This window comes from Lolium perenne, chromosome 4 (genome assembly GCF_019359855.2).
Source record: "Lolium perenne isolate Kyuss_39 chromosome 4, Kyuss_2.0, whole genome shotgun sequence".
NCBI classification, from domain to species: Eukaryota; Viridiplantae; Streptophyta; class Magnoliopsida; order Poales; family Poaceae; genus Lolium; species Lolium perenne.
In genome coordinates, this window is record NC_067247.2 from 266,089,611 (window position 1) to 266,161,107 (window position 71,497).

Genomic DNA, 71,497 nt, shown 5'->3' on the forward strand with positions numbered 1-71,497 from the left:
AGACAAGATCTGGATGGTTCTATACGAAAACAAGGGGAAGCGTCGGCAAAAGAGTTGTGCAAAGGATGGTAAATAAAAATGAGCAAAGTCGACAAAGGTTACCTCGGGGAGCGCATTGGTGGCGCTGTATGGTTTTACGCGACAAGAAGAAGGGACAGGATCTTTTTTGCTGAGGGAGGAGATTTTCCGGACAAGTTTCTCTAAGTCCTTGACCTCTAAATCCACCGACAACCGATCCGCATCCTTGTCGCCAGCATACTTCCAGAGAGGGTATTTGCGAGCCTGAAGAGGCTGCACTCTAATTCTAAGGAAATATGCTGTGATTTGGATACCTGATAGCTCTTTGCCGCGAGTGTTTTGCAACTCGTGGATGCGAGTCATCAATGCCTCTGTCGTCGTTTTTTCTTCCTCGGTAGCCTCTGGATCCCAAGAGCGGCGGCGATAGATTTTCTCGGCACCGTCAAAAGGAGGAATATTGTCTTCGGCACATCCATTGTTTTCCTCATGGATGTACAGCCACTTCTTGCGCCACCCTTGAACTGAGTCAGGGAATTTGACGTCGAAATATTTGACATCGGGGCGAACGCAGATAACAACGCCGCCTATATTATAGGCGACATTGGGAGAGCCATTGCGGCGACAAAAGAAAATGCGCTTCCATAGCACCCAGTTAGGCTGGACGCCAAGAAAGGCTTCGCAGAGGGTGATGAAAATGGAAATGTGGAGGATAGAATTGGGCGTGAGGTGATGAAGTTGCAGACCGTAAACAAAAAGCAATCCTCGAAGAAAAGGGTGAATGGGGGCAGAAAGGCCGCGGATGAGATGGTCGACAAAACTAACCCAATACTCCATTGGAGGGGTTGGGTAGCTTTCTTCGCTGGGGAAGCACTGCGCCTTGGGTTTCTTGCTGATCCCCAGTTTCTTCAGGAGGCTGATGTCTTGGGTGGAGATTTTGGATCTCTCCCACTCGTCGCTTCCCAGATCTACGGAAGCCATCGTCGATTCTGGCGTGCTGTGTCTGGTCAATCTACGCGGTGGCATTAACAATGGCGCAGGAATGCAGCTTGGGAGAAGATGAACTCAGGGAATTGTGGGGCGCAAGAGGAGTTTTTGCAGAGGAGAGCAGGAGAACGGCGCAAGCGGAGGTGCTCGAGGAAGAAGAAGGGGATCTTATATAGAGGTGCGGCGAAGCGGCGTACCGTTGGATGGAAAAAGTGTGCGGCAGATGATGACCACGTGGAAGAGGGGTAAACAAGTAATTTAACCCTGGAGGAGTTACAGTGCGTGCGCCAGGAAAAGCGGAGGACGTGTGTCCCCCACTTGCACGATGTGTCAATCTGATGCGTAATTTGGGCCCGCAAGGCAGTGGGAGAGGACTTCTCGCGATTTCAGGAAATTGCAATCGTGGCTATCGTCAGCAATAACGTCACTTTAGCAAGAGAAAAATTCGACAGCTTCATAAAGATGGCGATGGCAAAAGATATTGGAGAGCCTTCGATCAAATACAAGTTTTTGATCAAATGCTCGGGGGCTACTTTGGAAAAATGAAAAATTTGAGAAAGACAAAATAGAAATGGTGAGAGCCTATGATCAAATACAAGTAATTGCTCATAGCCTTGGGGGCTACTCCCATCGGGAGCGCTGTTCGCGCACCCGAGAGATTTTGACAAAATATGTGACAGGAGAAAATATAGCGACATAAGGCGTGGAGCCTACACCCAAGCACAAGTCCTTGGTTGTAGCCTCGGGGGCTACTCCCATCGGGAACGCTGTTCGCGTGCCCGATGAAATTATAAAAAAAAGAGAGATGGAGAAAAAGAAGAAGAAAAAGTGAGCATATTTCGAGTTATATACATAACTCTACATATACTCCCATCGGGAGAGCAATATAAGTCATCCGTTGACTCAATAAAATATGCCATTCCAACAGCCGAATAAGCACTCGACAATATATTCTCAGAACGCCAAAGTTGCGATCAATTTCTGAATGCCGCAAATTTGCGAAGGTAAGACCCCAGATCCGTTCTGTGTGGCGTGGCGCCGTCTCTGACGTCGGTTTGCTACTTTTATCCGTATCAACAGATACGAAGAAAAATCCTAACGGACGCGTTAGCTACCCGATAAATATGACTGGGACTTGACAGAATGGTAAGACCTTAAGCGGGACCTGTCGAAGTTTACACCAGTATCCCGAGATCATGTCCAGGGACGTGATCTTGAAGTAGGTTTTTGCGGATTGCCACTAGAGCAGTTAACTAGTACCTGATCCGTCAGATGAATTAGCCCCAATTACCATTATCCCTGTACAATATAGAAATTCATAAGAAGAAATATAGAGAAGTTTTAAGTTGTTGAGTAAAAATAAACAGTGGAGATTTTCCCTGACTCTACGATTCAAGCAAAATCTCGGGGGCTACTAACATAGGCATCCCCAATGGGCCTGCCGAAGATAGTACCCTGGGTTTACTGAAGGCCCACGACCCGAAGAATATGAAGATTCGGAAGCCCAAGTTGATATTAAGGAAAGTTAGAATTGTAATAGAGATGATGTTTGTAATCTTGCGGGATGAGTTGTAAACCCTCTCGGACTCTGTAACTTGTACAACACGAATCCCTCGGCTCCACCTCCTATATAAGGGGGAGTCGAGGGACAAAGAAAGCATCGAATCATTGTCTCTCAAACCCTAGTTTTCATAATCGTCGAGTACTTTTCGGCTGAAACCTTCGAGATCGACTTGCCCTCTACTTCCAACTAAACCCTAGTCTACAACCCGTAGGCATTGACAAGTTAATACCTTGTCACTCACAAATGCTCCCCCATACACTATGATGGGAAAGCCCCATTGATGCACATCTTCACATGTCCATTATCACCAAATGGACGACAAGCTTCAAGCATGTGATCCACTCAAGATACTCATCTTGAACTTGCCCAACTCAACCTTGTATCTTCTCATACTCACATAAGATAGAGCATGGCTAATATTGAGTTCCACATAAGAACTCCATCTTCATTTCTTCTTCTTGATCATATCACATATATATCTTCATACCGATGATCTTGATGCCAATACACAAGGTATACCTTTATCTTCATGGCATCCATACTTGAATCCAACACATGGAGAGCAAGTAGTACCTATGAAATATTCCTTCATATAAACTCAATGAAAACATTAGTCCATAGGGGTTGTCATTAATTACCAAAACCACACATAGGGGCAATGTACCCTTACAAACCTGCACAACACAACCAAATTACTTTGCCCCAATGTGACAGTGAGGTTGTCAATCTCACCAGCTTGCTGTAACAAAGGATTAGATGTATAGTGTGGATGATGATGTTTGCAGAAAACAGTGGAACGAGTATTGCAATAGATTGTATTCGATGTAAAGAATGGACCGGGGTCCACAGTTCACTAGTGGTGTCTCTCCGATAAGAAATAGCACGTTGGGTGAACAAATTACAGTTGGGCAATTGACAAATAAAGATGGCATGACAATGCACATACATGTTATGATGAGTAGTGTGAGATTTAATTGGGCATTACGACAAAGTACATAGACCGCTACCCAGCACGCATCTATGCCTAAAAAGTCCACCTTCAGGTTATCATCCGAACCCCTTCCAGTATTAAGTTTCAAACAACAGATAATTGCATTAAGTATGCTGCGTAATGTAATCAACAAATACATCCTCAGACATAGCATTGATGTTTTATCCCTAGTGGCAACAACACATCCACAAACTTAGAACTTTCTGTCACTGTCCCAGATTTAATGGAGGCATGAACCCACTATCGAGCATAAATACTCCCTCTTGGAGTTACAAGTAACGACTTGGCCAGAGCCTCTACTAATAACGGAGAGCATGCAAGATCATAAACAACACATAGATGATAGATTGATAATCAACATAACATAGCATTCAATATTCATCGGATCCCAACAAACGCAACATGTAGCATTACAAATAGATGATCTTGATCATGTTAGGCAGCTCACAAGATCCAACAATGATAGCACAATGAGGAGAAGACAACCATCTAGCTACTGCTATGGACCCATAGTCCAGGGGTGAACTACTCACACATCACTCCGGAGGCGACCATGGCGGTGAAGAGTCCTCCGGGAGATGATTTCCCTCTCCGGCAGGGTGCCGGAGGCGATCTCCTGAAGCCCCCGAGATGGGATTGGCGGCGGCGGCGTCTCTGGAAGGTTTTCCGTATCGTGGCTCTTGGTACTGGAGTTATTATCGACGAAGGCTTAAGTAGGCGGAAGGGTAGGTTTAGGGGCGACGCGAGGGGCCCACACGCTAGGGCCGCGCGGCCCAAGCCTTGGCTGCGCCGCGCTACTGTGGCGTCGCCTCGTCGCCCCACTTCGTTTCTCTTTCGGACTTCTGGAACCTTCGTGGAAAAATAAGATCCTGGGCGTTGATTTCGTTCAATTCCGAGAATATTTCCTTACGAGGATTTCTAAAACCAAAAACAGCAGAAAACAACAACTAGCTCTTCGGCATCTTGTTAATAGGTTAGTGCCGGAAAATGCACAAATATGACATAAAGTATGTATAAAACATGTAGGTATTGTCATAAAACAAGCATGGAACATAAGAAATTATCGATACGCTGGAGACGTATCACTCTCCCCCTTCTTCTTCGTAGCAATGTCAGTCTGTGTTGGCGCGTCGTCGAAGTCATTGACGGACACTGCTGTTGGCTGCGTATGCTGGGTGGCGAACAACCGTGCGGTTTCAATGTCGTCCACATCTTGCGTTGCTGCCCAGTCATCTTGCGTCCCGACCCGATCAGTGCGAACGAAGCCGCCGCCGAAGATAATTTCCTCGATGTCAGAATCATGGCGGTCCTTCCAATAGTCCTACGAACGACCGGACATCAGACGCATGATACAGGGCACACACACACATTGATAGAGCTCACGTACCGGGTCATCCATCGTCGGGGCAGGCGGCGCCATTTTTTCGAACAGGATGCGGGGCTGCGGCATGCTCTCCTCCGGCACCTGAAGCGTCTTCTGTGTCGCGCCCGGGCAGGAGTCACCGCTTCTAGGCGTCCGGTTGAGGTCGGGAACCGCCGCCCCGGTCAACTTCACCGGCGGCAGGCCGGAGGCGAACCGCGACGCCGCGTGGCCCTGCAAGGGAGCGGGAGTTCCAGGGCGCAGCTGGGAACATACCGAGCTCACCGACGAGGCCGGAGGCACGACGCCATCCATCCCCTCTTTCTTGACGAGCATGTAGCCCTCCGCTAAGCTCGGATGGAGGGCTAGTTGCGCGACGCCGGCTTTGATCTGCATCTGCCAGGCCTGCTGGTTGGCGGCCGCGGCAGTCTTGATCTTCTGGTTCTTGCGCCGGCCGCGACGCTTTGCTGCCTCGATGATTTTCTCCTCCGGGGAGAGAACCTTCTTTGCCGCCTTCGGCTTTGCCTCCCGGCCGCCGCCGGTGGCGGCCCGCTTTGCTTCCGCCGGAGCTGCAGCCTCCATTGTGGCTATGGTCCTGGCTACGGGGGAGTGTGGGGCAGCGGCAAGTGCGAGGATTTGCTCCGCATCCATGGCGGTGGCTGCGGCGGCGAGGACGTCCATCGCTTCTGGACTGCTCGCGCCGGTCTAGTTTGCAATTTCGCGCGGGGAATGACCACTGGCGGGAATAACAACGGCCTCCTGCCACTGACGAGCGGGGCCTACATCTTTTTCGGGGGACACTCCGCGCGACCGCCGAGCATCCGCGGAGACGCAAACCTGGTGCGGGGCGCCAGGTTTGCGTCTCCGCGGACGGCCCGGTCACTTTGTGTCGCCCCGCTGGAGCAGGCCCCAGACGCATTTCCGATCATGGCGGACGAAAACGGTCGCTGAGCGACCGTTTGCGTCGCGCCGCTGGAGATGCCCTAAGGCCTTGTTTGGAAACATTAGATTTCAGTGTATGGTAGTGTATTCTTCACCGTGTTTTGGATGGACACCCGATTCACTTCTCCAGGCCATGAAACGTGATACGTCTCCAACGTATCTATAATTTCTTATGTTCCATGCTAGTTTTATGACAATACCTACATGGTTTATTCATACTTTATATCATTTTGATGCATTTTCTGGTACTAACCTATTAACAAGATGCCGAAGCGTCAGTTCCTGTTTTCTGATGTTTTTGGTTTTAGAAATCCTACACAGGAAATATTCTCGGAATTGGACGAAACAAAAGCCCACGGCCCTATTTTCCACGGATTGTTCCAGAACATCGAAGAAGAGTCGGAGACGGCCAGCAGGGGGGCCACCCCATAGGGCGGCGCGGCCAGGCCCACAGGCGCGCCCAGGTGTGGGGAGGCCACCCCCTGGCTCCCCCGACGCTGCCTCTTCGCCTGTATATTCCTTCGTTTCGGAAAACCCTAGTACCGAGAGCCAAAATACGAGAAAAGTCACAGAGACGCCGCCGCCGTCAACCCCATCTCGGGGGTTCTGAAGATCACCTCCGGCACCCTGCCGGAGAGGGGAATCATCACCGGAGGGCTCTACATCACCATGCCCACCTCCGGACTGATGCATGAGTAGTTCATCTTGGACTATGGGTCCATATCAGTAGCTAGATGGTTGTCTTCTCCTATTGTGCCATCATGTTTAGATCTTGTGAGCTGCCTATCATGATCAAGATCATCTTATTGTAATGCTACATGTTGTTTTTGTTGGGATCCGATGAATATGGAATACTTTGTCAAGTTGATTATCGATCTATCATATATGTGTTGTTTATGATCTTGCATGCTCTTCGTTGCTAGTAGAGGCTCTGGCCAAGTTGATACTTGTAACTCCAAGAGGGAGTATTTATGCTAGATAGTGGGTTCATGCCTCCATTGAATCTGGGACAGTGACAGAAAGTTCTAACGTTGTGGATGTGCTGTTGCCACTAGGGATAAAATATCAATGCTTTGTCTAAGGATATTTATATTGTTTACATTACGCAAAGTACTTAATGCAATTGTCTGTTGTTTGGAACTTAATACTGGAAGGGGTGCGGATGCTAACCTGAAGGTGGACTTTTTAGGCATAGATGCATGCTGGATGGCGGTCTATGTTCTTTGTCGTAATGCCCTAAGTAAATCTCATAGTAGTCATCATGATATGTATGTGCATTGTTATGCCCTCTCTATTTGTCAATTGCCCAACTGTAATTTGTTCACCCAACATGTTATTTATCTTACTGGAGAGACACCACTAGTGAACTGTGGACACCGGTCCATTTTTCTTTTACATCTGAAATACAACCTACTGAAATCATTGTTCTCTGTTGTTCTTTGCAAGCAAACATCATTCTCCACACCGTACGTTTAATTCTTTGTTTTCAGCGAGCCGGTGAGATTGACAACCTCACTGTTAAGTTGGGGCAAAATATTTTAATTGTGTTGTGCAGGTTCCACGTTGGCATCGAAATCCCTGGTGTTGCGCCGCACTACACTCTTTCACCAACAACCTTCACGTGGCCTTCATCTCCTACTGGTTCGATAACCTTGGTTTCTTACTGAGGGAAAACTCGTTGCTGTACGTATTATATCTTCCTCTTGGGGTTCCCAATGGACGTGTGCTTTATCGTCACAAGCAACTACTTCGCTGACGCCGTCGTCGGGGAGGAATCAACACTCCATCACCGTCACGCGCTATCAAAACGCGAGTGAAAAAAATGCGGCACCCACCTCGCGTCTGAAAATCAGCTCAACCCAACGTCTTTTCAGGAGTATACTTGGGCTTACATGCTACAAAACGGGCTGCGAAATAGCTATGAAGTGTATTTTCGAGTAAATGGATAGGCTGGTATGATACGCGTATATCCACCTAGAAACCGGGCAACCAAACAAAGCCTGGTCTCGTTCGGTTGCATGGGGTTAGTTACACTAGTGGTTTCATCCCTACGGGGCTTCGGGTGAACACGAACCATCACCCTAATCCCGGTTGCCCATCTCTACACGTTCCCGACTTTACATTTGCATTCGGTTAATCCCTCTCTGCATGCTACGCACCAGGCAGCACAGTTGCCAGACAGATACAAGAAGCAATTGTCATCAGATACAGTTGTACTTAAATATGGTTGCACAGTCGCCAGAAACAGCAAGCAAGCAACGCAGTTTTACTTAAATATAGTTGATAATAAAAAGATCCTAGAAGATCCATCCGATTTTTTAGGGGAAAACAACAAATTTCAGCAAATTAATACAAATATATATTTTGCTTTTCCGCAGTAAAGCACATAAACTGATCCAATACACAACACCCTTGCCCATCTTCTTCAGTTCTTCTGGAGCTTCAAAATAATTTAAGTGACTTTACCTGTAGAAAGAAGCTAATGACAAAATAATTCTCACAAGTAATGACAAAACAATCACGTGTGCAGCACTACCAAACACCCACCACTATCTATCACCAAATATCTTAGTGCAAGTGTGTATATATGCACGCAACTCTTCCTTTGTACTGATCTGCTACAAGTAACATCTATCATCTACAGAGTGAGAACGTTTTGGATAATCTAAAACAGAGAACCTTGCAATCAGAAAGAAGAAAAGTTCTCATGCAGGACCTAAGACAATTATTGAGAAAAGTTTGAGCCTCTACCAATTATTGATAGTAGCTACTGGACAACAATTCATCATGCTATTACATAAAATTAGCTAATGGACAATAATTCATCATGCTATTACATAAAATTAGGTATTATTATCACAGTAACTAATGCAAGCTAGCATATCAGTGTAGAAAAGCATTAATATGAGCTAAAGTCCAAGGTAAGCTAGTGTATCAGTGTAGAGAATGCATACAAGAAGAGAGTTTACCTTTCCTAGGCCATTTCGCCTTGCAGCCACATGAGAGCAGTATCCATATCAACGCAAATGAAGAGCTCGCGATTGTCAGCATTCTTAAAGACTTGTAGGGCTTTGACCTTCTCCTCTCGTGACAATCCCATTGTGTTTAGCCGAGCCACACAGTTCTTGATTGAGTACTCATCTATGTTCGCGATTTGCTTGCTCTCGACCTGCTTCGTTTTGATCTCAATGTACTTCTCCATCATAGCAGCAATATCTCCATTTGGCCGGCGCTTCATGGGTTCATTTTCAGTACTTGTTGATGGTGCAGCAGACACCGTGGGCCGAGCCTCCCCGTTCCCAACAAAGTTCTCCATCATACTAGCCTCTTGCATCCCTCCTTGTGTATCATCCACCAAGGTCTCTGCAATATCATGATGGGAATGTGTCGCCTCTACATAACTGACCTCGGGATTGACCTCCACTTGTGTGTGCTGTGTTGGTTTAGTGGAAGTGAAGTTGTAGTTTCCCTCGGCAAGATGTTCATCATATAGCTCTCCCAAGGCATCAAAGAGGGGAAAAGCCTTGTTGCTACGGAACTTCCCGATCTTAGGAAATGACTGCACAATATAAATGAACACATGAGTGATGCATATTGTTATAAGGAATGAATATAAGCATGAAAGGAGCAATACAAACTATCTTACAATGATGAGCTTGTCCCACAACTCTGGATCAGCTTCAATCATACACCGTTTCTCATTCCACGAAACCCCACTCTGGTGTCTAGCCTCCTTGAGCATCTTGTACTCTCTCTTCAACTCCTTCTCCTTCTCCTTGTCTTGGATCTGGCCCTTTGTGTAATTCTTGTATGGATGGTTATCATGGAATTTCTTGGTAATCATGTTCCAAACATCGGTGGACCATCCATTCTGCCCACGATATTGTGGAGTATTGTGCTCATGGAGCAAATCCACAAGAGCCTTCTCTAGGTCTGCTTTCCAAGAGACCCTAGCTGTTTGAGAAAAAAGTCAAGTTCACAGTAAGCTACACATTATAAAGAAGTCAAGTTCACAGTAAGCTACACATTATAAAGAATCATATCATCATCATCCCCCTCTTCCTCCTCCTCTCTCTTCCTAATCCGATCCGTAATTCTCAAAGCCATCTACCTTAGTTTGAAAGATGTAGATTTAAATACCATAAACACAAACACACCGAGTATAATTGCAGCTAAATACCACAATACTCAATTACACTTTTACACTCAACAGGTTAGTACTGCCTCAACACATCAGACTTGTAGCAACTGCAATCACTTCATCCATCTCCAACTGTGGAGTATGGAGTGATGAATTAATATAGTACAAGAAAGATAAGTGTGCGTAAACAATCGAGCAAATTTTCTACTTCAATTGAAACACAGCTCTGTAATTGGTTCAGAAGAAAGAAAAATCTTGCTATCAAGCTTATGTGTCATTGTTTGGCAGTCATTTTGCATGTTGGATTACAATAACAGAAAAAAAAGATACAACAAGAACTGATTATTTTGGGATTCTCGGATCAATTCACCAATGCTTAAATTGGAACATCATTTGTATTGAGTCCTAGAGATCATTTGTATTGCATCAACAGTTGACTAGACAACCATATGAACAAACATAAACTATAACATGCACATGGATGTGAACATCACTGTACAGCCTAGGTGAACATCTAGACGGTAACATTCCACATCAAACAAAATATTAACAAAACCATGCTAGAGCAGTATTTTCAAACTGTGAGATACAGATCGGACCATAGGAATAACGCTAGAGTAATCTCTGGTTCAACATCTCACCCTGTACAACATCTACCAGCTAAATCTCTGGTTCATCCCGAGCAGATCGAAGCCAGATCGAAACAACACTACTGGGACCAACCAACACGAACAAGCCAGAAAAGAAGAAGAGGCGGAGGGGAGGAGGAGGAGATTATTTACCTTCTACCGGCTAGCGTCGGAGGCGGGGAAGAGGAACCTCTCCGGCTAGGGCTTCGGTCGGGCTCCGCGGCGGCGTCGCGTCAAGGAAGGGCAGCGTCAGCTCATCTCCTCCAGCCAGCCAATGTCTAGTCGCCGCCATTGTCCCCTCAAACCCTCCGTTCCAGTCGCCGCCGCCGCCATTATCGCGTCGCGCTCGGGAGTCGGGATGCTATCCACAGGCCGAGCCTAGCGTTTCTAAAAACCGGCCAAAACAGAGGGTTTCGTACAAAACCGGGCGGGGCAGAAAACCAGCGAGGTTTAACCGAACAGGTCTCCAGCGTGGGCCGGTATTTTACCCCCCGGGGCCCAACCCCGGTGTGACCACGTGTATCTGGGCCCAAAACCGGTCGGGTAGGGAGCAACCGAACGAAGCCTAACTACATGCCCATTGTACTCTCGGTCGACCTACCAGCCCATATGGGCCGGCCCCACCCGCCTCTCTACGAAAGGCGAGCGAAAAGGGGATTCCTATACACCGACCAGGTCGGTGGCTACCAGGCATCGCACACCCCTGATCGGGTATGGGCCTGGCCCATGATTCGCTTTTTCATTTTTTTTCATTTTTTTCGTTTATGCTTTCTCCTTTTTTGTTTTTTTTTTCTGTTTTTTCTGTTTTTTCTTTTCTGGTTCTTTTTTTTTCAGATTCGAAAAAGTTCAAATTATAAAATAGTTCATATTTTAAAAACGTTCAAACATGGAAAATACTTAATTGTGAAAATTATTCGAATTTAATTTTTGTTCGTATTAAAAAATGTTCAAATTAATTTTTTCCTTTTTTATTAAAAAATGTTCAAATTAAATTTTTTTAGTATTAAAAAATGTTCAAATTAAAAAAATCGTATCCAAAAATGTTCAAATTTTGAAATCAAAATTTAAAACTGAAATGTTGGAAAAACTGTTCAAAATTTGAAAATATTTAGAACAAAAGCCCGAATTTTAAAAAAAATATTAAAACAAAATTGTAAAACTTCGCATTCAAAAATATTTTAGCTTTTAAAAAAGTAAAAAAGAAAAGGCAGAAAAAGAAAAGGAAAAACCGAAAAAAATAAAGAAAAAGTGAAAGGAAACGTTGGGCCGGCCGCCGGCCCAAACCACCCGCCTGGGAGGTGTGCGGCGCTTGGTCCGTGCCGAGCAGGTCGGCATACAGCACCCCCGAGCGAAAACCCCACCCGCCTCCCGCCCGATTCCCCAAACTCCCCGCCGGCAGCCCTTTCGCTGGTGGCCATGTCGGCCGCCGCCGTCGACGGCCCTCCGTCGTCGCAGCCACCCCCACCGCCCACCGTACAATCCGTCCTCCACCTAGCCTCCCGCGACCCCTCCGCCGCGGTCCCCCTCCTGCGCGCTCTCCCCCCTCCCGCCCTCGCCGACCTCCTCTTCTCCCTCTCCGCCGCCTCCCCGCCGAACCACCTCTCCCTCCTCCCAGCCCTGCTCTCCCTCTCGCCACCCCCCTCCGCCGCCTCCGCCGTCTTCTCCTCCCTCCTCAACGCGCCCAGCTGGCCCACCCCGGCCCTCCTCGCCGTCGCCTCCCTCCTGCGCGACCTCCCCGCGCCATTCCGGTCCCGCGTCCCCGACTGCCTCGCCAAGGTACTCTCCCTCCTCCCCACCGCCGACGTCCAGGACCTCCCCGCGCTCGCCTACCAGCTCCTCCTCCTCGCCTCCAAGCCGCTCCACCCCCGCGCCGTCCTCGCGGGCCTCCTTCGCTTCTTCGGCACTCGCCGTGCGCGCGCCCCGCCGTCCATCGCACGGCAGGTCGAGGGGACTGTGCTCATGCACGTCGCCTTCGCGGTTAAGCAGGACCCTGCACTGGCAAGGGAGGTACTAGCCGCCGTCAAGGCCGACGCGGCGGGCGTGCTCAGTGGGTTCGCCGTCGCGGTACTGCTGTCCGTGGCACGCGTGCGGAGATTCAGCGACGGCGCCGTGGGCGTGCTCCGGGACGCTGCCGCTACCTCACGCCGGGATTATCGCATGTCCAGGTGAGGGCAATCCTTGTTTAATTCTGATGTACTACTATTTAGCCTAGATGTTTGCTCTGATTTCCTGGTTTCGTATTTGGTGTCTTCCAGGCGCTGCAAGTGGTTGCCGGATTGCCTCAAAGAGGAAAGCACGCGGACTGCTCATTGCGTCGAGAAGGCATTACTGAAAGCCGTGAGGATATTGTATTTTGGATCTGTGATGTGAACTGCTAACTGATCATATATAGGATTTCTAACTCTCTTCATCGAGATTGTAATTTGGGCCTAATATGAATGCAGGTCCATGAGAGCATTGGTGGGAGGGAGCATGTTGTTCCAAGCATCGTTCAGGTAGGGTTTCTCTTGTTAGGAGCCTCAGATGGTGACCGAGGGGAGGAAGATGCTCCGGGTCAAGGTGTTATGAGCACTGGAGAAATAGGTGTTAATATGCTCAAGTCATTGTTTGAGATCCACGAAATGGCACGGACTGAGGTATGATTAAGGCAGTCTCATCTTTTTTGTTGATTAGTATGTCAGTTACTGCTTACCTGCTCGATTCGTTTAATATGATGACATAGCATGTTTCCATTTGGTTTCCCTGATGTCAGATAATTGAACAATGCAAGTTCCGGATTCTCTCAGCAAAGCCTCAGCAATGCGCACCAGTTCTTCGGTAACAGAAGCTCGAAATCCCGTTGATACCTTTTGGACTGTATTCTTTTCCTCATAAAACCATCCTTTTCCTACAGGTTGCTTGGACTGTTAGTCCGGAGCCATCCATTTCCAATGGTAGAATATGTTGCACACCTGAAGGAGTTGCTGGATTATTTTGCCTTCATGAATGACAAGATATCGACAGGTCTCATCAATTGCATCTTGCCACTCACAAAGTTCAACCGTGATCTTAAGGTCTGTGATTTTCACATTGTTCCATGTTTTTGTGGTTGTAAAACAAGCATAATCATCATAATGGAATTTAATTTTCAGGATTACATAATATTGGTTGTAAGGAAGGCCATGTTCAAGCGGGAGGATGCTATCCGGATTGCTGCCACAAATGCTATAGTTGAGCTGATTGTTACAGAAAGCGAGTATAGGAATAATGAAGCTAATCCTCTTCAAGACTCATCAAGTCAACCGAGCTCTAGCCAGCTACCTGAAATACATCAAGAGGTTGGCGGGGTCCTCTTTCAAGAATTAAGTGGGTTGCTTCGGAGATGTCTTTCTCAGCAGGTATCACTTGCTTTACAAATTAAAGAGTACTTCTATCTTTCATCTCTAGTAGTGCAAATATTGTTCCTAATATCTCTATTCTGCTATTACAGGTTAGAGTCAAAATGGTCCTGTACGAGGGTCTCATTCGAATAGTTACCTCTGATCCAGCTGTTGCAGATAGTGTCCTCGATTTCCTGTGGCCCCACTTCCTAAACTATTACATAGAAGTAAAACTACCTAAGAAATTCTTGTGTCTACTTCTGTCTGTTTGGTAGTAGGGTAGATTCATTCTTTTAGCAAAGCCTAATAAAGTTGTTCTAATGGGATATTGTTGCCTGAATTGCTTCAGGATGCAGAATGCCCCCTCAAAATGGATTCATGCTTTAAAGTTGAGGATGCCAAAGTATGCATCGTGGAACCTCTGGATTGCCTACTGTCATGTGTCTCGTGCATTCTTCGAGTTCAGCAAAACAGTAAATGTTCGCGACCAAATGATGCATATTGGAAGTGTTTTGGTTTTGCTCCTACGCAGGATAATGAGGTTTGCTCTTTCCTCATTTTGAAATCCTCAACTGAAGGCTTTAAACATATTATACTTATGACCTAAGGTACTGTCAGGATGGAAGATCCTCGTCAAGGGACTTGTTCATGAAAGGATTATCAAATATCCAAAAGTATTTGAGGAAATGTATCACAGAAGGTTTGTGACAAAGGCAGCTCATTGGTGATTAACTGTCTTATTCTATATGACACATACTTTTGTGCTTACAGTTTATTGATTTATAATAGATCAAAAAGGACAGACCCAAGAAGCTGGTTCTACTTCATCATCTTTGGAGATAGTTCATTGTAATAACACTGGTATGCCTGGAATCATAGAGGTTTTTGTTGATTTTGCCGCTTCAAAACTAGCGGAAGCTTCTGATGAATCGAAGGAGAAGTTAGAAAAAGAAATACTGGAGCTCGTTCATGCACACAGTATCTTTGAGAGGAAAACAAGCAAGAACAGGGAGAAAGTTGCGCGAGGAAGAGGGGATTCAAGAGGTGCTCCAGACAGGCAGACCAATGAACCCAAGGAAAATTCAAATGCTTCTTTCCCGAAATTACATGAAAAGAGGGGGAAATTTACGAATTCAAGTTTGTATGAACTCTTAGTGATGTGTGTCAAACTGTGCAATGCTGATAATTATGATAAATGCAGTCAGCGTCCTAGCCAATCTAAGTTGAACCAGTGGTCCAGTCTATTATCTTTTGTACTGAAAGCCTGTCTTGAAATGTTCAGATCACTTACAGCTAAGGCCAGTGATGTGACCATTGGAAATCTAAGAAGAATGATGTATGAAGATGTAAAAAAGTTAGCGCAGCCAATTGTGAAGCTCATTTGGTGGCTTATGTTTGATTCAGAGAATGGTGGATTCAAGAACACAACCCAAGGGAAGAAAACAGTTGAAAACAAAAGGGATCAATTATATCTGGCATTGGCATGCTTTAAAGAACTGTTTAAATTGAGTGTATCAGAAGATTGTTCAAGTGACATGATTGAACTTCTGATATCTTTGGCTCCTTCAAATATAGAGGATATGTTGGACGCTGACCAGCTTGTTGACAATGATGCCACTGAGAATCCAGAAAACAGAGGCACTAATGTGTTTCTGAACATATTGAAGATGTTATATGCCCGAGCTCTTTCCCAATCCCTTTTACGGGAATCTGAGGTAAGTCTAATGGTAATTTGAGGAGGATTTGAACGCATGATGGATTGTGTTTCACTGGAACATTATTATAAATATGATGATTATAAATATGATGATTATTCGCATGGATTTAGCATAATAAGCATAATCACACTAGATGCTAATGCTTCTGCACCATCCATTTCTTTGGAAATATTCACACACGCCTCCTAGTTCGCATGTCCCTTGTTGGCCCATTTATGTTTTTACAGGCAGCAGTTGTGCCACAGTTCAATTTTACGTGATGTAGATAAGTTGATGTTTTCATATTTATGATAGTCATGAACAAAAGCTCTGTTCAACCGTGAGATATCTTACCCGCCCAAACTTGCTGTTTTCAGTTCTTGAGTGATTTGATTTTGTTTGTTTTAAGCACGTGTGAGTGAGGCATGCCAGAGACGATGTTACATAATCCTCATTGAAGATAGAAGTGAATGGTTGGATCTTAATTGTTTGCTTTGGTAGATAAACTATTTTTCTCACATTAAAAACTAATGTCTGTGTTCATTTCTGCAGCCTGTAACTGAATTGATTTTTGGCGTATCAAGGAAACTGCATCCTGAACGAAGGCATCTTATCGGACATTGGGCTGCAGGCTTATGTAGAAAGAAAACTGTCCAAAACCCAAGCACTGCACAAGAGGTGGTAAAACTCGCTGTCCATCTTATGACAGCTCCAGATGACATGATTCTTGTGCATGAGATGGCAACAGAGTTGGAGAAATTAGCCTCTGGAGACGAGGACTCTAGAGATTCTTCTGAGGCATTTCTTATTGTCAATTGTAAAACAAAAAATTCGCTTGCTGCTGTCTTCCTTCATATGGTGGAGTCATCTCTTATTGAACTGGAATGGTGTCTTGGTAAGCTTAAGGCAATGCTTACATTAGGTTATGGTTCTTCTAACGTTGATGAGGATCAACCAGCAGATGAAAGGATGCAAAGAGTATTTTGGGAGGAAGCACTCTACTCAAGATCAACATCAGTAGTCCACGTCCTTTCGTCTTTCACTCATATGAGCCTCAAAGGTATGTTGAGAAGGTTTAATAAGACCTCCTTTACTGTTCCATTTCTCCATGCACCCTGATTTTACATCTGCATTCTCAGATTCTCAAGCAGAACAGTTTCTGAAACTGACTGCGAAGTTCTACAAGCTCTTGGCCAGCATGTCAAAGTCTCAGATTGCACCTAAGGGTTATAAGCAGTTCATACCTGGTCTCAAATTCCAGAAACTGGCAGAAGTAACTTGCAGGATGCTTACTGCTCCACTTTACAAGTTTGTCGCAACGCATCAAGAGGTCTGTGCTACTCTATATACACCATCGGTGTTTATTGCTTACATGACCTCAGTTAAAATATTTTATGTTTTTTTTTCTTTATCTTTATTCTTTGGTTACAGAATCAGCAACCACACAAAAAAGGGACCCTTGCCAAGATCAAAAGGGAGAGCAAGTGCATTCCTGATCTTATTTTCCAGGTCGAAGATTATGAGAAGTATCTAATCCAGTTAAGCAAGCTCGCAAAGGTGAACCTTTTGAGGTATGCCAAGCGCAGCGTAGCAAGAGATTTTCGGATACAACCAAAGGAGAAAGCTGCAGAAGAAGAACGTGAGGAGAAATCTGAGGAAGAACAACATGAAGAGAATTCTACTCCAGTCAGCGCCGCATCACCTGAGAGTGACCCCGGCGAGGATGGGGAAGAAGGTCAAGATGATCCTGCCGATGAAAACCTGCAGGCCAGTAGTGCACAACCTGATGATGCCGTCCAAGATTCTGAATCTGATGGAGAAGAGGAGGAAATGCCAGCACAAAGGCAGAGAGCCAAGACAAATCAAATGGTCCAAGATTCTGAATCTGATGGAGAAGAGGAGGGAACATTTGCACGAAGGAAGAGAGCCAAGACAAACCAAACGGTCCAAGATTCTGAATCTGATGGAGAAGAGGAGGAAATATTATCACGAAGGAAGAGAGCCAAGAGAAACCAAATCGTTGAAGATTCTGAATCTGATGAAGAAGCTGAAGACGAGTGAATTTTGTGTAGGCAGCAGTCACAAAACATAACCTTATATATGTGCCCCAAGTTGGAAAATATTGAGCATAATATATGTAGATAGTTTTGAACTGTTTCTGCGGGTTAGCAAGCTGATTTCAGGCGATGTATAGATGTAGTAGCAGTGGTTGCGCTCTTGCTCTTGGTTGAAATTTTCTTGTGAATTTTAACAGCTAAGATTTGACATCCTACCACATTTCTTCTGGAGCGAGACGGGATATTATGTTGGCAATCTTTGGTGATTGAAATTTATCTTTCCTGTCATATAAATGCAAACCTTGTACCTTTTTAAGACTAGCTGCAAACCTGGTACTCTACTTTATTCACTGCAAATGATGAACTTCTCTACACTTAAACAACTTCAGACTTAAACATCTTCAGATATTGAATGCAAGGACTCCATGGTCAGGCAAGCATATTATCCCAGTGGAATGCTTCATGTATACCAGGTATATGTTGATGTATTTTTACAAGAAGGTTTAGTAGTCGATGTTTTTTTTTCCTTTCAAAAAAATAAAATAGTAGGAGTAGATGTTTTTGATAGGGAAGCCAGACTGCACGGTCTGACCAGGCCACCGAACCGGACCCTAAAAACCCGACCTGGTGGACTCGAACCCATTCGACACGACACGACCGCACCACCGCCAAGCCTATATAAGCCTCACTCTCTCGTCCCGCCCGCAAAACCCTAGAATCCACCCCCCTCCGCCGCCGCCGCCGCCGCCGCTCCAGCTGCGTCACCGCCGCGCGCCGCCATGGTAACATATCTCTCGGCCCTCCCAACGCTCATCTCTGTAACCGTGGACCCGGCCTGAACCGCCCCCCCCCTCTCCTGGCAGGGTATCGACCTCGTCGCCGGCGGCCGGAACAAGAGGACCAAGCGCACCGCGCCCAAGTCGGACGATGTCTACCTGAAGCTCCTGGTCAAGGTAACCCCGTCGTCCCTCCCCACCCCAATCCCAATCCCATTTCCCTGCCCGAATTTCCGGATTCCTGAGTCCCCGACCTGCGCGCGCAGCTCTACCGCTTCCTGGTGCGGAGGACCAAGAGCCACTTCAACGCCGTGATCCTGAAGCGGCTCTTCATGAGCAAGATCAACCGCCCGCCGCTCTCGATGCGCCGCCTCGTCAAGTTCATGGAGGGCAAGGTATCCCGTGTTCGTTTGATTCGGTGTGTATTGATGCGTGCTTGGCCTGGGGTGATTTGTGAACCCTTTCGTCTGTGCAATTGTGGGCTGCAGGATAACCAGATCGCCGTGGTCGTGGGTACCATCACAGACGACAAGAGAGTCTACGAGGTGCCCGCGATCAAGGTGACCGCGCTCAGGTTCACCGAGACGGCCAGGGCACGCATTGTCAATGCTGGTGGAGAGTGCCTCACCTTTGACCAGCTCGCGCTCCGTGCTCCTCTTGGACAGAACACGGTAATTTCTGCTGCCATCCTTATGTTATCATTCTCGTTAGTCACTAACTTGTTTATAACTTTATATGAGCAATTGCTATGGGATTACAATGTTTTGAATCGATAATAGTGCCAACTGGTGAAATAAGAACTCACTGTAATCCTCTCCCATGTTAGGTTCTGTAGTTTGCTATCTTTGTTACAACTTACAAGAAGCTTTTATTATACAGTACTTCTGATACTATAGGCATGGTCAGTTTTAGCATGTGAAATTTTAGTTAGTTATAATTATCTCAGCATCCCAGCCTTGTAAGCAAAGTTTGTGGGCTGCATCACCTGATGCTGTGCCCTTTCTAGGAATGCATCTGAAGGAACACTATTATCTTTCTTTTTAACTGTCCAAGTCCATACACCTTAGATTCCCTGCAGCAAAGAAATGTTACAGCCTTGCATTGTACACTCTCCTGATAGTGATTCCTGAGCTACTTTTCATCAATGATTCATTGAAAATGTGAAGCCTTTATTCTTCCGTCCTAGGCTTTGTCATGTTTGAAGGAAATCATTTATGATAAGTAGCTCAGGATGCTGTGCCAAGAAATTTACAGAATCACCATCCTTTTTCTTGCTTCCCATCTTCTCCATAATTTGATTCCTTCTTCCGATCTCTTCCGTCTCCATTATGCTGTCTTGACTCTTCGATACTAGTATTACTTTTGATTCATCCTCTTAATCTTGCTAATGTGGAAGTAACTGGTATTACCATGGTGCTACCATCTTCACAAGTAGGGGTTTGGTTGATGTGTCAAGACATCGTCTTAGTTGCCATGGCTGTGGTAGGCAATATGATTGCTGCTTGAGTATGTTTTCTTCATGCAACCCTCATTTGTCTTCTTTGTTTGCTGATCCCTGTTCACAATGGTTTCTGCACGTTGCTAACCCCGGGTTTGTCAGATTATGATCTTATGAAGAATGAAGCCCCAATGCCTGTGCTAGATCCACAATGCCATTCAGTGTTGCAGGCCATGACACTTCTCGTGATTGAGTGGCCTGTGTCAAAGTAATGGATACATGCATATAGCTTGTCTCTTCATGTTTTTACCAACATAATTTTTGTTGAGTTGATGGCAGTGATTAGATCATACCCGCGCTTCTGATTAATCCATGAAGCACAAGGGAAAATAATGGTTGAATTTCTTAATATGAGCCATACAGCTATTTCTTTTCTTCATTTAATTAAATCCTTCCAGATTTTCTTCTTGATTTTGTGCTCTGGTCTGTTATGGCATTGATACAAAACTTTTAGTGTACATGCAAGTTCTGCTTGTGAGAATCTATGAAAGAAAAACTGAGATAGACCTGAGCCTTGTACCTGCACATCTTTCTAGGATCATTAATGATGTTGAGCATACATTTGCATGTGCTATATTCTTCTTGGGAACCGTACTCAGGACCAAGGAAGCTTAGCTGATGCATAAATTTATATGGTTGTCTTACCAGCCCATTGCTATATGGTTGCTTTGGTGCCAAATATTCTAACCAAAATTCTGCTCTTTCATCTCAGTACATAGTGGTGTGGGTTGCTTCTGCTGGTTTCATTCATTCAAATGGTCTAACATCTACATTTTTCCTGAGATGTCAGGATAGAATGTTAAGAGTGTTTTTGCTGCTGTCCTGGTCTCCATTTTAGTTTCTTGAGTATTGTTGACAATTTGTTGTGGTCTTGGAAGAATAGCATATGATGCATAATCTTATGTTCAGCTTATTGTTTGATACCATTGCACGTTTGCACTGTGATTACTCTGCTTATTGTCTGATGCCACTAGTTGAATAGTGTTATTATACAATATATACAAAACTTCATCACACATTGCAATTTGCATTCATGGCTATTGATGCATTCAAAATCTAGAACTAATATATGGAAAAGATATCTTGTAAGACATAAATCTATTTCATGTGCACATATTTTGGTGGTGGGTTCTAATGTTAACTATCTTGTAATGGCCCAGTATGCTGTTGGTGGTACAATCTTATTAATGTTTAACTATTTTGTAATGGCCAAGTATGTTGTTGGTGGTACACCCAGCAAATCCTCACAATTTAAATTTATTGTACCAGGTTCTCCTGAGGGGTCCTAAGAACGCTCGTGAGGCAGTGAGGCACTTTGGTAAGGCTCCTGGTGTACCGCACAGCCACACCAAGCCTTATGTCCGCTCCAAGGGAAGGAAATTTGAGAAGGCCAGAGGAAGGAGGAACAGCAGAGGCTTCAAGGTCTAAGCTATTGCATCGTGTCCATGTGCTACACAGCTCATGTTTGTTTCTGAGACTTCTGTTACTACTGAAGTGCCAGGATCCTCTAAATTTTGTTCGAATGCCATGCATTGTGCAAGAAATTTACATGTGTTTTCTGTAGACAATGGATTTATATTTGGGATCGGTGCTCTCTGGTTTTCAAGACTATGGTAGGTAGTGTGTATGTTTGACGCCCTTAGTCAGTAAAAACTGATTGCCTACAACATGATCACTGGTGGCACATCCTTAGGTGAACGGGATTACAGCTGATCCTACAATTTTACGTACCCCTTGTGGGCTTGTCTTACCCAATTGCACATGATCAAAACCGAGTGCAGATGGACGTGTCAGCCAATATTTTAGTATGTGGAGGACACGGTGCTGTTGGATGAAGTCGGGCGAAAAGAGATGCTGGCAGTTGGGCGAGTGAGAAAATTCTTTGAATCACTTGTAAAAACCCTGCGTCACCCGCCGTCCAAGGAGATGAGGCCTCCTCAAAGCTATGTGCAGATGAAGAGCCTTTTACACCGAAGAGGGTCACTAGAGGACCGGGGTGGAGGAAGTAGTTACCGATAGGTTCTCAGGGCAAATGCCAACCGCCTTCAACAAGACTGTCTCAGCCGCAGAAGCCTTTTTCCCGTGTGCCACCATTGGTCGCAGCCAACCTCCTCAAAGCTATGTGCAGATGAAGGTTGGCTGCGACCAATGGTGGCACACGGGAAAAAGGCTTCTGCGGCTAAGACGGTCTTATTGAAGGCGGTTGGCATTTGCCCTAAGAACCTATCGGTAACTACTTCCTCCGCCCCGGTTTAACGGTCACTATATCATTATATTTAGTTAACGAAATATAAACTTTGATCATTGATTTAGTCAACGAAATATAAACTATATCATTAGATTCATATGCAAAAAAGCTTTCCAATGATATAATTTTTGTGACATATAATTCATATTTTATTAATCAAAATAATGGTCAAAGCAAAATTTTAAACTGCGTGCGTGCCTGTTAAACCGAGACGGAGGGATCTAGAATAAGAGCATCTCCACCCGCGTCCCCTAAACAGACATGCCTCTGACCCAAACATTGTGGATCCTTTTCGGAGGTTGGATGCTTTATTCAGAAACACCGCTGAATACTTGCACAGAAGAAGGTTGGAAATGTAAAACTGAAGATTGCGATAACCAATACCCTAATTTTCAGATTGGATTTGGCTCAGGAGAGCAGAGATCTGACCATGGTGGAGAGGTGGTTGAGGAGAATGTTGAAGCTCTCAGTTTTTGGTCTGCCTTCCTTTGAAAGAACCATGGCGTGACAGGGATCTAGAATAAGAGTATCTCCACCCGCGTCACCTAACCGGTGCCCTTTCCAGCCGCGTTCCCCCAAATAAAATTTCAGATTTTAAAAATAAAGCGAAAACAAGCAAATTCATTCAAACTTGCTATATATTACATAGATTTGAACAAAATTCGACGAAATTTAAACTAAACCCTAATCTAGTAGTACTTGCGGAGGCGATGAGGCGTTGCTAGCGCTCGTACTCCACCAGCTGCGCCACCTTCACGGCTTCATCGTCGTTCTGCTCCTCCTTCACCTCCGGCTTCGGGATTTGGAGGGCGCCACCGGCGCGCCTGTGCTGCTGCCGGCTGATGTTGTTGCCACCGCGCCTCAGATTGACGGGCGGCCTCGCGAACTCTGGCTCGTCCTTCACCTCGCACTTTGGCGCGGTGCAACGAAAGCTCCGATCGCGCTGGCCCTGACGAAGAAGAGTTGGAGGAGGACGAGTACGTCCTACTCGGCTGTCAGCGTGCTGCGGACGTAGGAGATGGTGGAGGCGACAACGGCATCTCGAGCCCTGGGCGCGCCGTTGTGGATGCCGTCAACGATGTGCTCTAAGGTGCGCCCAGGAACAGCGCCCATGCCTCCGCCACTGTGAGGCTGCCGTGGCGCTCTTGCAGGACGACGACATTGGAGCGGCGAGGGAGGATATGGGAGCGGCGAGGGAGGAGGAGATCGGGAGCGGCGAGAGATTGGAGCGGCGAGTTTGGAATGGGGAAGGAAGGAGGGGCGCTCTTAATGCACAACGGCGGCAGGCGAAGCGGCAGCGGGGCGTTGGCCACAATAACGCCAGCGCGCGGCCATGGACGATGAGACGCGTTACTGCTGTTGCTGTCACGGTTGATGGCGTGGATGGCCATGCGGCCATGGACGACGAGATGACGGAGAGGAACTGCCCCCCAGACGCCACCGGCCACCAAGACCTTCAACACTGCTATTACTGTCACGGTTGATGGCGCGGAGGTGGATTGTGTGGCGGATTGTGTTGGTTGGCAGGAGGTGTTGCCGCGGCGTGGCCTTCGCCGCCCGGCTTTGCCAGCCCCGTATTTTGCTCGCCCTCCTGTCCCTGCCTGGCTCAAGGGTAGATGTTGCAGGTGTCTTGCGGTGACCCAGCATACCACTGCATGTTGTAGTATACAAGTCGTTGATATGATCTTCATGAAGGGACTTCTTCACAAATATCACATCCGTCAGAGTGGTACAACAGAAATATTGCAGGTCATAACACTTGAGATTATATTACAATCATGGTCTTAACAAGTTAGTATTCTCACAGGTCCGATGAGAACACCCTAAGATACTACTGAAGTACTATTACAACTCAACATAAAGATTAAACTGAGCTCAGCAGCTTATTTAGGTAAGCTACTACGCTGCTCGGCTCTAAGCTGTCTAAGGTAAGACACTACTCCTCCGACTCATTGTTGTCAGCTCCGTAGACTATTCCGCAGTCCACGCCTTCCACTCCTCCGGACAGATCAGGTTCCTCGTAGACCAGCTCGTAATCTTCTTCTGGTGCTCCGTCGTTGGCCTCCACTTCATTGTCACAGTCTAGCAAGGGTGTCGAAAGAAAGTGAGTACAGAGGTACTCAGCAAGTTTAAAAGAGAAAAGGTGTTTGATGCACTAGCTACGACCATTGATCAGAAAATCTCAGGTCAATGCATGTTTCGAAAACATTTCTTCAAAAGGTTTATTTTATTCTGAAAACTATGCCCGCAAGTCTTCACATGTTGACCAGAACTTCATGGAGTTCCTTTCCTGCCGCGTTCGTAGTTCCCTTCCCGGAACAGGGAGTGACAACCACAATATTATACACTCTGCAGATGTGCGTTACTTTTCCCATAAGAGAACTTATCCTTGATACCAACCGAGACGCGTTTCTCGTCCACACTTCCTTGGTGTGGGGCCTGGTGTAAGATCCAAGCCAATCACTGCCTTCTCCGCGACCCTGCATACCCACCCTTTTGCCCATCCGTACATCTCCGGTAGACATCTCCTGACCATACGGCTTTACCCCCGATGTATTATGGACAATCCCTCATAGATGGTAGAGCCTCTCATCCACACAGATGGCGATTTTAAAGGATTTCCCAACCTACTGCAGTGTTATCCCAACACCCAGTCAGGCTCTATCAAGTCCGTTGATATGCAAGAGGGAAAAGATACAACTGACTTCCCTAAAGCCATTATAGATCTCATGGTTAACGTGAATTGTACGGCAATAGAATCACTAGACGGCATTGGTGATTAGTCCTATATGAGTAGACCCTTGCAATGGAACCTCCATCATATCAACACATACCATGGTTCCATTGCCCACCACATAGTCATATTCATAATTGGAAAAGTAACATATTATTTTTAATGCAGAAATGATAAGTATAGTACTTTTGCGGGTAAATTGATATAAAATAATCAAGATGACATGAGAAAGGGTGAAATTTCCTGGTGACTGCGAGATAATGCAGTTCGATGTGTTGGATGGAACCTGAACCTCGGGTTCTGTAAAGAAGCATCATTGTTTGGTAAGGACAATGTTATAAAATCCAAATAATGCATGCATGGGTCATGGGTGTATTATTTCATGTTGAATCCCTTACCCCGAGATGATTATTAAGATTTAGGTGAGAATTAATTATTTATGCCTTTGGCAGTAATTTATAATTACTTTAAATCCTTTAACATGACTTTCTTTTCTAAAAAGAAAAGGATTTAAGAGTAATATAATTTTCCTTTTTTGGAAAATATTTATTTCAAATAAAGAATTTGAAATAATAGAGTTTTCCTCCTTTTGGAGAATAAAATAATTTTGGAATATTAGAATATTTCCTTTTTGGAAAATATTAATCCTTTAAAAGAAAAGACTTGGAATAATAGAATTTCTTTTGAAAATATTTGATAAACAAATATTTGAGTTAATTTGGAATTTTCCTTGATTTTTATAGCAAAGGAAAATTGCAAATTTAAAATTCCAAGTTCATAATTAAATTCAAAAAATCCAAATTTTGAATTTTTCTTGTTAATTCCATTTCTTATTTTATTCTAGTTAAGAATAATTTTTAATACAGTAATCCAATTTTCTTGAATTTTTAGAGGTATTTATCATTATTTAGAATTTGGTAAAATTCAAAGGTTATTTTTAAAAATAAAAAGACTAAAATACCCCTCTGGCCCAATTGGGCCAACCCACTAAGGCAGCCCATTTGGTCAGCCCACTTGGGCCTGACCAAAACGGTTCGGTGGGAACCGAACACGTCGGGCCACCCCTCACTCGCCTCTCTCTCTCACGCTCGCGCAAACCCTAACCCTATTGGCGACTCCCGCGGCGATGGCGTCGCCGCCATGGTCGCCGCCTTGCTCCGGCCGTATCCGGCGGTGCTAGGGCTTGCCGTGGTTCGCTATCGACGCAGCGCACGACGACGCACCTCCTCATCCGCGTCGATCTGGCTTCCTCTTCTTCTGCGGCTCGTGTGCGTGCTCGACCCTCGTAGACGCCGACGGGTTCCTCGGCGATCTCCGTCGATCTCACCCCCTCGACACTCCTGCGCGTTCGCCGCCTTCCACGCTGGCGGTGCGTGGTTTGGCACTGGCCTGGCTGGCCTGTGCCACCGTGCCTCCATGGTTGCCTCCATGATCTCGCCAGGTATCCTCCTCCTCTGATTCTGCTACCCTCTCTACTGCATCCTCTCCACCTGCTCGAGCCGTGCCTATTGCTTCTCCTATGCGTATGCTGCTGCTCTTGGGCTTGTTGTGCTTGTTCATATGCTTACTGGTGCTTGTTCATCCTATTCTATGCAGTGATACTTCTGTGCCATGCAATTGCTTGCTAGTGGCTTTGCCGTTGACCTAGGTTAGCACTGCTGACACTTGTGGTGTCAGTGATGCTCACCTGTGCCCTGTGTAGGATCCATTTGATCCATTTTTGGATCACTGCATGCTTGTGGTGCTTTGCTGTGCCTTGTGCTTGATCTAATTGATCCAATTGATCAACAGATGCTAGTGGCTAACTATTGGTTTGATCCTTGACTAATTGAATGGATTATCCTAGGTATTGTTGTGTCTTATACTTGCTCTAGCTGATGTACAAGTGTGTGTGTATGTGCTGCTGCTGTCCATAGCTCATTGGACAAGATCCAATGACTAGAATGCAATGGTTCATGCTGCTGTTGCCTCTCAGTGATGCTATTGCATTGCTAATGCATGGATTATTATATAGTCATGCCTTGGTGGATTATTTAAGGATGAACTGCTTATGCAGTATTGATTATATGCATTGCTGTGTATGATTTGATATCTCCATGATCAATTTGGAGATAAATAAAGTCTGAATCCATTTCTGGATAGTGATGACTTATAGTTTTGGCTTAATGGATGGATTTGTGGTTGACGTGACCACAGTAGCCTTGCTACTGCTTGGTTGCTCACACAGTTTGGCTAGTTCTTGTTGGCTACTCATCTTTGCTTGCACAGTAGGGAATCATACATGATATGAATGCCACTATGCTTGCCTGTGAATAAATAAAGGGTTAATCGGTTTCCTTGGCTAGGATCTCACTAGATGGTTTTTGGTACCTTCTATTACCTGTATATCCTCTACTGGTGCTATATGTGCATCTATTCTTGTCTATTTGCACATAAATAGTATCTAGATGATTTTGGTATCTAGCTGCTTCATTTCTGCCAGTAATCCTTGGTCAACACCAAGTGATGACAAACCCCCATGAGCATCTGCTCATGCTTATGCCCTGTGTCATGCTTTGAGATGGATTGGATCCATTGGATCCTCTCCAGGTATATGCTATACCTTGTTCTAGCTCCTAGATGGCTATGCTCAGTTGCTATTGAGCTGTTGCTTGATGTTTCTGGTTACTTGCCCTGCTCCTCCTAGCTCCTGGTGATCTTGCTTAAGTTCCCATCTTCCTAACTGGTTTTGGTTGGTGTTTTTTTTGGATGAATGGATGGTTTCAGTGGTTGGTTTTGATGTTCTTGAGCAAGAACAGAGATGAACTATGCACTGTTCATTGCTGTTTGCTTGGTGAACGTTTATCTGGCCGACTTGTGAATTATTCTTGGTGGTTTCTACCCTTTTATACTGCTTGTTGGTTCATCTTGGCTGTGACACACAAGCCTGGCCAGACTTGGTGACTAAGCCATGGCTTTGGCTTGATGTTGCATGCACAACAACTCTATGAGCTGTGTATGTGCCTTTGGTGAAACTTGAGCCCATGAGTGGCTCAGGTTTGGTCTGCTGATGTCTATCTTGGTTCTGGCCAGGTTTTGGACAATGACAAGTGTCCATGACACTTGGTTTAACCCCCTGGCTAGTTCTTTTCCTATTTTGCAGGTTTCAAGTCAAGATGATCCAAGATCAAAGCATTTCAAGTCTTTTAGTTTAGGATTTTTGTATTTGATCCAACACTTGTAATCTCATTTTGTTGTATTTATTATTCTGTCCAATTCTTGTATGATAAATATTTTAAAGACAATGTATGTGTGTGTATGATCAATAAAGCTCAAGTTTTGCTTATGAGCTCTTGTGTAATAATATTATTTACTTATGAATTATTTGTGTGTATATATAATGTGATTTGAATTATGTGTGTATATATGATGTGATTTGAATTATGAATTCATAATTCATTTATATATTGTTCATCTATTATTTCTTTTGTTTGAATTCAAATATGAATTGCCAAATCAAATCATCTCCCAAAATTAACAAGTTACAAAAGAGATCATGTCGAAATTCTTAACACTCACATTGCCTAACCCTAATTGCAATGAGAGAGAACCTCGATTCCTCTTAGGTTTTTATGCAATAAGGCGCGAAAATTTCTCTCGTTTTGCGATGAAATGCACATCCCATTTCTAAATCTACCCTTCGATGTTCCTATGTTCTGGGTTATTACATGTCTTGCTCCTGGTCACCGCGGTGCGGTTTGCTGTGACCCCTTCAGGTACTCTCGATGCCTCGAGAACGGTCATCGGGCGCGTGTCTACTGCAACGCTTGGCGTCCTCTAAGTTGGTTGGCAGGCCATGTCGCATCGTCTCCCCGCCAGGCGAATGCTCCTTGCTGGGCCTAAGTTGAGGTCCCTCTCCCGTCCGTTGTGCCTCGTCGTCGATCCTGGGCGTCAGTTGTTGCTGCTCCCGTTAGCACTTTGGCCTCAACGGATACAAAATCCGCTTTGGAGGTCCAAGCTGAGTTGTTTCAAGAGGCCGTCCGTCCTATTCACGAGGATGTTGACTCCTTGCACGGTTGGATGCTTGCGATTGGAGGCTTTCTGGAGCGGGTGGAAGCTGTGTTGGGTAGGCTCTCCGAGGCACCCGCCGATCCTTTGGTTCTTCTTGTTGTTGGCAAGTGGGCACGAGCGGAGCGGGCCTTCATGGTTTTTTCTCTCCTCGAGCTAGGGCAAGCTCGGCGATCACGACCCCATTCATGCAGATCTTGCCTGAGCTCATGGAGTTATATGGTGGTGTGGTTACGCCTCCTTCTGTTGAGGAACTGAGGCCCGGCTCACACGAGTCCTCGCTCCTCGGATCTGGCTTCTCCACCGTGTTGGCTTTGAGAAGTGTGATGTTGTTGATACTGCAGTCTCTCTTTCGCCTAAGTTCGACATGCAGGTGGTTCCTATTGGTGATGGGGTTCCGAAGTCTGGGTTGTTGTCAGCGGTGCCCGGAGAGGTCGTCGCTAAAGAAGTTTGCGATTTTCTCGCCACCTTAGCTATTGCCTACCCTCGATCCGTAGTTGGCTGATGGCCGGGTGCGCTTATGTCGTAGCCTGTGTTGGAGTGTCATGTTCGAGTGTTTGTTAGTGTCGCGGAGTTGGAGTGTCTTGGTTGTGGGTGTATGTGGGTATGTTGTTTGTGTGAGGTTGGCCTTATTGTTGTAGGTTTTTGTTCGATTTTCTCCTAAAAACTGAGCTGTCTCCGTTCCAAAAAAAAAGTAAGCATTACGACGGTACGGCCACAAATTTGAAGCTGTCCATATGTACTCAGGTACAGGCAAAACAATAATGTCTCTGTTCCGTAAGAATGTACTCGGGCATATTGTGGATACATACAAATTTGAAGTCCATCTATCCTACAATGTCATACTCCCTCTGCTCCATATTAACTATCATAGATTCGTCTAGATGCTTAGTGTGTATATATATAAAACTCTAAATAAATATGTGATAGTTAATATGGAACGGAGGCATTATTATTTTAGAGTCTTCCGCTTACGTTTCCTCGTTTCTATAAACATGTTTACCTAATCATATAGTACGATCACCATTAAGATATTTTTTAGAACATACGATTTCGACAACAAATATTTATGATAGATAGTGTTACAAAATCAGTTTAAATATAGTGCAATTGAAGCATATTTTTCATTTATGTCTGTATAAGAAACAACACTTTAAATAATGTTTAGCAACTTTTTTATGTGGTTAAGTATTTCAAATAGTAATAAAAATTGTACTCGCTAAGATCTTAGCATGGTATAAATAACTTGTAAAAATTATAAAAGATTAGTATAAAATTGTAATATTTTTTTAAACTAGCCCTCGGTCCAAATTATGCAGGAACCACTCGTCACAGACGTACCTTCACTGGGGGCAACCTGAGTCAACCACCCAGCAAAAATGCAAAAATTCTAGAAGAAATTGCGCAAACCAGCAACTCTCTGGGAGAACGTTGCACAAAGCAGTGAATTAAATTTTATTTTGCACATACCAGTCACTGTATGGGTAGTTTGTTGCAAGGAGGTCTAATGACTTGATTTTGATGTTTAACAATTTACTTGGCAGCCATCGTGGCACCTTTGTAAATGCTAAGCCACTATTTTTCCCTTAAAAATATGAGGATTTGTAAGAAAAACATGACAGCAATAATATGATCATCATTTTAGATCACCATCATGCCTCATAGAAATATTTGCAAAATTTGCGTCTCTTCGCACATGCATCCAAAAAAAGGAATATGCATGGTCACTACGCCTAGTATTACACATCATTCTTCTTCTTGCCGGATTCCATTGTTGGCGTCCCCATCGCCGGCCAGCCAGTGCAGTCTCCGACGGGTCCTCTTAACGAGCTGCCATTGACCGGGAAGAAAAGATGGAGACCAGGAAGGCAGGAACAAGTTGGTCACGCACCAGATCTCAACTCGACCACTTGGAGCCGCTCCTATCTCCGGCCGGGAGTCGTAGTCGCTGTTGCCTCCTGCTGGCCACATCGGGGCGCCGCCGCACGCGTCTCCGTCGCCTGCGAAGAAGGGCAGTGGACAGGGAACGAGCCGATTCCATCCCAAAGCGGCTTGATCTCCTTGATTCACTCTCGTCGCCAGCCAGACGTCCCCGCCGCCGTCGCCTCCGGGCGGCCACATTGGACCGCCGCCGGCTAAAAGAGAAATGGATGCGGGAGAAAAATAAACACTCAACTCTCGTGGTCTTTCCCCAACTCGTTTGTTGGAGCGGGGAGTCTAGATGAAAACATGTTGCAAGTCAGCGTCCTAATTATCTAATACGCTGCTAAATAGGGAGCTGATCTCTTTACAACCGATTAGTTCTGGAGTTGTTGGTCTGTGCAACGAAATATTAGAGTTGCTGGTCTGTGCAACATTCACCCCAAGATTTACTGGTATGTGCACTTTTCTTAAATGTCTACTACCCATTAGTTCATGCAATCCAAAATATATCTTAGGCCCGTATTACTCAACCGAGTTAGTTAGAACATAGACATGATCACACGAGCAGAGCCAGAGTGGTGGTTCTTCTCAACTCGTCCAAGTGCTATTCCCGTCTTCTCTCTCCCAACTTTCAATCCACAATCAACCGGGCTAGTGGGCTGGATGGCGGCACGACAACACGATAGAGTGGACGGTGAGTGACAGCGGGTGGCCGGCAGGACTCGGGTTGGTCACCGGCACTGTCCGTGGCATGTAGCAGCCAACATTGGATGTTCCTAGCAATGGCACGATCGTCCTTTATGCTTAATGAAAATTCAGCGGGCTCCGCCTTGTTGGACTTGTTTTTTTAGTGTCCTTGTTTTTTTTATTTCCTGCCATTAGTTTCGAATTTTGCATCAAAATTGGAAAGGCTCAAACTAGCTAGGCCATGAAATTGTTGTTTACAGATTGTTTACTGAAATTTACATGTCATTTTCAGGTTCGCGTGCCCAAAGATTTTGTTCAAGCTAGGTATGCCACTGCGTGAGATGGAATAGAGTGTAAGATTGGAGCATCACGATTTCTCTCAGGGCTAGTTCAATTCCGCAACCGATCGACTAGGGTTTACCGCACCTAGGTTTTGATTCACGGGTGATTGTGTTACCCGTAGTGCTTCTTCCGTAAAGGTTTATCTATAAATAATCGCTGTTACTTCATTCGAAAAATACGCAGCTCTATCTGTAAGAGGCAAGTTTAGTTCTTTCCTTTTTCTGTATTACCCAAGAAAACTAGAATTCTTTGAATGAAGTCAAGTGATAGCCATATGAACCTAGATCCTTATTAATATTGGCTATATCACTCTAGCATGCTCCTTATGTTGATCCGGATTGCCAATTGGTAGAAATTTAATTTTCTGAGTATTATTTGTGCCATGGATCTTGCTGATAGTTTATGCAATTGACTTTATATGCTACACCCTTTAGCTTATCACTGTTTTTTCTGCTTAGTCTGTTGATCTAGTGGCATCTAGCTATTGGTGTTATTGGTTCTTTAGATTAGTACAAGAGGAAGAACCTGCTACGGTTTTCTATTTTTTCATGTACTCCGATGTCAAGAAGTTAAAAGTTCAGTACAACTTATATAATCTTGACAGGTAACACCTACAGGGCCGATCAACGATGCTGCAGCAAATCTTCTTGGTAGCTCGCTCATCCTTGCGATCAACTGGGGAGCTATGCCGTTTTAATTTAGGACATTGCGGTACACATAATATGGCCGTGTTCTCCTCGAGTTCTTGTTCATTCTTCCACTCTTCGACTTGGGGCGGCGCCGTCAGTGCAAAGACAAGAGGCGAGAGCAGGGTAGGACGGTAGCCTCCGTAGAAGTTGGAACTTACCGACGGAGCCCCCCAGAGCTGCAGCTTTTGGTTCCATGGCAGAAAACCAAAGTTGGAAGCCGGCATGTACCTCCTCGTGTCATACTTGTACAGGTGGTCGCCCAGCCTGTAGCATAGCATCTCGTCGCCGGCGAGCCACGCGGCCCTTTTAAGGTTGTCGCTGCAACGACGACGACGGAACAAGTCGGACACCGGAGGGCTGGGGGCATCTAGGCGGAAGCTGTAGCGCCGATCCCAGTACAGGTTGTCGTCGTCGTCGTCCTTGGTGGCCTGAAGCCTGTCCCATGGCGGGAAGAGCCAGACCTGAAGCTCGGGCTGATCCCAGTCGAGGATGTTTATAGCGACGGACAGCCGCCCGTGCAGCTCAAAGGCGTTCACTCGCACGTTCACCGGCGGGAGACCGCTCTCTCTGTGATTCGGGAGCCGGTACGTGCGGTACGTCTCGCTCGCCACGTCCATCACCAGCATTCTATTCGGCCGCCCGTCGCGCTGGTGCGGCTTGTTGGTCACCATGCACAGCTTGCCGTCGACGAGCACCGGCGGCATGCCGTACATCGGGCAATGCTGGAGGATGTGTGGGTGTTGGCGCCACCGGGCACCGTCGTCGCCGAGCGTGTACACGTGCACGTAGCTGTCCTGGTTAGTAGTGGAGGAGGAGAGGCGGAACAGCTTGTACTCCTTGGTGGAGGTGCTGAATCCTAAGGCGAAATGATGTCGTCGCCATGACTGGTCGGGGGCCTCGAGCCGAGGCGCCATGGGGAGCGCCAGCTTCTCGCCATCGACAGGGTTGCAGATGACCGCCGGCGCCTCGCCGTCGGTGCAGGACGCGAAGCAGAGGAGGCCGTTGCAGACGTTGGCGAGGCGGTAGCCGCTGGGGTTGGCGACGCGGCACATGGGCCTCGCTGAAGAAGAAACGCGGAAGACGCTGGCCTCCGCGCAGCCGCCGTGCGGAGCCTCGTGTTGTGAGACGACCAGAGCCTCCACGTCGCGGCCGAGCAAGGGCGCGGCGACATGGCTAGCCTCGGCGTGGAGGCCGCGGAAGGATGGGTCCCTGACGGTTCTGCACCACAGACCGGAGACGCAGCACCAGCGGGCGACGTCCTTGGTCGGTAACTTCAGAAGGATTTCGTGCAGCAGTTCCGTTGGGATCTCCATGACCTTGGTGGGTGGTGGCCTTGGAACACCGGATGGAACGCGATGGCCTTGGTCCTCTAAACCCTTGGCCTGGGCTGGGGGTATTTATTTGCAAGTGCATGACTATATCTCGGATTCGGTTCAAACGCGACAATTGCTGCGCGTATGACACGGGGTTTAGCCAACCCAACCAACCCAGTCTCTTCGTTCTTTTTTAGGCTTTTCACAGTGGATGTTTTTTTAGACTCGCTATAATTTTCTTTCAATAAAGGAAATATATTAATATCGATAGATACCAATTACATCCAGCCTCTGCAACAACACAGTATTCTAATGGTAGTATGAATGCACACAACAACAAAAAATAAGAAAAAAAGTACTCCAGACCTAGCAACAATAGTACAACAATCACCAAGACAACACCTGAAATCCAGGCTCTCCACCAGTGACGTCTCCAAAAAGAAAACAGTGCACTAGCGCCGTCGTCGCCAGATCAAAAGATTTTAGGTTTTCACCCTGAAAATAGTCTCCGCTCTCAAAATAATGCATTTAACAAGGTCATTGCGAGACACAATCAATTAAGGTCAGACCATGGATTTTCACACTGAAAGGTAAAACTCTAAACTTCACATGTGTCGCCGCCCTCACTTGCATATTGGTGCTGCGAAATCCAGAACACCAAGCAAATCTCTCAATAACACAGAGACTCGAACCTCCATTGCTAGTCCTCCCAATCCGGCCTCCGTGATATTCCCCGCCTCTGATTAACCATGGACTTTGCGTAAAAAAAGATTAACCATGGACTAGAATGTCATCTGATGGCAACACAGAACAGAGATTCGCGCTGCTCCCTCCAACACCAAACGATCAGAATAAACACATGGGTGCGCACGACCGAATACCACCCGATGTAGCGAACTCCAGGCATAAGGTGCATTGTTAAATTCGCTGGCAGAGCCTTCCGGAACTCATCACTCCGGCCAGATTTAGACGGACAAGCCTCAGGCAGGTCTTCATCTTCGCACAAGAGAGACCCTAGGACCGCCACCATTATTCAGGCCGGGCCCCGACGCCGCCGACCATCCCAGACCAGCCATGGAAAAGTGATGGTGCTTATCATTACGCCGACTTCACACTGTTGGGGAACCCCAAGAGGAAGGTATGATGAGCACAGTAGCAACTTTTCCCTCAGTAAGAAACCAAGGTTAAATCGACCAGTAGGATAAATGCATGACTTCTGAAGGTGTTGCTAGCTGACTAGTGGCAGAGCGCACTATGGGCGCATCAACAACGTGGAACCTGCACGCAACACAATCAAAGTACTTTGCCCCAACTTGCAGTGAGGTTGTCAATCTCATCGGTTTGCTGAACACAAAGAATTAGACGTATCGAATGGAAGGAGATGTTTGCAGAAAGTAAAAACAGAACAAGATTGCAGTTGAATTTATCACTAAAGAAAATAGGACCGGGGTCCACAGTTCACTAGAGGTGTCTCTCCATAAAGAAATAGCATGTTGGGTGATCAAATTGTTGGAGATATGCCCAAGAGGCAATAATAAAAGTGGTTATTATATATCTTTATGTTTATGATAAATGTTTATATACCATGCTATAATTGTATTAACCGAAACATTGATACATGTGTGTTATGTAAACAACAATGAGTCCCTAGTAAGCCTCTTAACTAGCTTGTTGATTAATAGATGATTAGTTTCATAATCATGAACATTGGATGTTATTAAAAACAAGGTTATATCATTGTATGAATGATGTAATGGACACACCCAATTAAGCGTAGCATAAGATCACGTCATTAAGTTATTTGCTATAAGCTTTCGATACATAGTTACCTAGTCCTTATGACCATGAGATCATGTAAATCACTTATACCGGAAAGGTACTTTGATTACATCAAACGCCACTGCGTAAATGGGTGGTTATAAAGGTGGGATTAAGTATCCAGAAAGTATGAGTTGAGGCATATGGATCAACAGTGGGATTTGTCCATCCCGATGACGGATAGATATACTCTGGGCCCTCTCGGTGGAATGTCGTCTAATGTCTTGCAAGCATATGAATAAGTTCATAAGAGACCACATACCACGGTACGAGTAAAGAGTACTTGTCAGGAGACGAGGTTGAACAAGGTATAGAATGATACCGATGATCAAACCTCGGACAAGTAAAATATCGCGTGACAAAAGGAATTGGTATCGTATGTGAATGGTTCATTCGATCACTAAGTCATCGTTGAATATGTGGGAGCCATTATGGATCTCCAGATCCCGCTATTGGTTATTGGTCGGAGAGAGATCTCAACCATGTCTACATAGTTCACGAACCGTAGGGTGACACACTTAAGGTTTGATGTTGTAATAGTAGAACTTGAATATGGAATGGAGTTCGAAGTATTGTTCGAAGTCTCGGATGGGATCCCGGACATCACGAGGAGTTCCGGAATGTTCCGGAGAATAAGATTCATATATAGGAAGTCATTTTATAAGTTTGAAAATGATCCGGTGCATTTATGGAAGGTTCTAGAAGGTTCTAGAAAAGTCCGGAAGAAATCACTTTGGAAGGCGGAGTCCCGGAGGGACTCCACCACCATGGCCGGCCAACCCTAGAGGGTGGAGTCCCAGGTGGACTCCACCAAAGGTGGCCGGCCACCCCCTCCCAAGGAAAGGTGGGAATCCCACCTCAAGTGGGAATCCCACCTTGGGTAGGTTTCATGTCATATGGAAGGTTTTGGTTTGGGGTCTTATTCGAAGACTTGTAGACCAACTCTTGGGTGTTCCACCTATATAATGAGGGACAAGGGGAGGGGGCCGGCCACCCCAAGACCACAAGGTGGCCGCACCCTTTAGTGGCCGGTGCCCCCCTCTCCCAAACCCTAGCCGCCCCCTCTCCTCCACCTCTCCCGCAACGCTTAGCGAAGCTCCGCCGGAGTTCTCCATCGCCACCGCCACCACGCCGTCATGCTGCCGGATTCAAGGAGGAGCTACTACTTCCGCTGCCCGCTGGAACGGGGAGAAGGGCGTCGTCTTCATCAACACCGAACGTGTGACCGAGTACGGAGGTGCTGCCCGATCGTGGCGCCGTGATCAAGATCTTCTACGCGCTTTTGCAAGCGGCAAGTGATCGTCTACCGCAGCAACAAGAGCCTCATCTTGTAGGCTTTGGAAATCTTCAAGGGTGAGTCTCGATGATCTCCTCGTTGCTCCCGTCTTCTAGATTGCATCTTGGCTTGGATTGCGTTCTCGCGGTAGAATTTTTTTTGTTTTCTATGCAACGAATCCCTACAGTGGTATCAGAGCCGTGTCTATGCATAGATGGTTGCACGAGGAGAACACAATGGTTTTGTGGGCGTTGATGCTTTTGTTGTCTTTAGTTTGAGTACTTTGCATCTTTGTGGCATAGTGGGATGAAGCGGCTCGGGCTAACTTTACATGACCGCGTTCATGAGATTTGCTCCACGCTCGACATGCAACTTGTATTGCATAAGTGGCTTTGCGGGTGTCTGTCTCTCCTACTATAGTGAAGATTCAATTTACTCTTCTATTGACAACACTAGTATCACCGTTGTGGTTCTTGTTCGTAGGTAGATTGGATCTCACTCGAAAACCCTAAACCACGTAAAATATGCAAACCAAATTAGAGAACGTCTAACTTGTTTTTGCAGGGTTTGGTGATGTGATATGGCCATAATGTGATGATGACTATGTATGAGATGATCATTATTGTATTGTGGCAACCGGCAGGAGCCTTATGGTTGTCTTTAAATTTCATGTTGAGTAGTATTTCAAAGTAGTTGTAGTAGTTGCTACATGGAGGACAATCATGAAGACGGCGCCATTGACCTTGGTGCTTCGCCGACGATGATGGAGATCATGCCCGTTGATGATGAAGATCATGTCCGTGCTTTGGAGATGAAGATCAAAGGCGCAAAGACAAAAGGGCCATATCATATCACATATGAACTGCATGTGATGTTAATCCTTTATGCATCTTATTTTGCTTAGATCGCGACGGTAGCATTATAAGATGATCCCTCTCACTAAAATATCAAGATAATAACGTGTTCATCCTTAGTAGCACCGTTGCCAAGACTTGTCGTTTCGAAGCATCTCGTGATGATCGGGTGTGATAGACTCAACAAGTGCATACAACGGGTGCAAGCCAGTTTTGCACATGCAGATACTAAGGTGGCCTTGACGAGCCTAGCATGTACAGACATGGTCTCGGAACACGTGATACCGAAAGGTAGAGCATGAATCATATGATTGATATGATGAACACTTTGAGTGTTCGCCATTGAAATTACATCTTGTCTCGTGATGATCGGACTTGATGTGGTGGATTTGGTTCGTGTGATCACTAAGACAATGCGAGGGCTATTGTTTTGAGTGGGAGTTCACCTAGTTTTTAATTATGTTGAATTAAAATTTGAACTCAATTTGTCATAAACATTAGTCTAAACTATTGCAAATATATGTTGTAGATATGGCGTCCACAATCAATTTTAACCAGTTCCTAGAGAAAGAAAAGCTTAAGAGCAACGGTAGCAACTTCACCGACTGGTTCCGTCATGTGAGGATCTTCCTCAATGGCGGAAATCTGCAATATGTGCTTGATGCACCGCTAGGTGACCCTCCTGCAGAAACTGAAACCGATGAAGTAAAGAATGTTTACGAGACTCAGAAAACTCGGTACTCTCAAGTTCAGTGTGCCATCCTATGCAGTCTGGAAGCCGATCTTCAAAAACGTTTTGAGCACCACGATCCACATGAGTTAATCAATGAGTTGAAAACTATCTTTGAAACTCATGCGGCCGTGGAATGCTATGAAGCATCGAAACACTTCTTCAGTTGCATGATGGAAGAAGGCAGCTCCGTTAGTGAGCACATGCTCGCCATGACCGGGCATGCGAAGAAACTCAGTGATTTGGGAATAGTGATTCCTAACCGACTGGGGATTAATCGTGTTCTTCAATCACTGCCACCTAGTTACAAGAACTTTGTGATGAACTACAATATGCAGAACATGAACAAAGAGTTACCTGAACTCTTCTCCATGCTGAAATTTGCTGAGATTGAGATCAAGAAAGAGCACCAAGTGTTGATGGTCAACAAGACCACCAGTTTCAAGAAACAGGGCAAGTCTAAGGGAAAATTCAAGAAGGGTGGCAAGAAAGCTGCCACACCTCCTGTGAAACCTAAGACTGGCCCTAAGCCTGATGCTGAGTGTTATTACTGCAAGGAGAAGGGACACTGGAAGCGTAATTGCTCCAAGTATTGGCGGATCTGAAGAGCGGCCTTGTCAAGAAGAAGAAAGAAGGTATATCTGATATACATGTTATAGATGTTTATCTTACTGGTTCTCGCACTAGTACCTGGGTATTTGATACTGGTTCGGTTGCTCATATTTGTAACTCGAAACAGGAACTAAAGAATAAACGAAGACTACTAAAGGATGAAGTGACGATGCGCGTTGGAAATGGATCCAAAGTCGATGTGATCGTTGTCGGCACACTTCCTCTACATCTACCTTCGGGATTAGTTTTAAGCCTCAATAATTGTTATTTTGTACCCGAGTTGAGCATGAACATTATATCTGGATCTTGTTTAATGCAAGACGGTTATTCATTCAAGTCTGAGAATAATGGTTGTTCTATTTTTATGAATAATATCTTTTATGGTCGAGCACCTGAAAAGAATGGCTTATTTCTATTAGATCTCGATAGTAGTGATACACATATACATAACATTGATGCTAAGCGAATTAAATTGAATGATAATTCTACTTATATGTGGCACTGTCATCTTGGTCATATTGGAGTGAAACGCATGAAGAAACTCCATACCGATGGATTACTTGAATCACTTGACTTTGAGTCACTTGATTGATGCGAAGCATGTCTAATGGGAAAATGACTAAGACTCCATTCTCTGGTATTATGGAGCGAGCTACTGACTTATTGGAAATCATACATACCGATGTGTGCGGACCAATGAGTGTAGCATCGCGCGGTGGTTATCGTTATGTTCTAACCTTCACAGATGATCTGAGTAGATATGGGTATATCTATTTCATGAAACATAAATCCGAAACTTTTGAGAAGTTTAAGGAATTCCAAAGTGAAGTAGAAAATCAACGTAACAAGAAGATTAAATTTCTACGATCTGATCGCGGAGGTGAATATCTGAGTTATGAGTTTGGCATGCATTTAAAGAAATGCGGAATACTTTCACAATTGGCACCACCGGGAACACCTCAACGAAGCGGTGTGTCCGAACGTCGTAATCGAACTCTCTTAGATATGGTTCGTTCTATGATGTCTCTTACTGATTTGCCGTTATCATTTTGGAGTTATGCATTAGAGACAGCCGCATTCACTTTAAATAGAGCACCATCAAAATCCGTTGAAACGACACCGTATGAATTATGGTTTAATAAAAAACCTAAGCTGTCGTTCCTAAAAGTTTGGGGTTGCGAAGCCTATGTAAAAAAGTTACAACCGGACAAGCTAGAACCCAAAACGGAGAAATGCATCTTCATAGGATACCCTAAGGAAACTATAGGGTATACTTTCTATCACAGATCCGAAGGCAAGATCTTTGTTGCTAAGAACGGAACCTTTCTTGAGAAAGAATTTCTCACTAAAGAAGTGACTGGAAGAAAAGTAGAACTCGATGAGATTGATGAATCTTCACTCATTGATCAGAGTAGCGTAGTACCGGAAGATGTTCCTGTACCGCCTACACCGTCAACAGAGGAAGCTAATGATGATGATCATGAAACTTCAAACGAGATAGCTACTGAACCTCGTAGATCGACAAGGGAACGTGCCACTCCTGATTGGTATGATCCTTGTCTAAATGTCATGATTGTGGACAACAATGATGAAGACCCTGCGACGTATGAAGAAGCGATGATGAGCCCAGATTCCAACAAATGGCAAGAAGCCATGAAATCCGAAATGGGATCCATGTATGATAACAAAGTGTGGACTTTGGTAGACTTACCTGATAGCCGCAAGGCTGTCGAGAATAAATGGATCTTCAAGAGAAAAACAGATGCTGATGGTAATATTACTGTCTATAAAGCTCGACTTGTCGCAAAGGGTTTCCGACAAATTCAAGGTGTTGACTACGATGAGACTTTCTCACCTGTAGCGAAGCTAAAATCTGTGAGGATTTAGTTAGCAATAGCTGCATTTTTCGATTATGAGATTTGGCAGATGGATGTCAAAACGGCGTTCCTTAATGGAGACATTGAGGAAGAGTTGTATATGGTACAACCCAAAGGTTTTGTCGATCCTAAAAATGCTGACAAAGTATGCAAACTTCAGCGTTCAATTTATGGCTTGAAGCAAGCATCAAGAAGTTGGAACCGACGTTTTGATAAGGTGATCAAAGACTTCGGGTTTATACAGTGTCATGGAGAGGCCTGTATTTACAAGAAAGTGAGTGGGAGCTCTGTAGCATTCCTGATATTATATGTAGATGACATATTATTAATTGGGAATGATATAGAACTATTAAGCAGTGTAAAGGGTTATTTGAATAATAGTTTTTCAATGAAAGACCTTGGTGAAGCATCGTATATATTAGGCATCAAGATTTATAGAGATAGATCAAGACGTCTAATAGGGCTATCATAAAGTACATACCTGGACAAGATTCTAAAGAAGTTTAGAATGGACGAAAGTAAGAAATGATTCTTACCTATGTTACCAGGCAAGGTCTTGAGTAAGACTCAAGGTCCGGCTACGGCAGAAGAAAGAGAAAGGATGAGTCAGATCCCCTATGCCTCGGTAGTAGGCTCAATCATGTATGTCATGCTATGTACTAGACCGGATATAGCACATGCTGTTAGTTTGACTAGCAGATATCAAAGTGATCCAGGAATGGAACACTGGACAGCGGTCAAGAATATCCTGAAGTACTTGAAAAGAACTAAGGATATGTTTCTTTGTTATGGAGGTGACCAAGAGCTCGTTGTAACAAGTTACACCGATGCAAGTTGGAACACTGATCCTGATGACTCTAAGTCACGATGCGGGTACGTGTTTATATTGAATGGTGCTGCAGTAAGCTGGGCAAGCTCGAAGCAGTGCACGGTGGCGAAGTCATCAACAGAATCGGAGTACATAGCGGCTTCAGAGGCTTCATCAGAAGCGGTATGGATGAAGAGGTTCATTGTAGAGCTCAGTGTGGTTCCTAGTGCATTGGACCCATTAGTCATCTACTATGACAACATGGGTGCCATCGCCAATGCACAAGAACCAAGGTCACACAAGAGGCTGAAGCATATCAAGCTGCGTTATCATTCGATTCGCGAGTACATCGAAGATGGAGAAGTAAAGATTTGCAAAGTACACACTGATCTGAATGTAGCAGATCCGTTGACTAAAGCTCTCCCTAGGGCAAAGCATGACCAACACCAGAATGCCATGGGTGTTAGGTACCTTACAATGTAATCTAGATTGTTGACTCTAGTGCAAGTGGGAGACTGTTGGAGATATGCCCAAGAGGCAATAATAAAAGTGGTTATTATATATCTTTATGTTTATGATAAATGTTTATATACCATGCTATAATTGTATTAACCGAAACATTGATACATGTGTGTTATGTAAACAACAATGAGTCCCTAGTATGCCTCTTAACTAGCTTGTTGATTAATAGATGATTAGTTTCATAATCATGAACATTGGATGTTATTAAAAACAAGGTTATATCATTGTATGAATGATGTAATGGACACACCCAATTAAGCGTAGCATAAGATCACGTCATTAAGTTATTTGCTATAAGCTTTCGATACATAGTTACCTAGTCCTTATGACCATGAGATCATGTAAATCACTTATACCGGAAAGGTACTTTGATTACATCAAACGCCACTGCGTAAATGGGTGGTTATAAAGGTGGGATTAAGTATCCAGAAAGTATGAGTTGAGGCATATGGATCAACAGTGGGATTTGTCCATCCCGATGACAGATAGATATACTCTGGGCCCTCTCGGTGGAATGTCGTCTAATGTCTTGCAAGCATATGAATAAGTTCATAAGAGACCACATACCACGGTACGAGTAAAGAGTACTTGTCAGGAGACGAGGTTGAACAAGGTATAGAATGATACCGATGATCAAACCTCGGACAAGTAAAATATCGCGTGACAAAAGGAATTGGTATCGTATGTGAATGGTTCATTCGATCACTAAGTCATCGTTGAATATGTGGGAGCCATTATGGATCTCCAGATCCCGCTATTGGTTATTGGTCGGAGAGAGATCTCAACCATGTCTACATAGTTCACGAACCGTAGGGTGACACACTTAAGGTTTGATGTTGTAATAGTAGAACTTGAATATGGAATGGAGTTTGAAGTATTGTTCGAAGTCTCGGATGGGATCCCGGACATCACGAGGAGTTCCGGAATGGTCCGGAGAATAAGATTCATATATAGGAAGTCATTTTATAAGTTTGAAAATGATCCGGTGCATTTATGGAAGGTTCTAGAAGGTTCTAGAAAAGTCCGAAAGAAATCACTTTGGAAGGCGGAGTCCCGGAGGGACTCCACCACCATGGCCAGCCAACCCTAGAGGGTGGAGTCCCAGGTGGACTCCACCAAAGGTGGCCGGCCACCCCCTCCCAAGGAAAGGTGGGAATCCCACCTCAAGTGGGAATCCCACCTTGGGTAGGTTTCATGTCATATGGAAGGTTTTGGTTTGGGGTCTTATTCGAAGACTTGTAGACCAACTCTTGGGTGTTCCACCTATATAATGAGGGACAAGGGGAGGGGGCCGGCCACCCCAAGACCACAAGGTGGCCGCACCCTTTAGTGGCCGGCGCCCCCCTCTCCCAAACCCTAGCCGCCCCCTCTCCTCCACCTCTCCCGCAACGCTTAGCGAAGCTCCGCCGGAGTTCTCCATCGCCACCGCCACCACGCCGTCGTGCTGCCGGATTCAAGGAGGAGCTACTACTTCCGCTGCCCGCTGGAACGGGGAGAAGGACGTCGTCTTCATCAACACCGAACGTGTGACCGAGTACGGAGGTGCTGCCCGATCGTGGCGCCGTGATCAAGATCTTCTACGCGCTTTTGCAAGCGGCAAGTGATCGTCTACCGCAGCAACAAGAGCCTCATCTTGTAGGCTTTGTAAATCTTCAAGGGTGAGTCTTGATGATCTCCTCGTTGCTCCCGTCTTCTAGATTGCATCTTGGCTTGGATTGCGTTCTCGCGGTAGGAAAACTTTTGTTTTCTATGCAACGAATCCCTACACAAATTACAGCTGGGCAATTGATAGAATATCGACCAATACTTGACAAGATGATTACTATGAGATTTGATATGGGCATTACAACATAATACATAGACCGTAATCTAACTACGTCTATGACTAATAATCAACCTTCAGGTTAGCGTCCGCACCCCTTTCAGTATTAAGTTGCAAGCAACCGACTATCGCATTAAGCAATGTGTGTAAAGTAAACAATAAAATTACCCTCGGATAAAACATTGTTGTTTTCTCCCTAGTAGCAACAACACATCTATCATCTTAGAAGTTATAAAGTCACTCTCCCAGAAAACTAGAGGCATGAACCTACTATCGAGCATAAATACCCCCTCTTGGAGTCATAAGTGTCCACTTGGCCAGAGTTTCTATTAGCAACGGAGAGCATGCAAGATCACAAATAACATATGACATGAATATATAATCAATCTCAACATAGTATACAATATTAATCGGATCCCAGCAAACCAAACATATAAAATTACATAAAGATGATCTTGATCATGTAGGGCAGCTCACAAGATCGATACATGAAGCACAAAGTGGAGAAGACAACCATCTAGCTACTGCTATGGACCCATAGTGCATGGATGAATTACTCACGCATCACTTCGGAGGCGGGCATGGCGATGTAGATGTCTCCGACGATGAATTCCCCCTCCGGCAGGGTGCCGGGAAGAGCTTCAGAACCCCCCGAGAAGGGTTCTGCGATGACGACTGCGATGGAACTTTTCGTGGATGGAGGCTCGGGTATCCAGGGTTTTTCCGAGAAGATGTATAAATAGGCGGAGGATTTAGGTCGGTGGGGCGCCTGGTGGGCCCAGACCTACCCTAGGCGGGGGCCAGGTCCAGGCCGTGCCTAGGGGTGGTTTGGCCGCCCTGTGGTGCCTCTTCGACCCCCCTCTGGACTTCGTCTTCGCTTCGGTAAAATATTGACTTTAGCATTTGTTTCTTCCAATTCCGAGAATATTTCATGTATAACTTTTCTGAAACACAAAAATAGCATAAAACAGGGAACTGGCACTATGGTATCTTGTTAATAGGTTAGTGCCAGAAATCATGTGAAAGTGCAACGAAGTGTAAACAAAACATATATGAATTGGTGTAAAACAATCATGGAGCATCAAAAATTATAGATACGCTTGAGACGTATCACAAAGCGGCGACACCAAGCGAATGGGCAATGCCTTGCAGCTGGCCGACACTCCACCGACGACAACCAAGATGCTCATGCCTTCCTCAGCCATTGCCGACAACCAAGATGCTCATGCCTTCCTCAGCCATTGCCTTGCCGTCGGGACTCGGTGAAAGATCGAAAGACCCACCACCACCATCCTCAGGCCAACCATCTCCGGCGAAGAAGAGGGCCACCTCCACCATCCAACCCAGGGTTGCTGCCCCGGGCGACCTCGTGCCGCGGGAGAGGCCCAGGAGCACCACCTCTCACCGATGGGAGGCGGGGACATGCAGCAGCGTAGATCGAGGACCTGGCCACCGCCACTCACCGCCAACCCCAGCATCGAGGAGGGTCTTGGCCGCTGCCACTCATCGCAGCAGGAGGAAGATCCATCGCAGCCGCCACGCCCCCCGGGCTTAATTTGACCGGCGGCGCCACCGGCAGCGACGGGAGTTGGGTTAGGGTTGGGGTGAGGGAGGGGTGCGGGGGGGAGGGGTAGCGGACCACCTTAGACTCGCTATAGTGGAAGTTAAGCCTACTGATTCCCCTTTTTGAAGGGAATCATGCATGTTAAGAGCGATTTTTTCAACACGGGTGTCTTCAAAGATGGAAATGGATGATCAGTTCGTTTTTGGAAGGATATTTGGTTGGGTGATACTTAGTTAGCGCAGCAATACCCATCCTTATATAACATAGTGCAGCGGAAAAATGTTATGTTGGCTAATGTGTTAGCTCAAACGCCACTAGGTATTGGTTTTTAAGGACCTTAAATGATCATAAATGGAATCAATGGATACATTTATGTCAATGTTTAATGACAGTGCAACTGTCCAATAACCCGGACAAGTTCGTGTGGAGATTTACTGATTCGGGGATTTTCACGGTCAAATCTATGTATCTTGACTTAATCAATGGTCATACCAGGTTTTTACTTAAATATTTATGAAATTGAAAAATTCTTCTCAAAACAAAAAAATTCATGTGGTTCCTTAACAATAAAGTTTTTCTCACTAAAGATAATTTGGCTAAACCTAATTGGAATGGGTGTCAAAAGTGTTGTTTCTGTGATTCATTAGAAACTGTACAACACTTATTCCTTTCATGTCCTTTTGCTAAAATAGTTTGGTGTATGATTTATCTCACTTATAATTTACCGCCACTGCTAACTTTACGAATATGTTTCTTAGTTGGATGAACAGGGTGAAAAAAATTGATAGAGCTAGGATACAAATTGGTGTATCGGCTTTATGTTGGTCTATTTGGACGAGTAGGATTTTTTGTAACAGACAGAAAGACACTATTTTTTGCAGGTTATCCAACGAGTTGCGCATTGGATATAACAATGGGCATACCTTCTCCACATGGATAAGCGGAAGCCTATTGTTACTGGATGCGACCGTTAACAGCCACATGACTTCTATTTCCAGGCTACTGGGTGGCGTCGTATTAGTAGGTTGCAAAATGGATAGCTTCATGTTGCTTTTAATTTTTCGATGGTTGATACATGTCTCAACTCTATCTGATCCATGATTCTAAACTTTTAGATACTTAAAACGTTGCAATAAATAAAAAGCTATGTGCATCTATTGATGCAGAGGCTGGAGTTTTCCCCCTTTTCGGAAAAAAAGACTCGTTATAGTGAAAGTAACTTGAATAGTAACACACTATTGGGGAACAACCACAATTTGCCAATGTGAAAAGGATAAACTTTGAGGATGGCATTAACCAACAGACACAACAGAAAAACAAACACAAGCACACGTACAATTGACACAAGAATTTTCATGAAAAACCTTCTCAAACGTGAGGAGGGAAAACCACGGGTGTGGACCAATCGGTCCATGCAAGCTTCACTATGAGCAACCTAGGTACAAAGTCTTCTCTAGAACATCTAGAGATTACAACACACTTCACCTCGTTGTCCACCGGCAACAACATCAACCACAGAGGTAAGATACAACAAGGCAGAGATATCACAACTTCTGTCCTCTTCGGTAATCAGCAAACTAATCTTAAACCGTAGGTCCAATCAGCACCAAACTTGATAGACAAGCAGACATATGAGTTCCCAACATACTGACTAAAATCAGCTGAATAGGACACTCTTTGCCTACTCAAACTGTTCATCTCCCAAAACTGCTATGTGCTGAAACTGCAGCAGTCCAAACTGACTTCACCACTCTCAAGTTTGATTCTCCACTGACCCAAATCTCAAACCAGCTAACCAAATTAAAGTACTCAAAGCAAGGAACAAGCTCACCGAGTTTGGGGCCGATCCAAAAACGTTTGGCCTCCAAACACCAGCTTGAAGACGGACCGATCAGATCTCAAAAATCTAGACAAAAATCACCTTTCCTTCATCTTCTTCCTCTCTTCTCACTTTAGTGGTGTTCTAGTGTGTTCTCTCACCCTCTCACAGCAGCAACCACGTTCTTACTTGCTCTTGCTCTCACTCTGTTTGTAGGCTAGGGTTTTCTCCTTATCTACCTCTCAAGGAGACAACACACCGTTGGATGCGGACCTCGATCAACGTTGATATGTGTTGGACTTTATGGGATGATGTTGGGCTACTAACAAACGTCCATGTGGAGGAATGTGGCCCAACAAAATCCCCCTCCCGTCATCATGGAGAGTCTCACTGCCTACCGACAGCCATGCCGGTGAGCCGACGGCATACCTTGAGCTTTCCTCTTGTCACCACCTTGGTCAACATATCAACCCCATTGCCATCTGTGTGCACCTTCTCAATCTGCATTTGCTTGGAATTCAACACATCCCGAATCCAATGATAACGTACCTCAATATGTGTCGTTGCCTAATCGACGATACCCCGGAGGAGGGATCCTCACGAGGGGGAGAAGAAGTAGGGGCCATAGGGCGGAGTGCACACGGGACGGTGGTACGCGAGTTACCCAGCTTCGGAACACCTGCACGATGACAGGGCCTACTGCTGCTTGTCTGGAATTATCTGGGCGCTTTCGCGTTGTTACAATGAGTTGTGCTCGTGCCTCTAAGGCTCCCGGGATCCGGCTTATATAGGCGCTCGGATCTAGGGTTTACACGGAGAGTCCTAGCCGGAATACAAGTTGCCTAACTATGACACAAAGCCTTGCCGTGTACGTCAAGGATCCGCCTTCCTTCTAGGTCACGCTGGATCCGGATACTTCATGGGCCTTCACGGATCCGGCCTCCTTCGTAGGTCGGTTAGGATCCGGCTCCTCGTTCCTGGGCTGGACTTCATCCTTCATGATCTACAAAGAATCGGGCCGCCCGATGGGCCACATGCCTCACCACCAACTATGGGCCACCCGGGCTTGCCGGATCTAGGCCATGCCGTTGATATACCCATAAAGTATACCCACAACAGTAGCCCCCGAAGTTCTCCGAGATTCATCATTCCTCCGGCTTCATTCAGCTCGGAAATGAAGAGAATCTCGAAGAGCTTCAAAACTTCTTACTTGATTCCGGGTTCACTTCTCCGGAAATCCTCCATCTTCAGATCATGCCAATAACGGAAAGTCCACTCTTCCCGCGCACAACTTCCTCATTTCCCGCGCTAAATTCTCGCAGATGCAAATCTTTAGCCGGAATTTCCGGGAGTGCGTGGTTAAGTTACCTTCACGTCATTTTACCGCGCTTGACCTAAAACACGTGTCATCCATCCAACGGTGCGACCGTTCCGTTTCCACCATCGGATCTGGATCCCGAATCTCCGCGTGCGGTCTATAAATACCCCGCGGTTCGGTAAAATCTCATTCTTTCACCCCTTCTCACCACCTCGTCTTCCTCCTCGCGCCGCGCCGCCCGCCAGATCTCGACTCCGGCGAGCTTTTGCCACGGTGAACTCCGCGCGCCGCCAAACCAAGGCTCCCCTCGCGCCAAGATTCCCGCGGTTGAACGAGAATTTCGCTCCGCCGCCGATTCGTGGTCACGCAGGACGATTTCCTTCAAGTTCGGCGACCTCATCTTCGCCGGAGCTCCGTCGAGCCACCGCGCCATTAGCGGTAAGTGCGCCGGTCTTGTAGAAGATAACCTAGTGTAGAAGATAGACTTAGTGATCCGGGTACTCAAATACTTTGTATGGGCGCAGCCGGAAGCATGCCACACGAAACGTCGCATTGTACTGGTAGCTCTCCGAGTAGCCCTGATCTCAATCAAATAGAACCCATATGCCCGGATCCCATATCGTTCCTGCCACCATACGTTTCCGACATCAGACTAGCTCAACCTTTTTCCGCATCTTCCAGCACCGCTCCAGGCCGGATCCCTTCCCTTCAAGAGCTCCAAGAAGAACTCGAGGGACAAGCTCGGATGGCAGCAAAGGTGCAGGAGGCGGAAAACAAGAGGGCGTCCAAAGCCCGGATCCGCGAAGGAGAGCGGGGTCAGTGGTGGCCTTGCGCAACTACCGATGTGGAGCTTAGAGAGCTCCAGAACGAGGGCATGATCTCCACACATTGGAGTTTCACGCGCGACTCCGACGTCCCCAAGCCTGAACCCGGAGAAATTGTCATGACCAAAGCTTGGGTGGAACGCGGACTTTCACTTCCCTGTTCGGAATTCTTCCTCTCCGTCCTCAACACATATGGGCTCCAGCCCCACAACATCTGCCCAAACTCTTACCTTCTCCTGTCCAACTTCGTGACTCTCTGCGAAGGACACCTTGGGATCCGGCCAGACGTCAAGTTATGGCAGTTCTTTTTCCGGGTGAAGAAAGAAACCAAGGACAAAGCAATGGTGAACTGCGGAAGCATGACTTTTATGCTTCGCCCTAGTCGCATGTATCCTCCCCATGACTCGCACGAATCCGTCCGGTACTGGAACGCCGGATGGTTCTATGAGAAAAACGCCTCAGTTCCGGATGTCCACAAAGGCCTGCCCCAGTTTATCAACGAACCTCCGGAAGAGCTTGCAAGCTGGAGCTTCGTCCCCTCGCTCGCCCAGACCCCGATCTTGGAAAAGGCTGCGCGGAGAATCTCCTGGTTAGTCCACGACGGGCTGACCGGAGCCCAGCTCACACTTAGCTGGTTCTCCCGGAGAATCCAGCCTCTACGCTACAACGCGCGCCTGATGTGCGCTTATACCGGGGCGGATGATCTTCTCCGGGTTACCCGCCACGATCTTCCGGCCGACTCTCTGAAGAGGAGGCTCAAGACGCTGGTGAAGATTCCGAGGGGCCAACAGGTCCCGGAACTGACGAAGGATATATACACGAACGACCAATGTCCTCCGGTAAGCTTTGTTCTTTTTGTTGATTCAAACTTCGCAAGTTTTTTGATGTTATCTCTAATTCTTGTTTATTTCTTCCAGCTCAACACTTTAGCGGAGGAAAACTTCCGCACCATTCTTCGTGTTCCCGTTAGCGGCGACGCGGCGGAGGAGGCTCCGGAAGACGACGAGGAGGAAGAGGAGCAAGCAGCCCGCAAGGCGGCCCCTCAACCCGCAAAGCGTCCCCGCGCCAAGGCTTCCGGCACTGAAGCCGGAACTAGCGGCGAGGCCTCCGCCAAGAAGCCCAAGACGTCAAAACCACCTCCGCTGGACTCAAGGAAAGCGGAGCGTGCGCGCCTAAGGATGCTCTCAACAGCTGGCCAGCGCACGCGGCCCATCATCCCCGGCGCCCCGTAAGTTTCCGAACATGATGCAACTTTAACTTGGCAAAATTATCTCTTGTCTAACCCCTTTCACTTGTTTGCAGGAATCCGAGCACCACTGCCACGCGGACCACCAGCCAAGAACCCATCACCAAATATATGAAAAAGTCTCCGGCTGTTGGTCCTTCTACCCCAGTTCCGCCAAGTGCTTCCCACCCTACTCCTCAACCATCTCCCCCTCAGGCTGATCCATCTCCCCCTCCTGCCACAAACACTCCACCGGAAATAATTCCGGTTAGCAGCGAGAAGGTGGGCGGAGACGATCCTAAGGCCAAAGGCCCTGCCCAAGAAGACACGGAAGTACAAGGCCAAGGAGAGGTTGAAGTCACTTCTTCCGAGAAGGCTGGAGGCGGCGCTGGCGACATCGTCGTTTTTCTGAAGAACTTTGGAGATCCGGCTGACACCACTTCTACCCCCAAGGCATATGCTACCAAGTTTTTCAACAAGTTAACTGAGGCGGAGAAGTGGGAGCTTGAACAAGACCTGCTCAACGCCATGCTGAACAACGCCTGGGGGAAACCTGATGCTGCCACATCGGAGATCCAGGATTTTAAGAAGGATGTCGGCCAGTTCTTCGACAAGCTCATCTGCAAGCAAAAGGTACTCCCCAGTAGCCCCCAAGCATGTAGGCGGAAACTCAAATAATAGTTAGCGCTTAGATGCTTAGAGAAAGATTACTTCCAGGAAAGTTTTTTTTTTAAAAATTGGACCAGTAGCCCCCAAGCATTATGGCGGAAAGGTTCCGGCAATGATGCTTTGAAAGAAACCATCACATACAAAGCGGAATTTTTACTCCTGCCCTGTTTAAATTTTACAGAACAAGAAAGCGCCGCACTACGAGCTGCACAAGAACATTGCCCTGCAGCGCTGCGTTACTCTGAGCCAGGCGGAAAATATCCGGACTCTGAAGGATGAGAATGCGGAGCTGACCAAACAACTGGCGGATGCCCAAGGTTGGTTTCCGCCTTCTTCGTCATTAGCCATATTCCGACTTAGAACGTTGTTGTTAACTTATGTTATTTATAGGTGCATCCTCTTCCCTTGCTACAGCCTCATCTGAACTTGAGCCTGCGCTCCTCGTACCAAGATTTGGAAACGAAATTAAAGGAGGCGGAACTAAAGAGGGAGCAGGCCGAGAAGCAGCTGGCGGAGAAAAACTCCGAACACATCAGGGAAAAAGGCGAGCTGATACTGAAGAAAAATGCTGACAGCGAGACCATCAAGAGGCAGCAAAAAGAGCTCAATGGACTCCGGAAATATATGGAGACCGCGGAGCATCACTGGGACTTGCTCAACGAGAACATTTTGGGTAGGCTACTAAAACCTTGCCCAGATGTTTGCTCCGACTTTTTACTTTGTGCTCAAATTGCATGCTTATATCCTGATTATCTTTTGCAGAGCCACTTGGTTATCCGGAACAGCACCGGAATTTGTTCCCACGGGATGACCTTCTTCAACTTGCAGGCGATGATTGCAAAGATCTCATTTCCGCCTCCCGCAAGATATGCTATAACTTGTCCATCAATAGGAGTCGCACTTGCAACATTCGCAAACTTGTTGGAAAGATGGACGTTCTTCCGGATCTGGTGACGGATCTGCAAGCATCATCAGCCCGAGGCGCAGCTGCAATGGCCTTGACCATGTGCTTAGCACATAATGCGGATCTTGATCTTGATCAAGTAACCACGGGCGTTCCTCCGGATGCGGATGTTAACGCGCTCCTGGATGCAGTAAGCGGCTACAACACCCGTATCGCGCGCAGGATCCGGCATGAGGAATTCTACGACAAGGTCGTCCTTCCTGCGGACGAGCCCTTAGAAGCGGAACTTCAAAAGGAACTCGACGCCAAGGCGCGGCCTGCGGAATCCGGAACCCAATTTACCTGGACCAGCTCCAAGGACGCTCCCCAAGAGGAACCCAAGACCAGCGCTGCTGCTTCTGAAGAAAAAGAAAGTGATGAAGACGTGTCTTCTCCCGCCGAAGACCCCGAGAAAAAAGACTCAGAGGGCAAGACTTCTCCGGCCAAGGGGGAGTGAAAACTTTTATTCCTGCGGGAGAAACAATGCATCATTTTGGCCCCAGCGAGGGTTTGTAATAAGACTTTAAATTCTTAAGTATTTAGGGACGAAACAATTATGCATGGGCGGAAAACTTATCCTGCTATCCTTTTAAATTATTTGCATGTTTCGTTTTATGTCGGAAAGCAAGTGCTGACTTCATTATTTTCCGGCTTACTCGCTTGACCTTCCGCGAGCCGGAAAACCTTAGCCGGAAATGCTCGCCAGCGGCGACGAAGCCCAATGGCAATCCGTCCATAACCGCGGAAACAAGCCCCCAGGCATAGGTGCCGGAAATCGCTACTAGGAATCCACGAGTTCGCAACAGATAACAACTTAATCAGAAAACTTAAGCTTACGTCTTAAAGGACGGTTTTGGAAATCACAACTTTCATACACGCCTAGGCGGAAATATCCAGCTCTGCGGTTTTAGTCGGAAAAAACATACACGATCTAAAATGAACAAGTAAAGGAGGTAAAAGACTCAAAGAGTGAACCATAAGCTTTATTTCATTGATCATGTATAACTATTACAGAGTTTATAACTCGGAAAATATATGCTAAGTGTAGAAAGGACGTAGCTGTGCGATGTTCCAAGGGCGATCTGTTTCATCGTAGATGTCATCCGGATCCTCATGCTTGCGTTTCCGGTGCCAGTTAGCAGGTCTATCCCTCAGCTCGCGGAAATCAACAAGGTAGTACGACCCGTTATGGAGCACTTTGCTAACGACGAAGGGTCCTTCCCATGGAGTTTGCAGCTTATGGTCTTTCACCTGTCGAAGGCGGAGGACCAGGTCTCCTGCCATGAAGGAGCGATTCCGAACTCGACGACTGTGATAGCGTCGGAGCTTCTGCTGGTAGATGGCGGAGCGCTGATCAGCTAGGTTCCGAGCTTCCTCAATCAGGTCCACAGATAGCTGTCTGGCCTCATCAGCTGTTTCTTCATTGTAGGCGGAAACTCGCGGTGAATCGTGGATGATGTCGGAGGGAAGCACGGCTTCGGATCCGTATACCAGGAAAAAAGGGGTAAACCCTGTTGATCTGTTAGGGGTAGTTCGTAAACTCCACAAAACAGCTTCCAACTCGTCAGCCCAAGCTCCAGCTGCTCGTCGCAGTGGTTCTTCAAGGCGCGGCTTAATTCCTGATAATATTAGACCGTTAGCCCTTTCAACCTGACCGTTAGATTGTGGATGAGCCACAGATGCAAGGTCCAGTCGAATCCCCATTGTGTCACAATAATCCCTCAACTCTCCTTGGGCGAAGTTTGTGCCATTATCTGTGATTATGCTGTGTGGGATGCCGAATCTCATCACGAGGCTGCAGACGAATTTTAGTGCCGTAGCACCATCGGCTTTTCTCACTGGCTTTGCCTCGATCCACTTGCTGAATTTGTCAACAGCGACCAGAAGGTATTCAAAACCGCCAGGAGATGATCTTTTTAACTTACCAACCATATCGAGCCCCCAGACCGCAAATGGCCAGGTGATAGGTATGGTCTTCAGCTCTTGGGCTGGAGCGTTTGGTTGAGTAGCGTAGTACTGACAACCTCGGCAGGTTTTTACCAGCTTATCAGCATCTTCTTTAGCTGTGAGCCAGTAGAATCCTAGCCGGAAAGCTTTGGCAACGAGGGATCTGGGAGCGGCGTGATGCCCGCAATCCCCTGCGTGGATCTCTCTGAGGATTTCAATGCCATCTTGATTGGAGACGCATTTGAGAAACACCCCCGCTGCACTTCGTTTGTAGAGCTGTCCATCAACAATTGTGTAGGTTTTCGCTCGTCTGACGATCTGTCGTGCGAGGACCTCATCCTCTGGCAACTTCTGATCGATGAGGTAGTCCAGGAAAGGCTGTGTCCAAGCCGGAATGATAGCCATCACCTCCCTAGCCGGAGATACTGCCACCTCTGGATTTTCCGGGTTAGCGCCCTTAACTGAGGGTATCCGGAGATGCTCCAGGAAAATGCCGGGCGGAATTTGCTTCCTGCCGGATCCGAGCTTGGATAGCATGTCTGCCGCTGTGTTATCGTCTCTCCTGACGTACTTGACTTCGTATCCGAGGAAGCACTTGGCGATCTCATCAACTTCGTCTCTGTAGGCCGCCATGACGGAGTTTCTGGCGTTCCAGGTTCCGGCTACTTGTTGTGCCACCAGGTCGGAATCTCCACAGCATATGATGTGCTTGATCCCAATTTCCTTAGCGATGCGTAGACCGTGTAGTAGAGCCTCGTATTCCGCCATGTTATTTGTAGCTTCGAAGTGGATCTGCAGAACGTACTGCAGTTCTTCTCTGGTAGGGGACTTCAGGGTGACTCCGGCTCCTGAGCCTTGATGCTGCTTGGATCCATCGAAGTGCATGACCCATGTTTCTGGTTCCGGCTCCAGACTTGCATCCGGAGCTTCTGTCCAATCTGCGACGAAATCTGCCAAGACTTGGGATTTAACCGCAGTCCTGGGCTTGTAAGCGATGTCGAAGGCGGATAGTTCAATGCCCCATTTAGCCGTACGTCCTGTTGCGTCAGCGTTGTTGAGAATTGTTGACAGCGGAGCCTTGCTCACGACTGTTACTGGATGCTCTTGGAAGTAATGCCTCAGCTTCCGGCTGCCCAGGAATACTCCATAGGCTAGCTTCTGAAAGTGAGGGTATCTTTGTTTTGACTCCGTCAGCACCTCGCTAATGTAGTAGACAGGTCTTTGGACGTCATATTCATGACCTTCTTCCTTTCGCTCCACCACGATGATGAGGCTGATGACTTTGTTGGTAGCTGCCAGATAAAGGAGCATTGGCTCTGACTCTGCTGGAGCTGCCAAAATAGGTGGGGAGGTGAGTATTTCCTTCAGCCCTCGAAGAGCTGCGTCAGCTGCGTCGTCCCAGACGAATTTGTCTGTTTTCTTCAGCAGCTTGTACAGAGGTAGCGCCTTCTCGCCAAGACGGCTAACAAACCTACTGATTGCTGCGACACAACCGGTTAGGCGTTGCACATCTTTGAGACAAGTGGGCCGTTTGATGCACAGGATTGCCTTGATTTTTTCCGGGTTAACCTCAATGCCTCTGTGAGAGACTATGAAGCCAAGGAGTTTTCCGGCTGGCACGCCAAAAACGCACTTCAGCGGATTCAACATCATCTTGTACCTGCGGAGGTTGTCGAAGGTTTCTGTGAGGTTGCTGATCAAGTCGGATCCTTTCCGGGTCATGACCGCGATGTCGTCGACGTAAGCGTGCACGTTCCGGCCAATCTGGTCCTTCAGGCACCGCTGCATCGTACGTTGGTAAGTAGCACCTGCATTTTTCAAACCAAAAGGCATAGTAACATAGCAGTAAGTACCAAACGGGGTAATGAATGAAGTCGCCTTTTGGTCGGATTCCTTCATCCGGATCTGATGATACCCGGAATACGCATCAAGAAAACACAGAAGTTCCGCCCCCGCCGTCGAATCAATGACTTGGTCAATGCGCGGCAAGGGGAACGGATCCTTCGGGCAATGCTTGTTCAAGCCAGAGTAATCGATGCACATTCTTAGTATTTCAGTGTCTTTTTTGGGTACAAGGACGGGATTCGCGACCCAATCGGTGTGGATAACTTCTATTACAAAACCTGCTTCTAGTAACTTTGCTAGTTCCATTCCTATGGCGTGGCGCTTCTTGTCTCCAAAGCGTCGCATAGCTTGCTTCACCGGTTTGGCCCCCGGATTTATGTTGAGGTAGTGCTCGGCGAGTTCCCTAGGTACTCCGGACATGTCAGAAGGTTGCCATGCGAAGATATCCATGTTAGCGCGGAGGAACTCGACGAGCGCGTCTTCCTATTTGGGGTCCATGTTGGCTCCGACCGAAACCTGCTTGGAAGAGTCGATTGGGATGAGGTCGTGCTTCTTGGTTTCTATCGCGGCCTTGAAGGAGGTTTTCTGCTCGGAAATCTGCTTCTTGGTGGTCTGCATCTCAGTCGGATCCACCGCGGCTCTGTAGCCTTTCAGCTCTTCTCCAGATATCACAGACTCTGCGAAGGCGGCTTCGCCTAACTCGCACTCATGAGCCTTTTTGTAGTCTCCGGATACGGTAATCATACCTTTAGGACCCGGAATCTTGAGCTTGTTGTAGATGTAGCACGCTCTTGCGTGGAACTTGTGGTAGGTGGGCCTGCCGAAGATGACGTGATAGGAGCTCTTGAAGGGCACAACTTCAAACGTGATCTTCTCTTGGCGGAAGTTATGAACATCGCCAAAAGCCACGGGAAGTGTTATGCTGCCGAGGGAATTCGCCTTCTTACCCGGAACCACGCCATGAAACTCAGTGTTGCTGTGTTTGAGCTGTTCCTTGGTGAGGTTCATCCGCTCTAGAGTCTCCAGGTACATGATGTTCAGACTGGCCCCACCATCCATGAGGCACTTGGAGAAGTCATACCCGTCTATGCGGGGACTTACAACCAAGGCGTAGCATTCTTTTGGCACAACGGCAGGGTGATCCTCCCTGTCAAATGTGCACGGGACTTCCGACCACCTGACATACTGCGGCACAGCCGGAACTGTGGCGTTCAGGATCCGGGTAGCTGACTTGGTAGCGCGGACTGTTGGGGTTCCGAGGAAAGTGTGGTAAGCCCCCACGCTCTTTTTATCGAATGGGTTGGATTTTCCTGCGGATCCTGCCTTGGGATCCGGCGAGTTATCATCCTCATCCATCGCCTCGGAACTATCATCTTCTTTGTCCTTGTTCTTTCCCTTGCCACCTTTGCCGCGTGGGCGGTGCTTCCGGGCGCGCTTGTATCCTGCCTCCGGGTCGTTCTTTAGATCATTGACCCACTTGCAGTTGCGGTTGGTGTGAGTGGACTTCCCTGTAGCCGGATCCAGATGGGCCAGGCAGGGCATGTCTCTGTACTCCTCATAGGTTTGCGGGGCGCGGGATCCGCCAGCTGTGACCTCGGAGGTATGCTGCTGACCCCTGCCGGCTCCGCCTCCGCGTCCGCGTCCTCTGCCGCCTCCTGAACCTCCGCGTTGAAACGCCATGGCGATCATCTCGGATCCGCCACTCTTCTGGTCATCAGGGTTCTTGCGCTTATGGCTGCTGCTACTACCGTTGTCACGGTTCTTCTTTTGCTGATGCAGGGGGATTGCTGTGGCTGCGAGATCACCGCCTGCGTCGTCATCGGCGGCAGTGTGATCGCTGGCGATGGTGATCATGTCGTCCAACGTCAGTTGATTTGCATTGACCAAGCAAGTTAGCTTGTGTCGCAGCAATCCTCCTCGCTGCAAGCCCCCAATGAAGGCGTGCATTGCTGTGCGGTTGTCAACGTTCTCGCACTCGTTTCTGCATGCCAACCATCGGGTGAGGAAATTCCTCGATGTTTCGCCCTTCTTCTGGATACATGCCTGCAGGTCGCTTGTTGTGGCAGGTCTCTTGTATGTGCCCCTGAAGTGTTTCTCGAAAGCGTTCTTCAGGTCGAACCAGCAAAAGATGGAATTTTTCTCGAGGTCGCTGAGCCAGATCCGGGCTGGACCTACAAGGTACAACTGAAGCATGCGGCAGGCGATGTTAGGGGTTCCTCCGGCAAAGGTTACAGCATTGTAGTAATCCTCAATCCAGGTATCCGGCCTTTCGGTGCCATCATAATGCTTCAGGTTTCCGGGTAGCTTGAGGTTCATCCTTGGCTTTGGTTCCTCTCGAATCATCCTGCCAAAGCACTTCGGACCAATGTAGTCGGTTCTGTATTCGTTGAGGCGATCCCGTGCGTCGCGTGAGCCGTGGCGAGGAGACTTTGAGCGAGAGCGAGATCTTCGACCGTTGCCTCCGCCTCCACCTCCGCCGCCACCGCTAGGTGGTTGTGAGGGAGACCTGCGAGGTGGGCGGTTCGATTTCTTGCTTCCGCCTTCTGACTCTCCTCGGCCTTCCTGGTGCTGGCTCCGGCTTCTGTAGCTGCCTTCGCCGTGGCGCTGGCTGCCCTGGTCATTCCGGCGAGGCTCCGGGTCGCGGCTCCGGCGAGGCTCTGGGTCCCGCTCCTCGTTCCGACTCCTCCTGGGCTCGGTCTCACGAACATTGTTCTGGTTCCGGCGAGGTTCCGGCGAGCGCTCCCTGCTTCTGTTTCTTGGCAGCACGTTGTCGCGGATAACAATCCCACCATGCCCTGGGGGCCTGGTGTTTCCGGCTGGACTACGGCGGCGAGGGGGTCGCGGGTAACCGTTGAGCGGAGGAGAGGGGTTGCGGTACTTGTCCCGTCCAGAGTACATTGCATCCTTTCCCTTTCTTGGATCTGACGGTGGCGTCTTTGATGGTACGGGGATCGGATTTGGGTGTTCCCTGGCTTTCCTTCTGCGCTCATAGGATCCGGTGTGTGATTCGTCATCGGGTCGCCGATCAGCGCGGGCGTCCTTCTGCGCGGTAGATATACAGTTATCCGGATTGGATTCCAACCTGCGCGAAGTATCCGCCTTGCTTTACTGCTGCATTGCTGAAGCGACGAGTGTGCGAAGATAGTTGATATCAACCTCTTCGTCCTTCTTCTGCAGTAGTTCCGCAGCTTTTAGCATGTTGTCCTTTGGGGTTTCCAGCGGTCGGTGCTCGGCGGGCGTGGCGAAGTTGATCCTGCGAGGCGGGATTGCTTCTCTAACAATTCGATCGGCCTCCGCCTGCGCATAGGTCATCTTTACTTCCCACTCTTTCGCCATGCCCTTGACCTGCTCGAGTGTAGCAGCAATTTCGCGATCCTGTCTGTCGAAAGTTTCCGCCAGACCTGCAGCTTGTTCCCTTTCTTCCCTTAATGCGGCTTCGGTATCAGCGAGCTTCTTGGCTGTGGCCAGCATTTCCTGTCTGTGTAATAACCCAGAACATAGGAACAACGAAGGGTAGATTTAGAAATGGGATGTGCATTTCATCGCAAAACGGGGGAAATTTTCGCGCCTTATTGCAACTAAACCTAAGAGGGATCGAGGTTCTCTCTCATTTTGCACTTAGGGTTAGGCAATGTGAGTTAGGGAAATTTCGACATGATCTCTTTTGTATCTTGCTTGATTTGGGGAATTGATTTCATTTGACAAGTGTCAATACATTCAACAATAAACAATAAACAATATAAATGGAATTCATAATTCAAACAACTTAAGAATTCAAACAACTTTGAATTTCAAAGTGAATCACAAATACAATATTCATTCTAGAATATAAATATCACATAGTCAAAAGCTCATAAATAAAAACTTGGGCTTTATTGATAACAACACAGATTACAAAGTCTTTACAATATTCTTGATACAAAAATTGATAAATAAGAAACAGAAATGAAAATGAAGATTACAAGTTTATTCCTAATCTAAAACCTAGACTATATGACTTGGAGAATATCTTCTGGCCATGTCCAACTTCATAAACCTGCAAAACAAAGAATCAAACTAGCCAAAATGTTAGAGTTAGCAAATGACACAATATTCAGTTTGGACAGAACCAAGTCACAGCACACTTGTGCTTGTCCAAAGCCAAGGACAGCACAAGATAGGATCAGGCAGACCAAAACTGAGCAGCTGCAGTAGGCTCAAGTTTCAGCATATGAGAGCACACAGCTCAAGTGTGCTGGGCAGCAACAGCAAGGCAATGCAAGGGATGAGTCACAAAGTGACCAGGCCTTGTGTGTCATGGTCAGAGTAAAAGAAGAGATGGTATTAAAGGATCACAAACCCTAGAACCAGTGCACAGTCGACCAGATAAGAATCACCAGGTAAGGGTGAAGTTTGAGCAACACATAGTTCATCCTGTTCTTGCTTAAGAACAGCACAAACACACAAAACCTCAGCCATCAGAAATCATGGTGACCTGAGAAGATCATCCAAGATCTGGAGGTGAAGGGCTTTGCACAAACCACAAGACTGCATCAACAAAGCATTACTTTCTAGGAGCTGGAACAAGGTATACCTAGTTCCTGGAAGAGATCCAATGGATCTAATCCATCACATACATAAGCATGGGATGAGCAGATGCTCATATGGGTAGATCATCACTTGGTTTTCACCAAGGATTACTGCCAGTCAAAGGCTACTAAGATAGACACTATCCAGATACAGATCATGTGCACAGAGGCTAGAAAGCATGAACAGATGCACACTAGCAAGATCACATGCACAGATAGCACCAGTAGATAGCATAGATTAGTAGCTAAGACTACACAGAAGATCCTAAGCAAGCAACCATCAGAAACCCTAGATTTCTTCACAGGCAAGCATATTGGCATTCATACTTAATATGATCCCCAAATATGCAAGCAAAGTGAGTAGCCAACAGGATCAAATCAATCATGTGAGCAACCAATCAGTAGCAAGCCACTGAGGTCACATCACACTTAGCACCAATTAAAGAAAGCCAAATAGATCACATCACTATCCAGAAATGGATTCAGATTTTAACTGCTTGTAAAAGAATCATGAACAGCAAACTCATATACAAGCAAGACATTTAAATCATCACTGCATAAGCAGTTCATCATAATTAAATAATCCAAGCATGAATTTATTACAGATCCATGCTAAACATGACAGCAGCATACTGTTAAGCAAGACAACTTAATCCATAGCCACTAGAGCAACTCTAGATAGCTAGAGATAAGCAACAGCACAAGTAAGCAACCACACAGTGATGCTTGAGCATCAGCATCACTAGATAATTAATTCATATAGCCACAGAATTAGCCAGTAAGCAATCACTGACAAGCTATTGATCAAATTGATCAATCATAGCAAGCCAAGCTACACAGAGGGATTAGCCAACAAGCAAGAAATGATCCAATGGATCATTGGCTTGCAGAATTAGTACTGAATTATATCACAGGCACCTCTGGCACACACACAAGTGTCACAGATGCATCACAAGTGCACCTAGACAAGCAAGTATGAATAAACCAGTAAGCATAGCAAGCCTATAAGCATGAACAGCAGGGTATATCAAGCCATAAGCAAGCACAGCATAGCATGGCAAGTATAGAGCAAGCTAGGAGTAGCAGAGAAGCAAGCATAACATGAACAGCAAGCAAATCGACATGTGCCAGTACCAATAACTGGTAATCTGACCATAAGCTTGCAGTAAACCGAAGCACAGCAAGATTGCGCAGCAGTAGCATGACTCTAGATGATCACAAGATCACCAGAGAGTGACATAGCATGAGGAGGAAGAAGCACAGTAACAAGGGGAGGCGCACAGAGGAGTAGGAGGAGGAACAGAGAACCTTACCCGCGCCTGGAGGCAGAAGCTATGGCATGGCGAGGCAGTGCCCGCGCGGCCATAGCAGCTGCAAAGCCAGGGTAGTCGCCGGCGTTACGCCGACGAACACCACCACAAAGAAGACAAAGCACGGAGACGACGGCACAGGCGCTGCGAGCAGCACCCGCGCCAGGTCGGTCTCGGAGGCGCTCACGTCGATGGCGAGGGCGAGAGCTCGTCGGAGCTTCACAATCGCCCGAGGCGATTCTCCAGTGGATCCAGATCGAGGCGATCCGCCAGGAGAAGACGAAGAGAGGAAAACTGCTCGGACAGATCGATAGATCTGCTCGAGGCGGTTCTAGATCGGTAGGTGGCTACGGCGGAGGAGGCCGGTAATGGCCGGAGCAGAGCGGCGGCCATGGCGGCGACGCCATCGCCACGGGATCGCCAGAGGCTAGGGTTAGACGAGTGAGGAGAGGGCCGAGTGAGAGTGAGTGAGGTGGGCCGCTTCGGCGCCACCGAACCCAAAAGGGGGCCAGCCTATTTGGGCCGTCCCTGGGTTAGTTTAGTTGGGCTGGGCCCAATAGGGGTCCAGGGGGTATTTTGGTCATTTTACAATTAATAAAAGACCAAAACTTTACCAAATTTTTATAAATCATAAACAACTCTAAAAATCCAATAAAAATTGGATTTATAAATGAAAAATAAATCTTAACCAGAATAAAATATGAAATGAAATTATGGAACAAATTTAAAATTATGAATTTTTTTAGAATTTAAATAATAACTTGGAATTTTAAATTATTATTTCCTTGTATTTAAAATTCAAGGAAAAATCTCAAATAAGTTCAAATACTTATTTTCCAACATTTCAAAATGAGATTCTATTATTCCAAGTCATTTCATTTGAACAAGGGAATTTTTCCCAGAAAACTACGATATTTCTTTTTATTCCAAAAAGCTATAGAGGTAACTCTATAATTTCAAATTATTTTGGAATGACTAAGGTAATTATCAAGTAAAATCATTTTACTTTGAAAATTGTTGTACTTTGTGTGAATTACAATGATTAATACTTTTAAATCAATTGTAAATTACCGTCAAAGACATAAATCTTAAATACAACCCTAAATTGTAATAACTCAATGGGGTAAAGGGATTCAACATAAAATTATACATCCATGATTGCATTATTTGGATTTTTATAACATTGTCCTTACCGGACAATGATGCTTCTTCTGAGAACCCGAGGTCCGAGGTTCCATCAACTGCATTGAACTGCACTATCTCGCAGTCCACAGGCAAGTTCAACCCTTGCTCATGTCAACTTGATTATTTTCTACTACTTTAATGCAAATCTATATACTTATCATTCCTGCATCGCAAATAAAATGTTATTTTCCAACTATGAATATGACTATGTGGCTGGCAATGGAACCATGGTATGTGTTGATATGGTGGAGGTTCCATTGCAATGGGTTATATCACCCTAGGATTAAATTACCAATGCCGTCCAGTGATTCTAGCGCCGTACAAACCGCGTTGACCATGAGATCTATAATGGCTCTGGAAAAGCCATCTGTATCTTTTCCCTTCTGCACGCCAACGGATTGGTAGAGCCGGCGGGGTGTTGGAGAGGCACCGCCGTAGGTTGGGATAGCCTTTTAAATCCCCATCCATTAGTGATGATGGCTCTACGATCTATGAAGGATTGTCCAAAGTACATCATGAGTAAAGCCGTATTATCGGGGAAAGTCTCTGGAGGTGTACGGGTGGACAAAAGGGTGGGTTTGCAGTCGCGGAGAAGGCGGTGTGGGCTTGGATCTTTATACCTGGCCTCACACCAAAGGAAGTGTGAACGGGGGCAAGTCCCTGCGGATGGCAAAAAGGGTGAGATCTCTTGTGGGAAAAGTAACGCACCTCTGCAGAGTGTATCAAATTGTGGCTGTCACTCCTTGTTCCGGGAAGGGAACTGCGAACGCGGCAGGAAAGGAACTCCACGAAGTTCTAGTCAACCTGTGAAGACTGACGGGCATAGTTTTCATAATAAAAGCAACCTTTTGAAGAAATGTTTTCAAAACATGCATTGACCTGCGATTTCCTGATCAATGGTCGTAGCTAGTGCATCAAACACCTTTTATTCTTTTAGAACTTCTTGAGTACCTCTGTACTCACTTTCTTTCGACACCCTTGCTAGACTGTGATCCCGAAGTGGAGGCTATCAACGATGGAGCACCGGAAGGAGGAGGCTACGAGTTGGTCTACGATGAACCTGATCTTACCGGCGGAGTGGAAGGCGTAGACTATGGGATAGTCTACGGACCAGATGACACGGAGGTGGAGGAGTAGTGACATACCCTTAGTATCATAGAGCCGAGCAACGTAGAACTTACCTAAATAAGTTGTTGAGCTCTTTATATTTGTTATGAGTTGTAATCGTACTTAAGTAGTACCTTAGGGTGTTCTCATAGGACCTGTGAGAATACCAACTTGTTAAGACAATGTTTGTAATAAAGTATGGAGTGTTATGACCTGCAATGTTTCTGTTGTACCACTCTGAGGGATATGGCAATTTGTGAGGAAGCCCCTTCACAAAGATCATATCAACGACTTGTATACTACAACATGCGGTGGTATGCTTTGGGTCACCGCAGCTGGTATCAGAGCAAATGTTGCGACCTTAGGTTGGAAAAACCTAGTATAGGGAAGGAACCTGTAGGAGTCTAGTAGAAATAGTAAAGGATTCTCTAGAAGTATGGTGATTATTCACTTGAGAATAGCAAAACCATATATTTTAGTGCGATAATTCTTTATTATAGCTATTATGATGCATTATCATCACTAATATTCTGCTTTTGTATACAGCCATAATGGCGAACACTTTTCCTAAGAGGACTTTGCGGAAAGTTGAGGGTTGGCTCGGTGATTATGATGGACCAATAACAGCTCTCCTGTGTGGGATGCTGAAGGAACTTCATTGCGATCCACGGATACCTGTTATCAAGTATACTTACTATGATGGGGAAATCCTAGCCAAGTGCAGAGTATCGGTCCAACTACCGGAAAAACTGCTGATGAGTCGTATAATGCCATACGGAGAAGCAAAAACTATCACCACAGCCTACCATATGGGCCTATTCAAGGCAATCCTTGAGATAAGGCAGCACAAGTCAGTAGAACTCCTATGTTCAGAATTTTCTCATATACCTCATGCCGAGGAAGATGAGGATCCCACTCTTAATCATTTGGTGTTAGCACACAGAAGTCTGAAGCTGCATGACAAAGACATGGATAGCTGTAAGTCTTTATTGACCACGATGTACCTTTTACACATGAAGATGAGAGGTGAGATTGACCACATGCTAGCTGAGTTCACGGACCCTGACAAAGTCCAAACTCGGATGCGTGATTTGGGGGCACAACCACAACATACTACACCCTTCTTTAACCCAGATAGCGATGTAGATTTGAGTGACCAGTGGTTCAAGAGAAATCTACCTACAAGAGATCCACTTACACCTAACTTTGTTCCGCACTATCCACACGTGTCAGCATCATATGATACTGGATATGGGGGAGATCATTCATGGAACATAAACTGCTCGGAGTCGCCGATCGAGAACTCGACGGGTTGGCGTTTCGGGGAACCTTTCGGTGATGAGGAGGAGCCAATTCCATGTGATACAGGAGATGAGAGTGATGCGGTTAACCAGAATGTTAACCAAAGCTTTGAGCAGAAAGAGAAAGACACCAACTCCATTTCTTTAGATTTGGAGATGGGATTACCCAAAACATCCCAAAGACGTCGTAGGTGACAGTTCTGGAACAAAGAAGAAGAAGAAGAAGAAGATGAGGGGTCAAGTGAATAGGAATCCTCCATGGATGACTGGGGAAGAGGAGATGTATTCCACTGGGGATATGTATGAGTCTTTATCTAGTTACTTTGGCATGACAGATCTCTGTCTCGGCACTTCGTCCGATTCAGACTACATACCTACGGGAAGAACTTTCATTCCGGACGGTCTTCGGAGGACAGACCGTTGTACCGGATGGACCCCAGGGATGTATGCGGAGGCGAATGAAGACGATGAGGAGTAGAGCTCCAATGAAGAGTAAAGTAATCTAGGTGGTATTGTAATAGAACGTATTTTAAATTTCCGTTGGCTTGGGCTTTGAGCCAAATAAGTGGTTTATATGTACCACATGTAATATAAGTTTGTGAGTGTGTTATGTATTATACGGTGTATATACATAATAAATGTTTGTTTTGGATTTGCTTCTTGATTTCATTGTGTGACTAGTTCTGGGCATTGAGTTGAGCTCAGAAAGCATTTGCATGGTGTAATTATGAGTAATCGCTCTTTGTTACAGGACTAGGGGGAAATGGCGTTAGTAGAAACTGAAGAGGCTCGCAGAGAGCGGGAAGCCAGAGAGAAAGAGGAAGCAGATGCAGCAGCTAGAGCAGAAAACGCACCACCACCACCACACCCAATGTTGCACCCAGACTTCCAACAATATATGAGGTCAATGGAGGAAGATAGGAGGCGTTACCAGGAAAGCCAGAGCAAGAATATGCAAGATTTCTTTACCCATGTCATTAATGATAGGGGTAATGAAGGCAAGGGAGTAACACTATCGGACTTCCAAAATGCAAGACCATTACCATTTACATCAGCTCCAGAACCAATGGACGCTGAAGATTGGCTCATGGATACGGAACGGAAGTTGAAGACTGTTGGATGCAACGATGAGGAGAAGATTAGATACACCACGTATCTGTTGTCAGGACCAGCAGCATCATGGTGGGAGAACCTTGTAGCAGTACACCCTCCGGATAAGGTATTCACCTGGGAGGAGTTCAAGAAGAAGTTTCGGGATGCTCATGTTCCGGACAGCGTGGTGGAGTTGAAGAAGAGGGAGTTTGAAGAACTAAGACAGAATACTGCACCAATTATGCAGTATGTTCGGGATTTCAATAGGTTATCCAGGTATGCACCTCAGGATGTAGATACCGAGGAGAAGCGGAAGAAGCGGTTCATGAAAGGCATGAATCCATACATGAAGATGCAACTTAGGTTGGCACGGACTGCCGAATTCCAGGAACTGATTGACTCGGCAATCACTTTCGAGGATGACTACAGGCAAGTCCAGGAGGACAGGAGGAAGAGGGCTCGTATAGAGCCAAGGAAGTACCCAATCAGTAAACCAATACCTGATCGGAGTTTCAAACCCAGATATCGACCTACTACTGGTAATCAATATAACCGGGGAGGTCAGAGTCAGAACCCAATTAACCAGATCATCTGCAACAGTTGTGGCCAAAGGGGTCATTTGCAGAAGGACTGTCAGAAACCCAGAATCATCTGCTATGGTTGTGGAAAGGAAGGACACATCAAGCCGGAGTGTCCGAACAAGGCATCTTGGAGCGGACAGAGCTCTGGAGGACGAGGTGGAAACAACAACAACAACAACAACCGCAACAACAACAACAACCGCAACTACAACTACAACAACAAGAAGGGAAAGCCTTATGGAAAGCTGAATTGCACATCTTTGGAACAAGCGGAAGAGTCGGATCAAACAGTCTTAGGTACGCTAAGCATTCTTACTCATCCTGGCAAAGTATTATTTGATACTGGAGCAACCACATCATTTCTTGCATTGGAGTTTGTGGAAAAATTCGGGCTTAGATGTTCTAAGTTAGAAACCCCTATAACTGTCCTATCCGCGGGGGGAACGATTTTAGTAACCCACGTGAAAGAAGCACAAGTCCTAACCATATGTGACTGTGTGTATTTCGCGGACCTATTCATCATACCCATGAAGGACATATCAGTCATCTTAGGGATGGATTGGTTGACAGAAAATGGAGCGGTGATTAACTGTGGAGACAAAACAGTGTCACTTCGCAACTCCATCGGAGGTAGAATAGTGTTCCAAGGCGATAGGTACAGTGAGTTGGAGATTGGATTGGAACTCAACAGCCTGAAGGAAGTGAGAATTGAAGATATTCCTGTAGTAAATGAGTTTAAGGATGTATTTCCTAAGGAACTACCAGGGATGCCACCCGATAGAGAGATAGAATTCACAATCGATCTAATTCCAGGCACAGCACCAATAGCACAACCACCATATAAGATGGGGCCAAAGGAGTTAGTGGAACTAAAAGCTCAGATAGATGAACTGGAACAGAAGGTATTTATTCAAGAAAGTGTGTCACCATGGGGTACACCAGTTATTTTTGTGGATAAAAGAGATGGAGGAAAGAGAATGTGTGGAGATTACAGAAATTTGAACAATGTAACTATCAAGAACAAGTATCCTTTACCTAGAATTCAAGATCTTTTTGATCAAGTTCAAGGAGCAGGAGTCTTCTCAAAGATAGATTTAAGGTCAGGATACCATCAAATCAAGATCAAGAAGGAAGATGTACCAAAAACAGCATTCGTATCAAGGTATGGACACCATGAATACTTGGTTGTACCATTTGGACTAACAAATGCACCAGCAATTTTCATGAATTTGATGAACAAGATATTCATGAAGTACTTGGACAAGTTTGTGATAGTGTTCATAGATGATATTCTAATCTATTCCAAAGATAAAGAAGAACATGCCAAACATTTGAAGATAGTTCTGCAAACTTTGAGGGAACATCAGCTATATGCGAAGTTCAGCAAGTGCAAGTTTTGGTTAGATAGTGTTGAATTTCTTGGACATGTGATAACCAAAGAAGGCATAGCGGTGAATCCAAATAAGGTTCAGTCCGTATTGGAATGGAAATCACCTAAAAATGCTAAGGAGATACGAGGATTTCTTGGTATGGCAGGCTACTATAGAAGATTCATAGAGGGATTTTCGAAGATTGCAGGACCAATGACCAAGTTACTCAAGAAAAATGCTCCATTTGTGTGGACTGATGAGTGTGAAGCCAGCTTCCAAACACTCAAAGATAAGTTAACCACAGCACCAGTATTGGCAGTTCCTGAACCTGGAAAGGATTATACGGTGTATTGTGATGCTTCCAAGAATGGACTTGGATGTGTTCTTATGCAAGATCGGAAGGTAATAGCCTATGGATCAAGACAGTTGAAACCACATGAACACAACTATCCAGTACATGATCTCGAGTTAGCGGCAGTTGTGTATGCTTTGAAAAGTTGGAGACAATTTCTATATGGATCCAAGTGTGAGTTATACACCGATCACAAAAGCTTGAAATATTTCTTCACTCAGAAAGAATTAAACATGAGACAGAAGAGATGGTTGGAGTTGATTAAGGATTACGACCTTAAGATCAACTATACCCCAGGCAAAGCTAATGTAGTAGCAGATGCTTTAAGTAGGAAGAGTACGGAGAATCAACCTACGGAATGGGAAATTCCAAAGGAACTTCGGAAAGAGTTAGAAGATGCTCAGATCTTGTTTATTCAAGGTGATGTCAAAGGAAGTTTAGCAACCATGAGGATAATGGATGAGATGTACTCAGACTTGAAATATGAGATTATCCGAAAGCAAGCGGATGATTTGTTCATCCAAGAGGAGATAAAAAGGATTGGCGAAGGAAGACCATCGGAATTCCATCTAGGGGATTTTGATTCATTATACTTCCAGAAAAGGATCTGTGTACCTGATGATCAAGAAGTGAAGTCAATCATATTAAAAGAAGCACATGAAACCCCTTATTCCATACACCCGGGAAGTACGAAGATGTATATGGATTTGAAGGAGATGTTCTGGTGGAACAACATGAAGAGAGAAATAGCACAATATGTCTCGGAATGTCATACATGTCAACGAGTGAAGGCGAGCATCGTAGTCTGCGGGATTACTCAAACCACTAGAGATACCGAATGGAAATGGGATGAAATAGGAATGGATTTTGTTACTGGTTTACCAATGACTAATAAGAAGAAGGATATGATATGGGTAATAGTGGATAGACTCACCAAGAGTGCTCATTTCATAGCCGTAAACACAAAAGATAATGCAGAAAAGCTAGTGGATATATATGTGAAGGAAATTGTGAGTAAGCATGGAGTACCAAAGAAGATAGTCTCAGATAGAGGTTCGATTTTCACATCAGCATTCTGGAAACAACTACAAGAATCTTTGGGATCCAAGTTGGATTTCAGTACAGCATATCATCCACAAACCGGAGGACAAACCGAAAGAACCAATCAGATACTTGAGGACATGCTTAGAGCTTGTGCTCTGAACTTTGGAGGCTCATGGGAAGATCATTTACCTTTAGCAGAGTTCTCATATAACAATAGTTATCAGAGTAGCATTCAGATGGCACCGTACGAAGCACTGTACGGAAGGAAGTGTAGATCACCAATTTGTTGGTTTGAAACCGGAGAAAACAAGGAGTTTACACCAGACTACATCAAGGAGAGACAAGACGTCATCGAGGTGATCCGGGATAGACTCAAGATAGCTCAGAGTCGTCAGAAGAGTTACGCCGACTTAAAGAGAAGAGATTGGGAACCAAAAGTGGGAGACATGGTTTATCTGAAGGTTAGCCCAATGAAAGGACTTAAGAGGTTCGGAGTGAAAGGAAAGTTAAGCCCTCGATATATCGGACCATTTAAGATACTCAGTCAGAATCGAGGAACAGCTTTTGAGTTGGAATTACCGGCACAACTTAGTCAAATTCATAATGTATTTCATGTATCACAACTCAGAAAGTGTTTAAAGGCACCGGATGATCCTATCACATATGAAGAAATTGAATTGCAATCTGATCTAACCTATGTGGAAAGGTCTGAGAAGATCTTAGAAGTACAATGGAAGAAGTTAAGAAACAGGGCAATCAAATATTGTAAAGTGCAATGGCAACATCACCCTGAGCGAGAAGCCACTTGGGAGACGGAAGAAGAACTCAGGAAGTCTTACCCCGAGATGTTCAGGTACCAATCTTAACTTCGGACGAAGTTTCATTAAGGGGAGAGGCTGTAATAACCCAGAACAGAGGAACAACGAAGGGTAGATTTAGAAATGGGATGTGCATTTCATCGCAAAACGGGGGAAATTTTCGCGCCTTATTGCAACTAAACCTAAGAGGGATCGAGGTTCTCTCTCATTTTGCACTTAGGGTTAGGCAATGTGAGTTAGGGAAATTTCGACATGATCTCTTTTGTATCTTGCTTGATTTGGGGAATTGATTTCATT

The 71,497-nt window shown here is 46.0% G+C and overlaps 3 protein-coding genes and 3 non-coding genes across 6 annotated transcripts; 5 read left to right on the top strand and 1 right to left on the bottom strand.

Moving 5' to 3' along the window:
• Positions 1-8,833: 8,833 nt before the first annotated feature.
• On the bottom strand, positions 8,834-12,047 carry LOC139839350 (uncharacterized). Its single transcript, XM_071829403.1, has 3 exons — positions 11,972-12,047; positions 9,506-9,813; positions 8,834-9,418 (listed from the first exon to the last, which is right to left on the bottom strand). The coding sequence occupies exons 1-3, from the start codon at positions 12,045-12,047 to the stop codon at positions 8,834-8,836; spliced, it is 969 nt and encodes a 322-aa protein (XP_071685504.1).
• On the top strand, positions 11,977-18,063 carry LOC127331580 (uncharacterized). Its single transcript, XM_051357752.1, has 13 exons — positions 11,977-12,794; positions 12,885-12,966; positions 13,074-13,265; positions 13,382-13,446; positions 13,523-13,682; positions 13,761-14,006; positions 14,099-14,215; positions 14,338-14,529; positions 14,607-14,688; positions 14,778-15,703; positions 16,238-16,745; positions 16,825-17,015; positions 17,117-18,063. Exons 1-13 carry the CDS (start codon positions 12,046-12,048, stop codon positions 17,744-17,746), a joined length of 4,140 nt encoding a protein of 1,379 aa, XP_051213712.1. The 5' UTR covers positions 11,977-12,045; the 3' UTR covers positions 17,747-18,063.
• Positions 18,064-18,394: 331 nt separating this feature from the next.
• LOC127331578 (large ribosomal subunit protein eL18x) lies at positions 18,395-21,603 on the top strand. The gene is made up of 5 exons (XM_051357751.2): positions 18,395-18,524; positions 18,606-18,695; positions 18,785-18,913; positions 19,007-19,189; positions 21,286-21,603. The coding sequence occupies exons 1-5, from the start codon at positions 18,522-18,524 to the stop codon at positions 21,442-21,444; spliced, it is 564 nt and encodes a 187-aa protein (XP_051213711.1). The 5' UTR covers positions 18,395-18,521; the 3' UTR covers positions 21,445-21,603.
• On the top strand, positions 20,090-20,239 carry LOC127337346 (small nucleolar RNA snoR134). Its single transcript, XR_007873756.1, has one exon. It is a non-coding gene; the product is annotated as a small nucleolar RNA snoR134 (small nucleolar RNA).
• On the top strand, positions 20,290-20,374 carry LOC127337344 (small nucleolar RNA U36a). The gene has a single exon (XR_007873754.1). It is a non-coding gene; the product is annotated as a small nucleolar RNA U36a (small nucleolar RNA).
• On the top strand, positions 20,445-20,534 carry LOC127337840 (small nucleolar RNA Z223). The gene has a single exon (XR_007874144.1). It is a non-coding gene; the product is annotated as a small nucleolar RNA Z223 (small nucleolar RNA).
• Positions 21,604-71,497: the final 49,894 nt, after the last annotated feature.

Excerpts from the sequence above, each read along its gene's own strand:
- LOC127331580 (XM_051357752.1), top strand. The coding sequence starts at position 12,046 with ATGTCGGCCGCCGCCGTCGACGGCCCTCCGTCGTCGCAGCCACCCCCA. Across the intron at positions 12,967-13,073 it reads AGAAGGCATTACTGAAAGCC|GTCCATGAGAGCATTGGTGG; the intron begins GTGAGGATATTG and ends ATATGAATGCAG. Across the intron at positions 14,530-14,606 it reads CTCCTACGCAGGATAATGAG|GATGGAAGATCCTCGTCAAG; the intron begins GTTTGCTCTTTC and ends AGGTACTGTCAG.
- LOC139839350 (XM_071829403.1), bottom strand. The coding sequence starts at position 12,047 with ATGGCCACCAGCGAAAGGGCTGCCGGCGGGGAGTTTGGGGAATCGGGC. Across the intron at positions 9,814-11,971 it reads GGTGGGGTTTTCGCTCGGGG|CTAGGGTCTCTTGGAAAGCA; the intron begins GTGCTGTATGCC and ends TTTCTCAAACAG. Across the intron at positions 9,419-9,505 it reads TGTGGGACAAGCTCATCATT|TCATTTCCTAAGATCGGGAA; the intron begins GTAAGATAGTTT and ends TATATTGTGCAG.
- LOC127331578 (XM_051357751.2), top strand. Across the intron at positions 18,914-19,006 it reads TCAAGTTCATGGAGGGCAAG|GATAACCAGATCGCCGTGGT; the intron begins GTATCCCGTGTT and ends TGTGGGCTGCAG. Across the intron at positions 19,190-21,285 it reads CTCCTCTTGGACAGAACACG|GTTCTCCTGAGGGGTCCTAA; the intron begins GTAATTTCTGCT and ends TTATTGTACCAG.